We start from the raw sequence: 72,089 nt of genomic DNA, 5'->3' as shown, positions 1-72,089 counted from the left end.
GACGCTCCTCTTTTGTATCCTTCCGATCTCCTCCGTGGTTCTCGAGACTGGTGAGTCGAGCAGGTGTCGCTCAATTCCAATCACTCCACCGGCCTCGCACCGTTCCCACTCGTCACTTTCGTGCAGCCCTAGACTGAACTGTGTGTGTGTGTGTCATTGAAACGCAAATTTAGCTGCAGCCAAGTGACTTTGTGCGACCCACCTTGTTCCATTCTGTGACCCACAAGTGGGTCGCGACCCACAGTTTGAAAACCCCTGGTGTAGACAATACAATCCACTTAAGTTATGGATATATGGACTACAGACAATGTTCAAATGGGACAGCCATGTGGACTATAAAGAGCAGCCTGACTATAATTATAACTTGAGCATTAATCCTAAAAATGTTTTTTTTTCTCACTTCTTTCTGCATCTGGTTCTGGTTTATTTCATTCATTCAAATAGTTTAGCATAACAGTATGGACAGGATTGATGGCTTATCCCTGGTGGCTAATATAATGTGTTTTGCTTTTTAAAAACAAGCATTAAAAAATGTATGACATGGTGCTTTATGATGCCGTTATCTTGGCCAACCAAGTACTTACAGTTTAGAGTTTAACAACATTCATTTCATTCCTCAGAGCAGATATAAACTTATATGACATGTTGAATGCTTGATGATTTTGCTATCTTTACTTGCCAACAAGTTGCAACCTCTAAATGGTCAATTCTAGAGGACAGGGTGTCTGAAAACAGATGTTTATGATTATTTCAAGTTGTTATTTACCATAATATGTAAGAACATACAGTGGGCACACCCTTGGGAAAAAAGGAAGTGTGGGCAAAGAGGTGTACCATACTGCAAAATATAGCAAACTCCGTTCATAGAGATGGTGCAAGACTTCAGAAGACAAGGAAAAATTTGAACTTGCTGCCTTGTGTTATAAAATGACTTAAGCTTTTGTTTAAATCCACACTAGTTCTTTTAACCGTCATCATGTCATCTCTTTCTCATAAAGAGGATTTATGTTTTGCAAGTCATAAACAACAATCCTTTCCTTGCTCTCCTCTCGTTCTTCTTCTCACACTGTTTTTCCTCTCTGTGACTCGGTTTTATTCCTTTTAATCTATTTTATTGTCATAAGCAGAGGCACAGAGGCTCCCATGATGAGAAACAAAGATCCATGGCAGTTTACGTGTGTGAGAGAGGGATGACATTTTGGCTGAAGGAGGCCATCTGAACGCTCTGTTCTCTTGATACAGATCACTCCACTCCACTGTGTTTGCAGAGCGTGGCCTTGTGGGTGATTGAGGATTGGTGTCCAGATGTGAACAGTTTAATAGAACATTGTCCAGCATGCATAAACCTGTCTGTGTGTATTAAATCCAGTAGCACATTCCTCATCTCTTCAATCTTTATGCAACCTTAAGAAATCTTACCCATAAGTGTCTCTTTTCATCTGTGTCTGTACTCAGACATTGCAAAAGAACAGCTTGTGAATATCTTTCCCTCCCGTTTAATCCTCAGGCGACCAAGCACTGATTTTGATAATGTATTGTTATATTTTTTAGAGACGTTTATTCAGATTTAGTTTTGGGGACAAGATAAGTACTGGAAAAATTGCAATGCTGGGCTTTAAAGGTTGGCGAATTTTTTTTTACTAGTGTTATAATTAGCTATACGAGTACATAAGCTTCTCAAAAATGTCAAAGCATTTCCAGCAACCATTTTCCTGGAATATTCCTAGACCTTAATGACCTGCCTGTAAAATACCTGAAAATGCGTATCTAGAGGTGCATATCTGTAGAAGTACAGTTGTACTTCCAGAGTGTTTATAAACCCTTTCTGGTATGCTAGAAGGCTGAATCTTTAGTATGTTTTAAGTAAGCTCAGGCGGAATTTCATCAGACCACACTAAAATCATATGGAATATTTAGTTGCTAAATGGGCTCTGTTGTATGAATAACGTTAAAGTTGGTGGTTTAAACAGTCCACGGTTTTATTTCTGCCATGGTTAAAATACAGTATTATATATTTTTAATTTATTAACTTACACAAAATAGGCAGCAAATGGTTGTCATGAAACATTTCAGAGTATGAGCTGCTGTTGAATGTATTGTATTCCCAGCTCATGTTTAATGTGAAGCACAGGTAATATTAAATTGCTAAAGTATAAAGAAATGTTGCAGTTTTGCCACACTTGGTCTTATAAAGTTAAAACACTTGTTTTATCAATCAGACCTCCTCTTCTAAAAGTCTTGTTTGACCGGTCCTCCTCTGAAACAAGAGGTCCATCCAGTCTTAAAGAGAGCTCACACAGTTTCCCACTAAATTACATCATATTTGTCCCATATTTGGCTCTAATATATTTACAGACTGCAATAGATCACAGTTTCTCATTCTATTTGCTCAAACTCATTGATAAACTCATTGACAGTAACAATACATTATACATAATTACATGCAAGTAACCCAAAGCCAAACCCTAATCCTAAAACTAAGCATATAGTAAGTACAAGTAGTTAATGAATTTCTAAATGTATAATTACACTGTAACAAGGACACCTTAAATAAAGAGTAACTGCGTATAGTCTAACGTGGCTTGTCAGCCACTGTGGAGTTTTCCTTCATCTGGAAGTCATAATAAGACATAATAATAATAAGACAAAATAAGCAAGATGGGTATTTAAGGAAACATTTTAGGTGGAAATGGGAGATTCCCATTGCTGATGCTGGTCATTGACTCCTTTCTTTCATTTTGCACATACAGTTGTATTTAGCATCTATTCTACTCCATTGTTCTGTATCCTGAAACGTTCCTCCTTGTGCTTATGAGTGTAAAACGGAGGGTTCCTCCCACAGCTGAGCTTTTATAAAGGTCAGATAGTTGGTTGGTGGACTATGCCTGGGCTCTGCTGTCTGTGAAAACAATCACAATGGCTTTAGGCAACTGGGCAGGAAATGAACACATGCTAGTGTCATTTGCCGTTGCTTCTGATGGCTTTAGTGAGGCCTTTCTTGCTCCTCAAATGTTTTTCTTATTTATGATGGGAAGGACCACACTTGGCTGGACACTGTTTCTGCATCTTTTTTTTTTTTGAGGGGCAGGCTGACTCACTTCCTAGCGTGACGTTGTTGGTTTTGATCCAGAAACGTTGGGCCAATAATGGTTATCACAGGACAATAGTGGAAAGCAGGACTGAGACTGTTTGCAAAGTCAGTAGTTGTTTTTGAGAGGATAATTTGCTAGTGAAAAACAATCATATTTTTTTCCTATAGAACTCGAGGTTTTACCACAAAACTGTCCGAATTGTGACACCACGTCTTCAGAATATCAACCATATGACTTAGTTTACTGAACGGTATTTTTCTGTCTGGTAGGACTCATTTCTCATTGGTGAAAGATGAAGGTCGAAGAGGTCTTGTTGTCTCCTTGTTCTTGTGAAATGATGAAGAATGCTCCTCCAACTGTCTCTGAGCAGCATTTGTCTGCTGTAATGACAAACATATCTTTAGAAGGGAGGAGAGGTTACTGGTATGACTGGATTACACAAAGGGCCATAGCTGAGGTTTGTGAGGCCCCAGTGCAGGTTGTACCAGTGGGCCCTGTTTAAAATAGTTTAATTTGTATGTTTGTTCTATTTATTTATTTATGCTATCTACACAGTGTCAGTTTTTTCAAGTTTGTATTATAACTTCTTTATATGCCTCATCCATTCGATTGCGATTGCCTGGGGGCCCCTCCTCAGCCATGGGCCCCTATAATCGTCACCACATTTCACCCCACAAACGATGGCCCTGACTACACAGAATAGAAAAATATCTCCTCTTAAAGTGACTCCGCATACATGCTGGAACTGTTAATGGTAAAAAAAAAAAAAAAAAGGCGATTCTTCATATTTACTTCATTACTACCACAGGAGCTTTAAAGCTCCATTTGAGTTTTTCTACTTTAGAATTTCACATTTAATTCCATGTGTTACTTGCCATTTATTTGTCTGCTACTGTCACATGGACGCTGAACTTATCTTTTCTCCCCATCTACTACACTCCCAATTTAATGACATTCTACCATTCTGGAAAATATCACTTATTGTGGTGAAATTTTGTCATTTGTTAGATTGAGTTTTCCATCTGCTTTCCAACATGCAATGGAAAACTGAAATAAAAAATACTGGATGCATTCTCATGAAATAATGGAACGCAAAAAAAAAAAAGGACTTTAAGGTGACGTGTAATTTCTGTGCTATTTGTGGCACCAAATGCAATTGCAGTCTGAGCAACATAATAATATTTAATCAACCAATGGTGTGAGGTTACTTGTTTGTCCAAGCAGTGGAAGATGATTGCTGATCTGGTTGGTGCTACATGTGGAAAGAAATGACACCCATTAATTGTATAACACTTGACTTAATAAAGAAATTTTGCACTACTATTATATATTGGTACAAAGTAAGAAGGACAACAGCAAAAGTAAGTATCAAATAGAGAAATTTCAGAAGGCAAATGTTGTTTCTACTAACCTTTGGGCTTGTTCCTGAATGACATCTCTAAAAACTTGAGCTGCAGTATGTCTAAAAGCAAGTTTTGAACTTGTATATCAGTTTGAGTTTGGCTCGTCTATGTAGGATTAGCTCAGTATATCTGAATGATGACAGAATCAGACCACCATTTGTGACGGTTAGTGCTCTTCATCATTTAATCGGTGGGCTGCTACTTCAGTGACATAAATGAGATGAACTCCTGCTTCCAGACGCTTTCCACTCACTCCAAAGCAGAGCTGCTGGACCGTTTCCTAGGCAACAGCTCCAAACATCAGATGACAGTATGTCTGAGTGTATATTACAGTACAGTAACGTGCCAAGAAGAGGCTCTGTTGAGGCAAAAACATACTTGTGCTCAGAATGAAAAATGAGTCAGAGTGAACGTTATCTCTGTTCGCCAGATACTTGGAAATGTTGATTTCATACAAAAAGGGAAAAAAAAAAATCAAACATTTCTCTGTCACTTGATGGGTGCATTATTAGCTGCCATTGTTATTATGGGTCATCCGGTATAGATGTGTTAATCATTAAAAGAAAAGGGATTTTTCTTAAAAATCCAGACGGATTGGAGAGAAATAGCTAAAAAGTGCTCTGTGTGCTTATTTATGACGTACCTTTCATTACACAATCTGTTGGAATAACACCCCATTCATAATTGCACCTAAGGAGTTATGTCAACTTCTTGGCTTCTTGAAATGCTGCGGCCTGCCTGGTCTTGATGTTTGATTTGTTTTTCAAGGCAATGATCTCAATAACATAGTATTATTTTCCCTGAAAGTGTGGCTTTACCTTTACAGCCACAAACAGATTCTATGGTTTTACAATGTAATGTTTGAGTATTTTAAGCACCATACTTGAATGTGTTCGTGCTAGATTTACTTTCCATCTAGTACATTTCAATAAGTAAAACTAATAAAACATGTTTGAACTTGTACACTGATGAACAACGGCATTGTGCAGTGGAATATCCTTTTCCTCCTTGATTTGGGCTGTAACAATGACAGCAGTATAGTCTCAGTGCTGATGTCAAGAGCAACTGCAAGCAGGAACGTTTAACACAACAGAACAATACCAAACATTCAAACATGAGCCCCACCTATTGATTAAATCAAATAAATGACTTTACATATAGGGCAACTTAAAAAATGAAAATGGCAATTGCTATATAAAATGGAAAATAAATTAAACTAAATTTCAGATGTCAAATCATCAATTGCATTTTGTTTTTCTTTAATTTAACAGGGTTGTTGCATTGTAAGTGCACGTGAAACAGAATTGTTTTTATTTTTTTATTTTGTGAACCCTTCAATAATGAAATGCGTAATGTGGTGTTTATTTTCGCCATTTAATAAATGTATAAAAAATTGTCTGAATCTACCTTCCATAAGTAACAGAAGTCAGCTAAGAAATTAATTCACATCAGTTGTAATTATATAATCTGTTGATGGTGTTGTATTTTGCTTTTTGAACATAATCTATCATTTGCAAAGTCAATTTTCCTCCATTCATTCTTCCATTTATTTTTTTCTTTCTCTCCCACTAGATGTTGTTTAACAAATACAAAGGTTTTCATAGCATCAGATTCGATGTGTTAGAAAAAGTGGGTTTGTTTTGACAAATGAAGCTGAAAAATTTGTCAAACATTTTGGATAAACCTAACTTGATCTTAGTTTCTTTCCATTTTCAGTTATGCAAGTAGTAGCAGGCAAATTTCAGTGTGTCTAACTAAAGTCACACACAAAATTGTATTTCTGAATATTTGATGAAGTTTCAGGGGCACATCTGTTTTATGACCCTTTGAACCAAAACTCATGATTTGTGGCTTTCTTGTTGTTTTGGACAACAGGTGGACACTGGCAAAATCACATCCAGATAGAGACATGGTCATAGACTGAATGTGGCAGAGAGAGAAAAATGGGAGCGTACAGTGTTACAATATTCATCTTGGGTTAAGCTCAGTCAATAATGGCCTACTTGTTCAATAACTGGCTATGTTCCCAAGGGACACATTATATTAGCAGTAAATAATACAGCCTCCAGAATCTCAAAAGAAATCTTGTCTGGCTGGTGGTGAATCAAAGTCGCCGAGGCTTTGCAGTTCTAAATATGAAGTGCTGTCCACATCTAAAAGACTAATGGTACTTGCTAATGGTTTTTGACAAATCTGCTGCATAAATCAAATCAGTTTGATATCAAAATAGAGTATCTTCAGAAGAAGAGAAATAAGTAATGCTATTTGGATTCATGTTTATACATTATGTGATAAATGTTATGAAGAGCAAGCACTCTGCATCTCAGATGCTGTTATTTCATATTTAAACAAACTGCATCTGGAGAACATTTTGCATATATCTTTTTTTTCTTCTGGTTCTGTCTGATAAATATGATTTCACCACTGCTGGATCTTTTTGACTTGACTAAGAGGCTTTGGCAGACAAGAGAAGTGAACTGATCAAGGTGTTTATAAAAAAAAAAGGCATTATTTGAAATAGTAGTCACTGGAACAAGAACCATGCTGAAACACTTTACAATTATTCTCTTCGGATTGGTCATTACATAACTGATGACGGTGGAGCTCTCCATTAGAAGACTGATCAGCGTGGAACAAATTCTTTTCAGGACTCTTTACTCAAAACACATTTGAAATGTCATTAGCAATGAAGACATAAATGTGCTGTAAGCTGTTTTTTTGGAATACCACACATAAAAAGTCCCTACCTGGCAGACGATCATCTTGAGAAATTCTAAGACAATCCCATGCTCAGCGCAAAAAAAAGAGTCATCAGAGCAACCTGCGCCTTTTCAGTGGATCAGGAACAGTCCCTTGCTTATTTAGGATTTTGGAAGTGGTGTTGTTGAAATGACCAAAGTTGCAGAAATGAGTAAATTGTCTAAAAATCACAACTAGAAAACAACTTAAAATAATTTCAACTTAACTACTTAAAATAAATCATAATAAACATGTCTTGGAAAGTTTTTTTTTTTTTTTTTGTATATCCAACCAACAGCGCTTAGGTCCATTAGGTAAACCAATCTGAAAAGTAGCTGCCATGTATAACACAAGAGAATGGGTTTATACAGAAATGCCATGTGTAACTCAACAGTAAGAATACAGGAAAAATATTAGTCATTAGTCTAAAGTCATTAGAATGTAGGGACAATTTGTAGTGAATGAAATTATATGTTATGCTCTTGTTCAGAACTTGAATGATGTTTAGACAGAAGTATGATGACACTCAACTCTACTTCTCATTCCAGCCAGATGACCCGACAGTAGTTGCTCGCATTTCAGCCTGTCTAAGTGACATTTCTAGCTGGATGAATGACCATCACCTTCAGCTTAACCTTACGAAGACAGAACTACTGGTGGTTCCAGCTAACCCATCGTTTCATCACAACTCCTCTATACAGCTGGGTTCGTCAACCATAACCCCTTCCAGGACAGCCAGAAACCTAGGAGTTGTGATGGATCATCAGTTCAGCTTCACAGACCATACTGCTAATGACCTGGTCCTGCAGATTTGCCTTATACAACATTAGGAAGATTAGACCCTTCCTGTCAGAGCAAGCCACCCAACTTCTTGTCCAAGCTCTTGTTCTCTCCAGACTGGACTATTGTAATGCTCTCCTGGCGGCCCTTCCTGCATGTACTGTCAAGCCTCTGCAACTGATCCAGAATGCAGCAGCGAGGGTTGTCTTCAATGAGCCAAAAACAGCTCACGTTATTCCTCTCATCATCAGGTTACACTGGCTACCAGTAGCCGCTCGCATCAAATTCAAGGTACTGATGCTTGCCTAAAAGACGACCACTGGCACGGCACCAACATACCTAAACTCACTAGTTCAATCTTATGTGCCCTCCAGAAGTTTGTGCTCTGCAAGTGAATAACGCCTTGTGGTGCCATACCAAAGATGTTAAAAATCACTCTCAAAGACCTTTTCCTGGACTGTGCCCAGCTGGTGTAATAACATCCCAATCTCAATTCGAACAGCTGAGTCTTTACTCATTTTCAAAAAACATCTAAAGACTCATCTTTTTCGCAATCACTTAACCAACTTATATTAGCACTTACCATTTATTTTCTTGTCTATCATATTCTTATTAAAAAAAACAACAACAAACTGGCTAAGTGATCTGTACTAGACTAACTGAGACTTGTCATGGCACTTGTATACTGTTGTTGTTCTCTTGTTGGTCTGATTGCTTCTATTGTTCTCATTTGTAAGTCGCTTTGGATAAAAGCGTCTGCTAAATGATTACGTGTAAATGTAATGTAAATGGTTGTCTGTATTCGATATTGTGTTTTGGTATAGAATTAAAAAGATTGTGGGGCCATATTGAAGAATGCTAATCCATCACCACAAAATAGCATCCAAGCATCGTAGATAAAAGGTGGTTGTTCTATAACTCCGTTGGACTAATGTTTGCAGGTGTAGAAGGCAAAAGTTTTGGCACAAGACATGCCCTTAGATGTATGCTCAGTAGAACCATCAATGTCTTTCACAGTAAATGAAAGTGATGCTAGTTCATGAACATGTTGCCTGAAGTACTGATGTGGCCAACAACAGTGGGAAACTAAAAAGTGGTCAATGTCTGTGTCACGGACATCATTATAAAATAAATTCTGGACCAGGTTTTGACATTTTAAAGGCACAATATGTAAGTAGTCACCACCAGGGGATGCATTTAAAACAAATAACACTATTTGATGAAGCTTGATGACTTATGAAATCCAGAGATGTATGGAATCCACAAATCATGTTCACAGATGAGGTAATTAATTAATGTTTATTATGTGTATGTTTGATGTTCACACTTTTTATGTCATCCTAATAAATTAGCTGCAAGGAATTATGTATTTAATGCTACATTAGTCTGATACTGAAATGCGACTATTTGTCCAATAATTTGGTCGGTTAATGCTGCACATTTTTACACTGCCATGATTTTTTGGATATTTTATCACAAAAATGGTACATATTTTCCCTCGGTCGTGATGAATAATTACCCTTCATTTTTTGAACGTTATCTGACTTGACCCATTTTTAGGGCTTACCATAAGCACCCCTCCAGGGTTGATGTGGGTCATGCAGCCGGAGGACGCCAAATCACAAGCAGGTGCTTGGACTCTGCAAATACTGTGCTATGTCATAACTTCATCTAGAATGCCAAGGCAAAATTAAAAGCCTTTCATTGTTTCTTTTAGCATGTGTTTGTGTACATGGTTGCCAAGAATTTCCTTATTATCGTCCTTTCACACACCAGAGTTTTTTTTTTTTTTTCTGAGATTGAAACCCCTGGTATATTCAAACAGAATGTCAAGTGGGATGTTAATTACAGTGCAAAAACTTTTTCAGCAGTTAATAAACATGGTCATTCTCATACACATGTATATATAGGAACCTAGGGACTCATTTATAAAATGTTGCAGAGAAATAAAAATAAATAAAATCATTGTACATTTGTGTTGGAATATTGAATGGGAAGTGCACAAGCCAGAATGAGTATTTAGCTACAGTATAAGGATGGAAGCAATGAATTTAAGCAAACTTGGGAGTGTTAGGCTGTAACCATTTACTGTAAAACTTGATGTACATAATGTTTTTACAAAACATCATTCAATAAATCTGAATTGGCACAGAAACGGATGATAAAAACCACTGAAGAGATACAAAACGACGAATACATTTGTCTTTAAGAAAATAAACACAAACATACAGTTTAAACCATGTGTTGAATAGCACTTCAAAAATATTTTTAGTTTCAAGCTACATTTGAAGTCTACCAGCATTCTGTCTACAAAACATTATGAATTCATATCAATGCATGTTTCTGCCAATTAAAATACAATACAGATCCAATATCCAAAAGGCACAAGATACGACTAAAACTATAGGATTTAAAAAAAGAATATAGAGTATATATCAATAAGACATGGTCACAAAAGCAAACACTAAGAGGGTCAAGTCAAAAAACTACTAACACTCACATTGTTGTTACAAATGTACAAATTGACACTTTTTAAGGTAACGGTCATCGATACAGAATCTGAAAAAAAAAAGCATTGTGACTACTGAAATATCACTCTTTCTTTCTGCTCAAACAACTGAACACCAAAGATTGAATATTGTATACAAAATGGTAGTTTCACATATCTGAAACAACATCCAACAAACGAATCAACCCATGCTATATATATATATATTTTTTTTACCCATATTTCATTTTGCACGGAAAACATGCAAGTGGCACAAAGAGCAATCTGGGACAGACATCCAATATTGTCTTATGGATAAATGCGTCACTACAAGCTCTCAGACCATGAAGTAATTGAGTTTGAGCTACAGCCGACGGTCACAAAAATGGAGAGAGTGAGATAAGCGGGAGACTGTCTCGAGGGAAATGACATCAGCGAACGATATTGCAACCTAGTTTATGTAACACAATGCGATTTCTTTTGCTGTTTGTACATTAACAATTCATATGAACATTTTATCAAAGAGAACATACTTTAGGTTATTCCCTCGACCAGCCCCCTTCCTCTATTTCATTACCTTCAGTCATTCAGCTCATTGTCCACTGCAGTATAAAACGTTTATACTTTGGACCACGTGAATCATCTAAAACAATATTGCACAACACTAATTAAAACTTTTTGTTCCTTACAAAATCATATTGGAATGGAGCAGCTTGGAGACTGACTGATTGCCAGGTGCACGAAGGAAACGAAGATATGTGATCATTACAACCACCAAACAAAACAAATGCTACATATTCCAAAGTTTCAATCAAGGCTCATGCCATAGTCACAAGGCGTTCATAAATTTTGTTTGGGAGACTATTAGGCACATACAACTATGGCATCAAGTAATGGAGAAAATTCCATAGTATAATTCCAACAGCAATAAAATGGGAAAGGCTATGGAAATATCACCTTCCTTCCACTCTATTAAAATGTGACCCATTTGACATTTCTTCCATATGTCACAATCAAAAAAAGAATGTTAAACTTAAAGAATACACATACAGCTCTTTAGATCAAATTGACGAGTGGTTCGGAGAGCTGGGCAAGAGGCACAGTTTACAAAATTTAGCAGCATTACACATACAGCAGAAATGAGGGCTAGGAAAACAGGGCTACTCTTCACATATACACGTATTCAAAACAACACGCTAAAGCACATCAGATTAGTCAGTCAATGCACAACAACAAACAAGGGTTTCATGGTTGTTTTGTGCCAGTCAGATTCAGTATGTTTTGTTTCTGCTCTGAACACACATGGAAGTAGTAACACAGTCTTTCACATTTTAGGAATGGTCCTCAGAGGATTGAAGCTTCCCAGTTTTGTTTGAAATAGGAGAAAAGGAAGTCGCATAATAAATGGAAACCATCAATCATGGTTGAACAATAATAATAAAAAAATTTAAACAATTTGAATTATGTAAAAAAAAAAAGAAAAAAAAAGACCTTTCCAATGAAAAAAAAAACATTTATAGTAACAGATATTAATGAGTTACTTATAAAAAGAAATTTAGACTTTTTTAAATTTAGAACTATGATCATCTAGCAGAGAGATTTGTATGTAAATCCAAATCAAATGTGATACTACAACAATTTGAAGTAACCCCCACAAATTAAAAGGCATTACATTTTTTCATAATGAAACACCAAGTTTTTAAGCTGTTAAATCATACACTCTCAGAAAAAAAATAAAAAAATAATAAATCCTGAAGTTGTCACTGGGGCATTGCCTTTTCAAAAGGTATTAAAATGACCCATTTGGGTGCTAATTAGAGACACACCGATTGCAATTTACTTGGCCAATTCCGATTTTTGTAAGTGTGACCTGCCGATTCCGGTTTTCTTTCAAATAACTATAATTGGCATCGTATAAAAAATAAAATCAATACAAATGTATAATAATAAAATGAATTAAAAAAATAATTAAACAATAAACATTGCCCCAATCTGGACTGAGTTACAGATGTTCTCTCACTTAAACAACTATGAAGATAAAGTGATCTGTGACTGGAAAGAAGTAGAAATTAGTTGCTGTATATCAGTGGTTCCCAACCACAAAAAAAAAAAAAAAAAGATATATGCAAACTATGTAGTGGGAACCACTGCTGTATATAACAAAACAGATGTCATTTCCCACTGTTTAGAAATGGGTATTTTTTCCCTAACCTTATTAAATGTATGTGTCATATTTCACATCAAATTCTTAAATTGTGTCAATAGGGTATATGTCGAACGTCACCGGACCAAACCCAGAAAACAGGTCTCAATGCTTCAGAGAACATGTTAACAGCCGTAATAAATAATAACAATAACTATGGACTTTTAAGATAATCCGTTAAAGTAGTCAGCTGTTTTTATTGTTGACATATATATATATATAATATATATTTTTTTATATAAATGTTAGTGAAAATAATAAAAATAATAAACTTTTAGATATAATTCCGCATATGTGATGGACATTGGTTTAGATATCATTCCGCATATGTGATGGAGATTGGCTATGATAATCTTTGGTATCTACTTTGAAGGCATCTTTAGTAAAACTGCTTCATATTTAACGAAGCATATGCAAAATGCTTGAACCGGAAGACGCGACACCAGGTTAACAGAATAGAGAAGTCTGTTGCGCATAACCCCTATTTATTCAGTTAGAATAATAAGGAACTGTAGAACTGTTACCATTCAAATGAAATCAGTACCAACAAACTCTATCCTTGCACTGCAGAAGAAACAGAAGCTGCATCTGAAGTGGCATTAGATTTTTTATAAGGCTGAGGTGCTATAAATGCATTTACACCCCAAAATTACAAATGCATAACTAATGTCATAAGATTAACGTTTAAAATAATTTTTTTTTTGAACATACAAATACGAAATGTTGGGGAAAAAAGCAAGGATACTTTTAATATGAAACCAAACCACCAGTAGTTGGCAGCAAAAGCCTGTTTTAATGAGTGGGTCATTTAATCATTCATTCAACAGATTTGTTCGAATGGCTGATTCATTCATAAACGAGGCTGACTGCATTTAAAAATAGGTTACTGAATCTTTGACTCACTCTATTCATTAAAAAATTGATTCATTCGGTTATGAAATACTGCTGAGTTACTTTGGAGACACACAATAGCTCTGACGTGGCTTTGATTGGAATTATTTTTGTCAGAGAAATTGAGCAAAACCAATAAGACAATAAAAAGTCACTTAATTTTAACTTCTTGTTAATTGAACTTCTATGGTATAAAATCAGTGTCACATTTTGATATTTGAGGGAACATCTTGGTCGTGTAATGTTGCTTACCTTCTACAGCAGTATGCTTCTCTATTGTTCTGTGAGTTACTGTTGCACTCATTTGTTTTGATTTCTGCACGAGTCTCTCTCTCTCTCTCTCTCTCTCTCTCTCACTCAGACAGGCTGTGCAAGCCTCATCTGTCAAGTCATCAATACATTATCAGTCTCCATTTACACTGAATGCAATAAAATCACAATCATTCTTGCGTGAACATTTTTGATGGCCAAGTTTCCCTAGTTATTTTTGTTATTTACGTTTTAATCAGGCTTCTTGTCCAGTCAGATAAATTGATCTGGAGCCATCACCCCAAAGATCCAGATTTAATCCGGTTTAACTCCAGAGCACCGTATGGGGCTGGTTGCAGTGGGACAGGGCCGAGGAGACCTACATTAAACATGTTTAAAACCATATATTTATTTATATAGCATATTTTATAACTTTATTTTTCATATGTGCTTACATTTTTTGTAAGATTAATTCAACTTTATGCAAGAAATGCTTTTTTAGTAAAGAAATTTACTACAGTTTTGGAGTTCAAGCCTCATTTTGAAGGTCTCTATCTACTTGGCTTGTCCCGGACAAGCGTATTAAGCCCTGTGGTTACCTCCCAGTTTACTCTGGCCTCACACGTATAACAGATTGCAAACTTTGTGTCTTCTTTACTCACAGTGTAGAACGTCCATGTTTACACGCAGATTTGAGTCGCATGAGCGTAGCTGTGATGTCAGAATGGACTGGCTCAGAATCAGCACAACGTGAAACTGACCAGCCAGTCACCGGTCCAGACTGATCATACGGAAAATGGGCTAATTTCGATCCCGGACCCGTTGATCAGATCTTTACAGGTAAATAAAGTACAAAGATGTACCTTTTTCAAAGGTACTGCCCCATTGGCAACTTTTGTACCCTTTTTTTCTGAGAGTATAATAGGCTATCAACAACAGAAGCATTCTGTGTGCAACAGGACATTGACTGTTATTATACATGTTTACAGGTATGGAACGTTTTCACTCAATTGTAATTGACACTAGACTTTTCTTCTTTTTTCTTCCACCTCTGTCCTTTTCTCCCTCGTCTTCCTCTGGGTCTTGCAGAGAGGTCACAGCAGCAGTGGACTTCGGATGATCCACTTGTGAGGCCTCTCCTCCGAGCCCTGACCTGGGGTTCGGGGTTTGGGAAGGAGGTGCATAAGTGTGGTTGTCATAGTTCATGGTAGAGGAAACTTGAGAGATAACTGGTGTTTGGACTGAGGAAGAGGAGGAAGAAGCTTCAAAGGTCTGCTCACTCATCTCGAAGTGTCCCAGCCCCTCTTCCTCTTGCATGTGACTCAGGTAGTCTGGGAGGAGGAACTCACTAGGGCAACAAAGGGAGAGATGGGCCAATGTTCAGAAAATCATATCTTCCACCAATACTAACTCAACATAAGGTAAAACTGACAAGTTATAGAAACTTAATTTATTTCTAAGCACCATAATCTCAAACCTTTTTAATGAAAAATACTTCCTAATGGGACTAAAACACAAAAGTAATCGCTTTCAGTCTCCTCTGTGAAGCCACAATCTGAGGATGTCAAACCACTCAGACACAAGTTCAAAAAGTTATTTGTCAAAAAAAAAAATTTTTTTTTAATGATTCATCAAAGACTGTGTTCCAAGTTTGCTATATAAGTCTAAAAATCTTTGGATCATCATTCTTTCTTTCTTTCTTTTTTCTTTTTATGGACAGCCAGTCCTAGCATGTTCAAGTCTAACAATACATTTTGGCAAAATGTCCTCTGGCAAAACAGCCCAGCTATCTAAACGAAAGTCAAAATTGAAGCTTCAAAACTAGATTGAGGATTGTGGCTTGGCAGAAAAAGTGATATAGCAAGCAATCATAATTCAAACACTGATAGCTTAATCCATGAATAGGATTTAGATACTAATGACATCATTTCCTATTTTTTCATAGCAATATGTTGCACTCTTGATGCTGATTTCCAAATAAAAAGTTCTTAGCAGAAACTTTAAAACATTTTTTTTTTTAAATATGTGAGACATCTAAATAACCAAGTTATTTCCTGTCTTAAAATTACACTTAAAAATGAAGTCCCTGAAAGTAAAGAGCTTCGAAAATTATGTCTGTAATGCTGGCTGTTTCTTGCAAGTGTAACATATAAAACTTTATCAGCGTACACTACACGACCACTCCCTTTCTTAATAAGCACATGCCAGAGCCAAACTATTGCCTCAGCAATGGAACTTGCATAGACGCTTTTTATTTGTGCCTGACAAAGATGAATGGAACATAGATCCTAAGAGAGAGGGCTTAAATCAAATAAACGGTTGGATGAAATAAGGGAGTCTACGTGAAGCAGGAGCTCAATGAATAAAAGCACCTGACTCCCTTCCCTCTGCTTTAATGAAGGGCTACCGTCATGAAGATTACCTCAGAAGAATGTCTCTTAGAGTCTCCTCAGAATCGTAGACAAATGATTCCATTGAGCTTTTTCGAGAACTTCACATCAAAAACCTATTCAGCAGTAATTAGCTGATGTAGGATTGATTTCCCTGCTCACTCCAAATGTTTACATCTCAGTGTTTCTTTTCCTAATACACAGTCCAACTCTCACTACTTCCAAAATGGAATCAAAGCCATGATTATTCCATTTCGAAAATACTTGTTTTCAAACAGGAAAGTCGCTTAGTTGGTTTTCTCTGGAGAACACATCTAGGAGGAATACACGTGCCATTTTGAGAACAGAATAAAAGGAAAACTGAAGGGTGTGTGCCCATGTGTTAAAGCTAGTCAGAAACAGATAAACATTATACTTGTCACAATACTAATCAGGAGAGTCAATAGGGGAGATGCTTTGATTTCCTGAAAGCTCTATTCATCGAATAACGCTCTGCCAAATGCAGCACAATGCAACTGGGTGTTACCCTGGACTGCGGTAAACCTCTTAAAACTAAGCAGGAAAGACATTTCATCTGAGGCATGCATTTTGTCAATCACACCTCAACGAGAAAAACCGGTCATCTTCAGCTGTCTTTGAAAAATTACAATGTTTAGCCAGGAACACTTTACAAAAAGGTTCAATCAGTTGACATTAATGCATTAGGTATCAATTGATTAATCCAGGTTAACTACTGGTTATTGTTAATTAATGTATGTTCACAATACGTGACCTAATGTTAATTTGTTAATAATTGTACACTCCCGTTCAAAAGATTCAGGCCAATATTTTATTAAAGAAATTTATACTTACAGTTGCGGCCAAAAGTTTTGAGAATTACATAAATATTAGTTTTCAAAAAGTTTGCTGCTAAACTGCTTTTAGATCTGTTTCAGTTGTTTCTGTGATGTACTGAAATATAATTACAAGCACTTCATACATTTTTTAAAGGCTTTTATCGACAATTACATGACACTTATGCAAAGAGTCAGTATTTGCAGTGTTGGCCCTTCTTTTTCAGGACCTCTGCAATTCGACTGGGCATGCTCTCAATCAACTTCTGGGCCAAATCCTGACTGATAGCAACCCATTCTTTCATAATCACTTCTTGGAGTTTGTCAGAATTAGTGGGTTTTTGTTTGTCCACCCGCCTCTTGAGGATTGACCACAAGTTCTCAATGGGATTAAGATCTGGGGAGTTTCCAGGCCATGGACCCACAATTTCAACATTCTGGTCCCCGAGCCACTTAGTTATCACTTTTGCCTTATGGCACGGTGCTCCATCGTGCTGGAAAATGCATTGTTCTTCACCAAACTGTTGTTGGAAGAAGTTGCTGTTGGAGGGTGTTTTGGTACCATTCTTTATTCATGGCTTTATTTTTGGGCAGAATTGTGAGTGAGCCCACTCCCTTGGATGAGAAGCAACCCCACACATGAATGGTGTCAGGATGCTTTACTGTTGGCATGACACAGGACTGATGGTAGCGCTCATCTTTTCTTCTCCGGACAAGCCTTTTTCCAGATGCCCCAAACAATCGGAAAGGGGCTTCATCGGAGAATATGACTCTGTCCCAGTCCTCAGCAGTCCATTCACTATACTTTCTGCAGAAGATCAATCTGTCCCTGATGTTTTTTTGGAGAGAAGTGGCTTCTTTGCTGCCCTTCTTGACACCAGGCCATCTTCCAGAAGTCTTCGCCTCACTGTGCGTGCAGATGCGCTCACACCTGCCTGCTGCCATTCCTGAGCAAGCTCTGCACTGGTGGCACTCCGATCCCGCAGCTGAATCCTCTTTAGGAGACGATCCTGGATCTTGCTGGACTTTCTTGGACGCCCTGAAGCCTTCTTTACAAGAATTGAACCTCTTTCCTTGAAGTTCTTGATGATCCTATAAATTGTTGATTTAGGTGCAATATTAGTATCCACAATATCCTTGCCTGTGAAGCCATTTTTATGCAACGCAATAATGGCTGCACGCTTTTCTTTGCAGGTCACCATGGTTAACAATGGAAGAACAATGATTTCAAGCATCACCCTCCTTTTAACATGTCAAGTCTGCCATTCTAACCCAATCAGCCTGACATAATGATCTCCAGCCTTGTGCTTGTCAACATTCTCACCTGAGTTAACAAGACGATTACTGAAATGATCTCAGCAGGTCCTTTAATGACAGCAATGAAATGCAGTGGAAAGGTTTTTTTTGGGATTAAATTAATTTTCATGGCAAAGAAGGACTATGCAATTCGTCTGATCACTCTTCATAACATTGTGGAGTATATGCAAATTGCTATTATAAAAACTTAAGCAGCAACTTTTCCAATTTCTAACATTTATGTAATTCTCACAACTTTTGGCCACGACTGTATATGCGGCAAGGGTGCATTAAATTGATCAAAAGTCACAGGAAAGACTTTTACGTTGTTAAAAACGATTCATCAAAGAATCCTGAAAAAAATGCATGAGTTCCACAAAAATAGTAAGCAGCACTTCTTCTTTTTTTCAACTTTGACAATAATAAATCTGACCTGAGCACCAAATCAGAATAACAGAATGATTTCTGAAGGATCATGTGACACTGACAACTAATTCATCCTTCGCAGGAATATATTCATTTTAAAATATAAATAGATCTTTTAAATTGTAGTAATATTTCACAATATTACTGTTTTTACTGTGTTTTTGATTGAGTAAATGCAGCCTTTGTGAGCATGAGAGATATAAAATCTTTGACCTAACTTTTGAACGCAAGTTTATTTTTATTTGTGAAATTAACATTAATCAATATTAATACATGCCACAAAAGTATTGTTTATTGTAAGGTCATGACACCTAATGCATTAACTAATTTTAGTTAATTAAACCTTATTGTAATTTTACTTAATAAACATCTTTTTCAATACAGTTAGATCATATCTACCCCCAAATAAAAAAAACGCTTCTGCTTCCTCAACATGGGATGAACGGCCGACCGAACAAAACTAAATTTGTACTTCTACATATTTTCTGAGAATGTTCAGCTCCTCCTCACCTGGTCTGGAAGTAGTTTGCTAGTTCTGATGCCTCATGGTTGAGACTCCTCAGGTGTACGATTAAATTGCCGGAGTTGGTAAACATGGCGCCGCACGTTTTGCACTCGTAAATCCGAGGCTTACGGATGATGTGGCGAGACACCCTCATGTGATGCTTATATTCACCGAAGGAAGTGAAAGTAGCGCTACAGATCTGGCACCGGAAACAGCGTTTACCTTCGTGCTTCAGCCGGTGCATCTTCAGGGAGTACGCCCGAGTAAACTTTTTCCCGCAGCGGTCACACTGGAATGGCTTAATACCTGTAGAAGAAAGATGCAGAAGATTAAAGTCAACTATTTCGAAAAAAAATGTGGATAATGGGTAAATCATAATGAAGTTGAGTGAGACTGAAAGGATGGAACAAAAATGTGTCTTTGTTTTAGTAGGTTGTGCTAACTGAAATACACACACAAAAAGAAATGACAAAATAACTAAACACATCATTCTACGCATACAAATAAGCCAGGATGTTTTATTATGAAGGTTCAATCTAGCAGTATATGTCATGTTATTCACATAAGCCACAACTAAACCAACTGCATGCAATCACTTTCACCAGTCCATAACTAATCGCTGTAAAGAGGAGTTCTGTTTGGACATTCAACAGCAAACCAAACGGCACTTCTGTATAAACTAACAAGCAGATTAGGGTGAATCATGACGCACTCTTCTTCAAACAAAAAGTTTATGTAATACAGGGCTGGATACTGAGCATTTCCATGTTCTTGTGTAAAAGCTTAAGTCAGCTGTCCTAAAAGATTTTAACAATAAAGATTCAGTAGTTGAAGTATTAGCTATATGCTCATAGACATAATTAATCCACAGAGGTCTGCAAACACTACATGACCTAACAAGATTATAGTGACTATAATATAGTGCTTTTATTCTTAAGTAGGCTGGGCAGTGTGACCAAAAATATATATTGTGAAGATTAAGTTTCAGTGTGTAGTTGACAGTAGATTTTCTCAAATGAAATGGTGAAAACTAAGCTTGTGAAGTGACTCAGAACAACTCCGACGGAGATGAAGTTCATGTGTTCATGTCTTTATATATTGAGATGGCAGATGCTGAAATTAGTGATATTAGTGGCATGCACTGATTTGCTGTTGTGTTTATTTCTGCTGTATGACAGATTAATCTATAGACTGAAAATGTCCAGAGCTTATCATTATCGACCTCAATTTTATAGTAATCTCAATATGATACTGTTTATTGCCCAGCCCTACTTGAATCCCCTTAAAAAAAATGTAAAAAAAGTTCTAGATTTATCCACATGCAATGCCTCTGTCAATGTCGAGTCCTGTAAAAGCAGAGATTCTCTCACCAGAGTGGATGAGCATGTGCTGCTTGAGATTCTGTATTCGAGTGAAGCGGACGCCACATGTAGGGCACTGGAAGGGCCGTTCAGGACTGTTGAGTCCTGGGCGAGTGGAGGGGCTAATGTACAGGTGGTATGGGTACTGGATATTCTCCAGTCTGGAGAAACAGCGACAGGAAAAGAGGAAAAGTGACTAATTAGTTGAGACAACTGCACACAGAGTCTCAGTAGTCATTAATGAGGAGAAATATAGTGCTTTTCAATAAAACTAAATAAAAATGTAATTCTAATAATTATTTTTAATTATTATAAAAAAGTTATATTATCTACACTAAAGGAAAATAGGACAAAAAGAGAATAGTAGGCAACCAGGGCAAGTGTGCCTCTGGAAAAGTAATTATTAAAGTGTAATACTTTTCCACAATAAACAGTTTTACTGTATTTTTGATATGCTGAGAATAATTAAAAGTCTGTACAATGAGAAAAACAAAAGCATTTTTTGTTCAATAGCTCAGACATGTCGTTAAATATAAACTCCAGCAATGCATTTCTAATAGTTTGATCTTTTGGAACGGTTTCCACAGTTTTTGAAGATTGGAACCATTATTCTACATCTAGGTCCTATTAGGCAACAGAATTGCTCTTGTGACTGATGAACAGACCTGCTTGTTTAGCATGTTAAGGAGTGTGTAGAGGAAAACTGTGACGTCACGAATGGGATGAAAATTGAAATACATTTTTATTGTAAAGTAACAGTAACATAGGTAGCAAAATATATCTAACATGCAGTATATCACATCTAGGATTTTTTTCGATTTTCTATTTCATGACCACTTTAAATTAATATAGGTACATTTGGGTGGGAATATGTCTCATGGTTAAGTAAACTAGTCTTCAAATTGCCTACTGAGTAAAGAGTAATCGTAGCATGAATACAAGTAAAATATTACTTGTATTCATGCTACGATTACTCTTTACTTTGTCTACAAAGCTTTAAGGCTAACATACAGCAAATTTAGTCATGCAAATCAAGTTGTCATATAAAACCAGACTTCACTGCTCAGACGGAAAGCAGTGTCTTTTTTATCCCATTTGTTTTGCATCATACCATTTCCCTTCTCTTCCAGTATTAAAAAAGGCACATTCAGGTCCAAGAAGTTTCCAGAAGGTCTGCCAACTAACTTCTCTGGCCTCTTGGCAAGAAATCCTCATCTTAATAGCCACTGCAATATCACAGAAGCCTCTACTGCTTATAAACAAGTATGTACTTGAGGACAGACAATGATGAGAAGACAAAAAAAATGATGTCCCTCCTCAGAGGGGCCCTTTAGTTCAATCATAAAAGTGAGACGATGCAAAAGGATATCTGTAAAAATAACACAGACACCCAAAGGGCCCTTACCTCTCATCCTCTTCCATGTGACCAGTAGTGTTCGGAGTGCCCTGCATGGATTGGAGACCCTCTGTCACCCCCTCATCCAGGGAGCCTGAAGAAAGAGCAGAACATTATTTTTGAACCCCTTTACCAATTAAACAGTGTCAGTGTGATACATATGATGTAAATATGTTAAGTCAACATAAAGCTGATCCAGTAAAAGGGTAACAGCAATAATGTCTGATAATTTACTGACTCACTTAAGACAAAGACACTTGGGTTGGTGACATATTTATTTACAATAAAGAAGTGTAACATGCATTTTAAACTTGATTTCTAAAACACTTTTCCAAGTTCTTATACATGTATTCTGGTTGATTTCATATGGTTTGGAAGAACTTTTAGACCATTTTCAGGAAAGTTTCGGTTTAATGACAAATGTAATGTGCAAAAAATTATTTTCAAGAGAAAATAAAACTCATATGTATGTGTACACATCATAACTGCAAAACCGTTTTGAAATAAACACTTCTATGCAAAATTTTAGGGCTAGTAAGATTTTTCTTTGTTTTTAAAGAAGACTCTTGCTCACCAAGGCTGCATTCATATGAAAAAAAAAAAAACGTAAAACAAATATTGTTAAACAATTTCACACTAATTACAATAACTGTTTCCTGTTTTGTTATTTATTCCTGTGATGGGAAAGCTGAATTTTCAGAATCCCTTCAGAAAATATTCTAATATGCTGATTTGGAGCAAGAAATATCTCTTATCAATTATTATTATCAATGTTGAAAAGAGCTGCTGATATGAACAGAAAGTTCAAAAGATTTATTTGAAAAAGAAAACTTTTGTAACCTTATAAATGTCATTACTGTCACTTTTTTTTATTTAAAGAATCTTTGCTAAATTACTTATTTTAATTTTGTAAAAAAAAAAAAAAAAAAATAAAAAACATTTACTGACTTTGTATTTTGTTGATTTCATTTTATTTTTTATTTTATTTCTATGAATTATTAATTCATAAATGCCATTCCGTTTTTGGGAGTCACACCTCATGATATTTTACCAAACAACCAAAATATCTACCGTATTTTCCGGACTATAAGTCGCACTTTTTTTCATAGTTTGGCTGGTCCTGCGACTTATAGTCAGGCCATCCTTAAAAATATTTTGGTTTGCAGTAACAGTAATTTTTAAAAAAAAAAGGGTCGGTAGGTCGGTCTATATTTTTTTTTTTCAAGTTTCAATGTAAAAAAAAAAAGTAAATTTTTGTGATGGTGATGACGTCGGTATGAATTTAAACAAATTAGCATATCGTGACGTCACTGACTGGGTCTTCAACCCGTGCCTTCGGGCGCATCATTGCAAACCTCATTTTGATGCAGGCTATATAGACCACAAACAAATTGAAATCTTTGTCAAAAACATGTTTATTGCATGAATTTCAGGTGAGAAAAAAAATGAGGTACTGTTATACTGTTTTACTTGCATCCACCGCTACTTATCAATGCAACCTACAAATGAGAGAACGTTTACTTTGCTTTCTTGGGTTGTCACTTTTGTGAAAAAAATCCTTTTTGATTTGAGTGACGAGTGTTCATTGAATAGATTGTAAAATCGATTTTGCATGTCTAAAGTTTTATACGGCAAATAACACCAAATATAGGTAAATCCACGGACAACAGGCAGGAGGAATGTAAAGATTCAATATATTGGTAAAGACCAATATTTCTGATGATTTATTGGCGTGAAGTTACGTGCAAAATGATAAACAGGAGTGCAACATTTTCGAAAAACAATAAGCAGAGTGGACTGCCATAATGCAAAACATTTACTGCAGGCTTCAACATTTACATTTACTGCAGGCTTCAACAAAAAAAATCGCATAGGCGATTTTCTTTGGCTATCAAAAAAAATATTTTTTCGAATATTCGTCGAATTTAAAATAAAAATCCACATTCGATTGCGCATATGAATTTTAGGTGTGCATTAAGGAAGCTGCCTTATGAGCCCCGGTCCGTGTTCCACTCCATCTCGCCGCGCGCACAGCTGTGTCTACACAACTTTCAAAGGCGGACGAGCTCGACACGTAGTATCTGCTTTCTCATCTTTCACCTCGTGTACGCGCACGAGATGCGATGACAATATATGTGTCATTGCATTATAAGGTTATGTTAGCCTATCCAGTTGAAGCCACTTAAAAATAAAAAAAATCAATGTGGAGAAGATCTTGTTTACATCAAAACTGAAACCAAGCAGTTCACACAGAACACATATTTCGCGCATCTCATGTTTTTAAATGAAAAAAATTTATCCTGTGTGACTGGTTTTCCGCCCTTTTTATTTATTTAACAATGCATGCATACATGATGCTGTTTTGTTTATAGTTCTTTAAGCAACTTAATAAATAATAATTGGTTCATAAACATTATTTTAAATATTATGTTTTTTTCACAGTCATGTATTCTAATGCTTTGAATAAACATGCAGTAATATTTTGCTCGATGCGCTATCTTGAGCCTCAGAAGAGAAGCAAAAAGCTTTTCTTCACCCTAACTGAAATTATGCATTTAAAATTCGAATACAATTCAAATTGTGATCATATTTAAGTAAAAAATTCGAATTTAGTTTTTTCAGCTATTTTGACAGCCCTAGGCGATTCAAACGCGAAACTATATGAGACTGAATACCGGCTGAATTCACATTTCTGTTGTAAAAAAGAGAAACATTTTGCAGAAGTATTATTTGGTGTTATGCATGTTTGTCCGAAGCTGCAGTTGCTGTGTGGCGCCTGTTCAAAAAAAAAAAAAAACCTGGATGCGCTCCGAGAGAAGGTCGTTAAAATCATTTTCTTATTTTCGTTTTCGAAACTTGTGTTGGTTGATTCGTGCTTGATTCGTGCAATAGATTTTCGAACATAAAGTGACAATCGACACGGTCACGGTTTTAGATTAGAGAGGAGAAGGGATGGAAAAAGATCTGGGCACAGTTTTTCCAGAACTTTGTGCCAAGTTAAAGCGGTGTCGAGCTGTTTTAATGAATTTTGTTAGATGTATTATGGTGCCCGATCCCGTATGAATTTGAACAGTGACCGCGAACATTTAGTTTACTGCAGCTGCAGCCATCATTACCAAGCGCGAACCGTTGACTCTGACAGTGAGTGAGAGTATGAGACGAAGCGAACGCACAGGCCACAGTTACATCCGTGTAAACACGAATGACGTCAAGGTTTTTTTTTTTTTAATTAAAGAAGATAGCCTTCATTTGTATGTAGGCCAAGGCAATTTATATATTTACAATACTTACTTAAATATAATTAATAGTATTTTATTGCGTTTGTATTAGTTATTTGAAGAGTAAAAAAAATAATTGGTCGGTCTTAACGCAAATTTACAATCGGCAAGTCGGTCGGACTAAAAGCAAAAAAAATAAAATAAATTGAGTCGGTGCTAAATTGACAGGGTCGGTCGGGTTATGGCAAACAAGAATATTTTTAAGGATGGCCTCAGGTGCGACTTATTTATCAAAATTAATTTGACATGAACCAAGAGAAATGAACTAAGAGACATGAACCAAGAGACAACATTACCGTCTCCAGCAGCGTAGTCTACACCGAAGACATAGAGCGCCCTCTCGCGGCTGTAGACGGTAATGTTTTCTCTTGGTTCTAAATAAATGCGACTTATAGTCCAGTGCGACTTATATATGTTTTTCCTCATCATGACGTATCTTTGGACTGATGCGACTTATACTCCGGTGCGACTTATAGTCCGAAAAATACAGTAAATACATTTTGGGTATCACTATTAGGTAAGTGTGCAAGACTAAAGAGTCTTACCAATGGATGAGGACTGAGGGCTGATGAGTAGATCCTCTTGGGTGTGTTCATTGCCAGGAACTGTCTGCTGGTCACTCAGAGAACTGTGTGGAGCACTGACTGGTTGAGAAGCTTCTTCATGCACTTCTTCATCACTCAGCCTCTCCACCTTCACCTGCACATCTTCTTCTTCCTCCTCTTCAACCCCAGTCACGCCCAGGCCGCGTGGGCCCTCGCAAGCCAGATACTCCACCAATGCTCGTCCACTAGAGTCCTGCCCAGACACTCCAGATGGTTCCAGGAGACCTTCGGGAAGTTTTGACTTATCTGGTGCAAACCGCCGGTCCACACCAAAGGGGTATGTCCAGGAGAAGGTCAGAGATGGTTCCAGAGCCTGCGCTGAACTCTCTGGGAAGGAGGAAGAGGATGGAGAGGGGTTGGGGACTTGTGGAGAGGTTGAGGATGCTGGTTGCGGGCTCGCAAAGCCTTTACGCTTGCGTCTAGACTCACGGCACACAGGGATGGGCCGCTCTGGTACACTGCACTCAGATGAGACCGGAGATGGTGAGAGGGCATCTACAGGAGCGAGTGTGCAGCTCGCATGGCCTTCAGGGGTCTCTTGGGGCCTGTGTAAAACTGGAGGCTGGGTGCTACCACGACCTCCTGCTCCCGAAGATGCAGAGTTCCACAGGATACTGGACTTCATGAACTCAGAGCAAGTGTTGGCCACCGCAAACATCTGCATGTAGCTAGCTGCTGCTAGTACGTCAATGATATTCTCCGTACTAATGGACAGGGTGGATGTGTAAGCGTATTCCAGAAGAGGAGCGAAACCAGCGACCGTCACATGTTGGAGATCCAGCACATGTTTGTTATCTTCGCCTACAATTACAGTGTCTTCTTCAGCCAGCTTCCCAGACAGCTTTGCTCGAAGGAAGTCACTACAGCAGGCTAGCACTACCTTGTGGGCCGAGAACATCTGGCCCTGTACTCGGATAGTGACATCACAGAAATGGCCCTCACTGCGTAGGGTGTTGAGCTTATCCAAAAGCTCCTGGCTGTGACTGGGGGAGTTGTGAGTGAAGGTTTTCACACCCATCCTTCACAGTAGGACGAGGAGTCTGGTCTGCCTGGACAGAATAACAAGATACATAAGTGCAACAAAATGGCTAATAAGATATGTTTACATGTAACAAGTTTGCAGAAATATTCATAATCAACGAACACTAAAATGAAAGGGATAGTTCACCCATAAACTTAAAATTCTGTCAACATTTACTCAACATAATGTCATAGAGAATATCGTGTACTTTTGGTTAACAATAAAAAGAGCCCAAAAACCAACACAAAATGTTTTTATCAAATTGTCAATTTTTTTTCCCAAACATCCTCCCGATACTTCATCAATCTCACTTTTGTCACTGGCAAAGAATATTTCTCCTCACTGCTGATTTAGCAAAGCTACTTATACAGACAGAAGACACCCGACTTTACACCTTCAGCACTTCTCAGTTCCAGTGGTCCTTATGACACAAAGCATAAGCACATACTTAGACTGATTCAGAGCTGAAGAATCCTGATTTTGAAACACTCCCAAGCCCAAATAAACTCCCTAAAATAACATAAGGCAAAAATTGGTGTTGTAGTGTTTAGATCCAGCTGATAGCTAACAGAGGTATGGCAGATATGTCTAAATTATATGGAAGTCCAAATGAGTCGAGCTGGATTTAAAGAGAAACGGATCATCTTTGGTCCCTGACTCACTGTTTAACGTTTACTGCTGTGCCTAATGAAAAAGGAGATGAAGTAATCCAAGAAAAAGCTAAAAATAAATAAAATAAAAACATTTAAAAAAAATGTTTGAAAGATACATCAGAATCAGTTCTTAGAACAGTAAGCTGCATTCCACAGTCACAGAGACTTTACAACAATTTTGGTAGCAATTAAAGTGTAGAGCTATAAAATAGCCATTAAAGCCACTGCAGATTTCTGATGTATTGCTCCAGCAGCAACCTCTACGACATGGCTAAAATATTGATAAAAGCACTAGCAACAGTTTGTCAATGCTCTAAGCCAGGGCTATTAATTATTTTAATTTTTTTGAGGATATGTTTATAAAATGTACCTTTTAAGGATATTAAAGTTAACGCAGTGACTTATTAGCAGTAACTAAATTAAATCTGTTTAATTTTAAGGGATATCCCACATTCAAAAAATGTGCATATATATATATATATATATATATATATATATATATATATATATATATATATATATATATATATATATTTCAGTCAACAAAGAAAGTTATAAAACCCCATTTCTGCCACATTAATAATAATAATAATAATTTATACATAAAATATATATAAAGACATAAAAGGCGGAATTACAAATTTATGACATTGGCATATCAACTACAATAAGATAATTTTATTTGTATTTTCTTGAGTTAACTATCCTTTAAAAGGCTTCAAAAACTAATATGAAAATGACAGGTTCAAAATATATAATGATTGAATATTTATCCGTGAATTACTTTACAGGAAGCGCATCAAAAATACCATATCAATATCAACTATAAATAAATAAATAAACAAATCATAATTTATCCATACATACATAACTACAGGAGGGGATAATGACATTGTATTGATGGCTATCAAATTCAGCCTCAGAGGAAGTTAGAGGGGCGTGGCTTTACACACGAGTTGCTTTTGTTTATGTATGAGTACTATTCTCAGTAGTAGCCGTAACATTGTAATTCTAAATAGTTTTTATCCAGCTCACAAATCAAAAGTTTAGATTCATGCTTTTTTTAATGCACACCTGAATTTCTCATCACCAAAAACTGCGTATTTGGACAGGTTGGATGTGGCCTGCTATTGTAAACTAGACGACGATGTATAAACCAGAGTTAGGTTACGATTAATACATGAAAACCTGAGACTTAACAAGGTGATATAACCAGAAACTTGTGCATAAAATATACTAAAGAATATTAACATGCATTAGTGTTTTCAGGGTCCAAAAACAAGGTCCAGCTAACATGCAAGCATCCATTCATTGGCTAACACGCTAATCTCTGACGATGACTAAAACAGTGTCAACAAAGTGCACCAAACATTACTTTTGTTGGATATATATATATATATATATCTGTGCAGCTCACCGGTAACAAAGAATGAACGAATCCGTCGTAATGTAAGACAACTACAAGCGCATGAATGTGATCCAGCAGCGAGCTAACTGGATGCTAGCATTCTGACACTTGCACAGAAGTACTGTCGTTTCTTGACAGCATAGTCACATCCCGATAAACCACTAAGTCGAGTGCCCCCGTTTTGTATTAAAAGGCAAAATCATATATATATATATATATATATATATAAAAAAAAGTCTGTTCAAATTCGCATTCTGTATATCGCGTCTTACGGGTTTGAGGTTGATGTTTACATATTGTATCCCAGAATGCTTTTCACGGGGCTTGTGCGACTGACCTTTCATTTTTACTTAACACTTCAAAAGCGCTCTTATGACGCAATAACACAAAATAAAAGCATGATTTTCATTTTTGTAGACCATTTATAGGGTATCAAAGAGTTTTGTGTCTGGTTCTAGAAAGCTCTTTTGTCAAGTGTCGTCTTTGCCTTTTCTGAGATGATAAAATTAAGCAGAATCAGCACTTACTGTTGTATTTGTGTTACTTGTGACAGGGTAGATATTATCCGTTTTTTATGGTTTAGTTGAGAGTAGGAAACTAACCTTCCTCCTCACAAAATCTGTAAGAACAAAGCAGACATGTACATGTCTCTAACAGACTCCTTATTTAACAACATTTGCATCTTATCTGTGTTTTGATTAGCACTCTAATGTTTTACCTTAGCATTTTGTTGGTCTGGACATACAAGATTTCATGACTATTTTCTGTTTGCACAGTTTTTCATTGATAAAATGTTTTAAAAGTTAATTTGTATAATTAAGGTAACACTGTATTGGTTAAAAAAGTGTTGACATGGAGACCATACAAATTAATCAAGAACAATTTTATTGTAGACATATTTCATTGATTTAAATTCATACACCAATGATTTATAAGACAGACATCAGCATCAAAAAAAAAAAAGACAGTTGTTAAAGGTAGAAAAAATAAATAGCTTGTATAAAGAAGCTATAAAAATAGCATTGTGCAGACCTTCATTGAAGGGATAGAATGCTTTAGTTTCAAAAATGCACCATTATAGGGCTTGCATGATTTTGACTCAAATGGAATGCAAATCTTTTCTCTCATATTTTCAAATTTTTATACAGGGTCTACTCAATTACATTACAGGCTAAGACAATTTGCAGGTTTAAAATAAAATTAAATTCTGCAATATGTGAAACAGCTTTTGTGACAAATATCAGTGCTCTTCTGGCTAAAGGGACATTTTCTGAAATATCAGCCATGTCTGCTCAGAACTGCTGCGTGTAAACAAACTGTTACCTATAATTGTTTCATTAAATAAAATAATATTTATTAACAACATTCAGATTTTTTTTCCTCTTCATTCATATAATGTGTGTGTGGGTGGTAGATTTTTGAATGCATTTATACAGTGTCAACTAAAGCTAATGATAAGTAAAAACAAATGAAATGCAATCTCAATGTGTCTTTCACAGGAAATGTCTTTTCTCTTTTTTATGCCTTAGTAATCATTGCAATTATCTTGAGGGCACGTGTGTCCAATAATCTACAGCAATTATCCACTTCTAATTGAACATTTAACAAATAAATTATTTTCTCCTGTAAACTCACATATGGCAGTATCGGTTATATTAAATGATCCCATTTAATTAATGTGTGCCAGTGGATGCCAATAGAAAAAAATATTCATTTAAGGCACACTTTAAGAACTGTACATGCATTCCTCCAACCCACAATTCCTGCCGGCCCGAGGCTCGAACTCAGACTCCCAAACGAAAGGTTGTGAGTTCGAGTCTTGGGCCGGCAGGAATTGTGGGTGGGGGGAGTGCATGTACAGTTCTCTCTCCACCTGCAATACCACGACTTAGGTGCCCTTGAGCAAGGCACTGAACCCCCAACTGCTCCCTGGGCGCCGCAGCATAAATGGCTGCCCACTGCTCCGGGTATGTGTTCACAGTGTTTGTGTGTTATTACTGCTCTGTGTGTGTGCACTTTGAATGGGTTAAAAGCAGAGCACAAATTCTGAGTATGGGTCACCATACTTGGCTGACTGTCACTTTCACTTTGCAGTCTTTACACTGTTGCTCTCAGACTGGCATAGCTTGTTGCCTATTGGCTGAATATATGTACAGAAAGACCAACAGTGTGAGGGGAAAAAGCAATTCAACTTTGATTCTTCATTACAAACTAAAATAATTCATCCAAATCAACAGTCATAACCAGGCAACATTTTAAAGGTAAAATCAGCATATTTGTATCTATTCCAACAGCTGTTATCTGTGTACGTTGTTCACATACACCTATTGCATAACCAGTAATGGACTGTACTTCCAAATATTGTTTCCTCCAGTGTTGTAATTTGAAAAATCTGTAAGTCTTTGAGGGTGATACCAGTATTAAAAGTAATAGATATAATATGAAACTGACTCAATGCTACAAAACTGGCAGCTAAAATAAATGTGAGAAATTAATTAGTCTATCATGTATAAAAATACTAAATGCAGTCCGTTGTGGACAATTCTAGGAAGGTGGATTCTCTGACTTGAATAATTTATTTTGAACAGAATTTCAGCAGGTTTGTGCAAATGTTTTCCAAAGGACTCCTCTCTAAATGACTATGAACATTATTAAGCTTGTATTGACTGAGGTAGATCTCCGTGGGAGGTTACCTTTGTGGTTAGTAGACAGAGAATTAGATTAAACCATATTATAGATATTAATTCATATCAAATGTCCTGGTTATGCTTGATAGGTCATCTCCAGTCTAATGTTCAATCCCCCAAGAGCTTCTTTGCTTGTTTCTGAAGCTTTTTCTCAGTCACTAGAGACAAAACGGATCCCACCACCTTCTCATACTCCACACAATGTCAGCTTTAGCAGTCCTGGTAAAAACATTCCCCTACAGCTACCTCTGGCCTCTTGTCTGGGTTACACTTCTCATGCCCTAGAACCTTGCCCGTGTAGTCCACACAGACTACGGTGCGGTGGCGCTGTCCGACACCACAAGTCTGTGAGCATGTTGACCATGGCCCCATTTGCCACATAGGACAGGGCAAATCCCCACAGGGCCGGATGTCTGCTGGTCGCAGGTCGGCATCGCAGAGGTAAGACAAGGATCCCTCCCCATCTCTACACTCCGCGCTTCTCCTGGACCATCCAGCACCACAGCTCTTGGAGCACTCAGACCACTCACCCAGGACCCACTCAGCTCCCCCAAAAGGCAAGATGACATGTGGCGAAATTCTACTCTCTGTGCCAGGCTTGCTAAATGGCACATCCCTGGGCAAAAAGAAAGTATACTTGATCCTAGGGGGTGAGGTCTCCCCAGCGGTGGACAGCAGCTGGATGGTGATGGGCTCAAGAAGTCTGTGAAAGCTGAGGAGTCGCTCCAAGGTGGTGGAAGAGCCGCTGTAGCGAAGCACAGCGCCAGGCACTGGGATGTCCTGCTCTGCCATAGACACTGAGAAATTCCCATTCAGGATGTAGGTTCCATCTTCCATCTTTACCGCCAAGTAGTTACCATCATGAGCGATGCCTCGATGACTGCGTTGTTTTATGTCAATATTAGTCGCCCCAGCCGGGATGGTAACTATATCAATGTAGCCAATACTGTGGAGATATTATAAGTAAATAGTATATCATAAAATTGGATGATATGAATATCGACATCCATGGAATATTTGCATTGCACAAAAGGTTCCTTGTAGTGTAAAAAGGTTCTTTAGATTATTAAAATGGTTCTCATTCAGTGGTGTCACATTTGCAAATCTGCAAAATTGTGTGTACGAAATGCAGTCGTTTTGGATGCAGGTTTTGCTCAAGTTGGTCACATGAATTTTCTGCATTGAATAATAAAAACCTGCTTGTTTAGAAAGTGAATTGCATGTGAGGGGTGCTTTATACATCTCTACACTAGTGACAATAGAGGGTATTTCATTGATGTCACTTTCATGATGGGATATTCCAACTCAGACAAACTGAGTGGCAAAATGTCTGGCGCTAGTAGAGGAAACTGTGGAATCAGGAGTAAAACAAATTAACTGCTTAAATTAAAGGCAATTTGACCCAAAGAACCAGCAGTCCATGGATCTGTTTGAAAGCAACATAGCTGGATCTACATACAGATGATCATCATTATTGTCATGTCACCCAGCCCTTTTTTGTTAGCAAATTTTTGCAAATTTTTGCAAAAATGGTTCTCTTAAGAACTGTTCACTGAAAAATGGTTCTTCTATGGTATCACTGTGAAAGCCCCCTTCTGGAGCTTGGAATTTTTAATTTGTCGATATTATATTAGATACTTAATTTGAACATCATAATTTATCCCATTTTTACAATTATACTGCCTTAGCTGTCTTTTAAAGCTCAATTAAAGACAATCTATAAAAAACAGAATAATTTAATAACACGATTTAGTTTTATTAAGTATATCAGTAGCTCCTTCCTTTCCCAGTTTTTAATGTTCCATCATTTTAAATGGTATAAGTAATGCTTATATATATATATACAATATTTACTTACGTAGCTTTGTTTAGTGAGCCACTTATCTTCCTACAGGTGGTACCATCACCTCCGCAGATACCGCACTTATCCAGCTTTTCACCGGAGCCTATCACCTGGTCACAACCGGCTTTGATGCACTGGCCCTTAACACAGATAGATGTGGTGTCTGGCCCACAGGTGGTGCCATCCACAACCTGCACAGCACATATGAAACATCAGCATTAAAATAGACAGAAACAAATGTTTAAAGAAATAGTGTATCAATGGGCCTGTGGCAAGAGGGAAGTCTAAGAAAGAGACCACTGGCATCTCAGTAAAGCTTGAGAGCAGGCAGATAAATAGAAGAGACCAAAATGAATTTCACATATTGTCCTTATTGCTGATCAGATTCGATGAAAAGGAAAACGTTTTCAATGGATGTGTACCTTGGCTTCAAAAACTTTGAATTCATTGCTCCCTTTGGCTCGGCAGACGAGTTTGCAGCGGTCTCGTGGAGAGATGCCGGCATATTTGGGGATCCACTGCTTCACGTTTCCTTGAGTGTCCATGTAACGGTCACAGTTATACTTTTCACACTGCTCCTCTCTGAAGCTTTTTCCTGTGGATTAAAAATACAGTTCCTGGTGCACCACTAATAATAATGTGATTATAAACAATGCATGGTCTTTTGACCTCATTCACTCCCCTCACTCATTCTCTAGCCCACAATAATGTGACCTATGCCACCCAATGGAGGTTTATTTATAAAATGTTACCATGGTCCTCTGGGCATGTCTGAGTATTGCAGGACTGGTATTTGACCCTCTGTCCCACACAGTACGATCCCCGATTCTGCGGCACTGGAGTAGTGCACTCACGGTGAGAAAACTCCACACCCCCACTGCATGACCGTGAGCACGGCCCCCAAGGGCCCCACTCTCCCCATCCACCATTGACTGGCACCTGGAACACAAATAGAGACTGTTAGATATACATTTTTATGTAATATGTAGCACTTAGAAAAACGTAAAAATACATATTTATAAATATTATTACAATTTAAGATAACTGTTATCTATTTCAGTATACTTGAAAATGTAATTTATTCCTGTGATGGTAAAGCTGAATTTACTAGCAGCCATTACTCCAATCTTCAGTGTCACATGATCTTCAAAAATCATTCTAATATGCTGATTCAAATCTAATATGCTCAAGAAACATTTCTAATATTTAAACAGCTAATATTTTAGTGGAAACTATGATGCTTTTTTTCAGGATTCTTTGATAAATAGAAGGTTCAAAAGAACAGCCTTAATTTGAAATATACATATTTAGAGACATTATAAATGTCTTTACTGTCACTTTTGCCTTGCAAAGTGCTCCTAAACATCACTTCCAGTAAGCATAGTGCTGACGGAATGTGAGCATACCACACAGCAGTTTTGTCAGGGTTTTTTATGAGTTGGCTGAGGGATGCCTTATAACAGCCAGGGCGTCTAGGATCACAGGCTGGAAGTTTTAATACACTACACCAAATATAATCACACTTTTTTTTAAGAGGCTAATATATTGCAACTGCATCTTACATGGAAAGCTCAAAAATAATTGCTCCCTATATAAACTCTCTCTCTCTCTCTCTCTCTCTCTCTCCCCCTCTCCCCCCCTCTCTCTCTCTCTCTCTCTCTCTGGCATTTAGAAGCTGAATTTAAAGTAGATAGATTTTTTTAAGCTGCTCAAAGATGAGGCCTGGTTGGGATCGAAGAGTAGGAAAGAGTTTAATTTTTTTAAAGGTGAAAAAAAAAGAGAACAGACTGACTCTAAGCACTCTGAGACCTTTTCAAACATGTAAACACTGTGGTGAAAAGAATGTGTCATCTTTAATGTCGAAGGAAGGGAAATACGTAAAAGTTTTAAATAAGCTGAGAAGAGATCATTTAGACAGGATGCTTAAATGTTTACAGTTTTTAAAAGGAAGAGTAGGGTGATGCACAAGAGTCCGTAAGCAAGGCGTCAACTACAGTGTCAGATATTTGTTAATAGTGGAGCCTGTTAATCTGAACATGGGTGTTTTACATGCATATGTGCTGACAGGTAAAGTGTGATAAAACCGGATGGCGCACATACACACATCCTCCTGGCAATGCATACCTTCTTGTCTCCTGCCTCCTCCAGTGCACTCGACAGGCACAGACCCTCACGGCATCTCCTGTCCTCTCCACATGAAGTACCGTCGGCCCAGGGGAGGCTTCCATTCCTGGTCGTGCACTGTATCTTTCCTTCTTCTCGACACCACAGCTGTGCACACATCTGATCTTCAGGGGCATTGGGACAGTGAGTGTATTCGTCCCCGAATGTCTGCTGGCATTGCCGGTCCAGACCAAACGTATGGCCGGGGAGGTCAGTGGGTAAAGGGATGCTCTTCACAGGTGGATCCAGCAAACAGTCACCTGAAGAATGCACAAGCAGGATCTTATTTAGCTGTGTTTGTAGAGAATGCTTCAAATTAAATTTAAAGATTGTCTTCCTGTAGCTCAAACAGTAGAACATGGTGCTAGCAACACCATGTTTATGAGTTTGATTCCCAGGAAAAGCAATTACTGAAAAAATGTCTACCTTGAATACAATATAAGTTGCTTTGGATAAAAGCACCTCCCAAATACACAGGTATGAAAGTAAATTATATTATACTTATAAGATGGTTTGCAGTGTTTACTTTAAGCCCGTTGCTATTGACTGAGTGTTTACTTCAGCTAAAACAATCTCTTACATACAGCAAGTTTAAAACAGGTGTGCATGTTAGCTTGAGGGGACTACTTTCATTGCAGAGAGATCTCACTGTACCTCCTCTCACCCCAATGCACGTAAGACATAATAGTCTCCCATCTGGAGATTTCCATAATGTAACCTTTTATTTTGCAGCCTCAGTTAGCTCGCTCTAGAACAAAAAATTATTTTGTAACAAAAGTTTCTGCAAATTTACTGTAAGGAATGTCTTTCATTCTTGAGTTCTTTCAAAACATAGTTTTATCCACATGGATACAAATATGGAGACAGGATAATGCCTTGAAACAATTACACAGACTTCTTAACTCCCTTTCTGTTTTTCCAAGATTGACACTGTGAAATCTAATTAGGCTTAAAGAATCGAGGACCCCTTAATATCTTAAGTATTAAGAATTTGGAAAGGTTAAATTAATGTTATGAATGCTTAGTAATGAAATGCTTTTGTTGATACGGATACAGGCATAACAACAATGGAAAATAACAGCCTTGAATTCGTATCAGTTCATAGTCTACCTGTGGCAACAGTGCAGCCGGTAAAGACAGCATGTGCTTGGCAATGCATACTGCCTTTGTGAGGGAAAACAGTTGTTAAACCTGGAATGTGTGAGTCACTGAAGGTGAGCTAGTGGAAGAGCGGGAATGAGAGTGTGTAGACTGAGATATCGACTGAGATCAATCAACAACTGGGGAAAAAATGTCTACCATATTTCCTGAGCTGCCATTTTTTCTTATTTGACTTCAACTTTATTGTGAAATCACAGTTAATATTAGGCTTCACTAATTGACAGTTGATTGATACACCTGTAGTCTTTTTCATGTCCTTTTTAGGATATCTTTCACTTAATGAGTTTATAGCACAACTTCACAGCTTCAGAGAGGAACATTTTAAACATATTACAATAGAAAACAGTTCTTTTAAACTGTAATAGTATTTTACAATATTACTGTTTTTACTACATTCTTGATGCAGCCTTGGTGAGCATAAGAGACATTAGAAATCAGGGGTCTTTCTCATCCCAAACATTTGAACATACTGTAGTGTACAGTATTCATACCATACATGAGTAGATAAAGTGAGTGAGAGTGAGCTTACTCTGTACAGACTGATAGTTTTGACACTCTCAGCAGAATTACTGAGTGTGGTCCCATCAGCCCATTGTTAGTGGTTAGAGAGTAAGTTAAGACAGAAGTGGCATTTAAACAAGAAACTAAATTCAGAAAACACAGGCACATACATTATAGAGATTTTTAGAGACATTAAGATCAAAATTATACAGAAGATTCTTTTTAATGACATATTAGCAATTTAAGCCAAATGTCTCAAAACTTCACTGAAGGCTATTAAGTTTCTTTTTCCCCTGGGTCTCTAAGTAATATGCGCCATTATGTTATAAGGCCAAAACCAAACTAAAATTGACAACCAATTGTTAACCGAGAGAAAACCAGCTGTTAATAAAAAATACATTTAAAAAGACAGGAACAAAACAAATGTTACTGCATTTCACAGAGTGCTTTTTCACTGACATATAACTTTAAAAAAGGGAAATGATTAAAAAAGCATCCTGACAGTCATCATACCGTGGCCACTGTCGAAGAACTCTGTGATGAAGCGTGCACTACATGGAGACCAGGGAAGTGTTTTATTGAGGTGGATAAAGAAAGGAGCCATCATATGATTTCCATTGAAATGCCCGAAAAACTTCTCACAGTTTTTAGAATCATCATGTGGCATGCTGAGTACATGGCCTGAAAAAAGGAGAGGAGAACAGAAAGATGTACTGTATCTGTACAGTGTAATAACTTTTCCACATTGCTGTACTCCTCCATGTGACAGAGAGATCTATATATCTTTCACACTGATTTTTATCACTGCTGCTAACTGTGCTTTTTGCCTTTCCAGAGGATGTCACTTACAACCAAACATTCGAATAGGCTTTTTTTTTTACTCACTGAAGAGAATGTGATTATTTGAAAATATATGAAATACAAGATATTGTCCTGTATACCTTGCACAGACAGACAGCTCAATGATATTGCATCTTTTAATACGTTGACTTCTAAAGCCACTCTACAGAATGTAAGTCTATTTGATTATTTACTGGTTTTTGAATTATCTTCTTTCTCAAATTTGACATGTGATTCAACATTTTACAATCAAATACTGAAGTAATTAAATGTGATTAAAATGACAATTTGAATAGTTGTAATCAATGTAATATTGTGATCAATATTTTAGCTGCTGCAAACAGCTGGTTTACATTAATTAATGACTCAGTCTGGAACACATGCACTTGTCCAGACGGTCAGTAAGGCTGAGATGTCTAACTACAGACTTTGAGTCTGGTTATGTGTGCGAACATACCGAGTTCATGTGACACAGTAAATGCTGCCTGGAGGCCGTTGTCCTCTATAACTGAGCAGCTTCTTTTGGGGTCACACATAGTGCCAATATCAGCTACACCCAGAGTGTCACAATCCTTATATCCACAAATATCCTGAGGCCAAAGTGAGAGAGAGAGAGAGAGAGAGAGAGAGAGAGAGAGAGAGAGAGAGAGACAAATGGGCATATGAGACAGAGATGTGATATGAAAAAGAGAAGCGAGAGGAGAGGGGGACACATCTGAGACACTGATATCCAGACATTGCTCCATTAGATCCAGACAGCCCTTTTTTCCCCTAGCAGGCTCTTGCCAGCAAAACATATTTGTCAGTGTTTCCATCATAAAATGAAGCAAATACATGGCAGACTGCATGCTAGAAAAAAATATATAACAATTAACTGTGAGTTAGCTGGACCACACAGACATAGGGCCTGTCCACACTTCCCTGTCCAGACAGGGATAACCTTGACTATGGAAAACATCTCAGTGGAAGCCATGCGAGATGAACAGAGACACCCAGAACTCCTCCGCTAAATAAAAACCACCTGCTTCTCCATCCAACCACAGCAGGACTGAGACCTCTGTCCGTTCTATTGTGTTGCTCTCAGCTGGAAGGCCAGCCAAATTTGCATTTTTCCTACATCTATTTTATCCTGTGCTAGCCCTCTGGTTTTTGGCAGAGCTACAATCTAATGCTTGCTGTCTCTAAGATTGAACAAGGGGTTTCCGGCTGACCATTGTGATCATGACCCTGTCATTGACTCAATGAAATTATGTCTTGTTTTGGAAAAGTGGTAGCCAAGTGAGTTAATCAAAAGCTATAGGTAACTGCATCCGTTAAATGTGTGTGGACTGGAAATATTGGGGAGAAATATTTGCCATCTTTCCTGATGGAAAAATGAATTAAATTACATACATATTTCTAATTTTAAAAGTAAATCTATTAAAAGTCCAGTTGTGCCATCATTTTTAGCCCAAAACATGTTTTAATTGATGGAACACAGCTTACTTACATGGTGCATGAGATGAAATTCTTTCTACAGGATGTCAATTAATGTTAGCGGTTTTTCATTTAAATTGGGTTCTGTTATTGTGCCTGCTTTGTGTTTCTCACCTCTCTAGTGAACAAGATGGCAGTGTCATAGTGTTCAGGATGTCTGTGGCTGCCTGGGTTGAAAATTTGTTGCCACTTGCAGAAGTTGCGCAGGGCAACACCACCATTGCTTGAAAGCTCAGGTCCCACCTCCTCATCCTCCACAAACACCATCTTCACTACTACCAGACTCACAGCATTTTTCAGGCTAGGATGCACATAGACCTGTGCTGCCATGGACATCACTGTCAGAAGGTAGTGCTGTAGAAAGAAAGAAAGAAAGAAAGAAAGAAAGAAAGAAAGAAAGAAAGAAAGAGAGAGAATAGAAATTTAGTAATCCAACCAAAATGGTCTATAAACAAATCTCAAAAATACTAAATATACAGCCTTGATATACAGTACCAAAAACTTGATGTCTTTTTGGCATTAAAGCTAGATGATGAAAGCAGTCTGTTTGATTGTTTTCAGTTTCATTATGACTTGACAACATTTTAGAAACAGGCATTATTTTCCATGTTAAATATATTAATTAGCTTTATCTCAGTCATCTGAAATAATGCAGTTGCATTAAATATCATAGTAAACTCTTAAAAATAAAGGTGTTTAAAAGGTTCTTCACAGGGATGCCATAGAAGAACCATTTTTGGTTCCAAAAATAACCATCTCTTTCTTACCTTTTTATAATCTGAAGAACCTTCTTTTGCCACAAAAAAACCTTTGTGAAGGTTCTTCAGGTGTTAAATGTTCTTTAAGGAACCTTTTAGACAAAAAGGTTATTCTATGGCATCATGAAGCACTTTTATTTTTAAGAGTTTAGGACCAGTGTACAGACAGCTGTTAAGCAAGTATTTTCTTCATTAAACTTGACACTACATTTTTGGGGGGAGAGAATAAAGTGGGGGCCCAAATCTGAAGCCCTGTGGGATCAAAACATTTAAACATTTGTTTTTCTTTCTATCAATTAAATGAGTCACAAACAACTCCTGGGTGTTCTCCTTTTCCAGATGGTACTTTCGCCCCCCTCTGTATTTTGTTTTCTCCCACACTGATTCGCAGACATGTTTCATATTTTGTTGCTCTGTATAACCAAATCCACAGTCACCCTCAAACCAAAAGTCTTAGCGGTTTGGTGATTTATGTTACTTTTTATATATAATCCATACACCAATCATTAAGAACTAATTCGTTTTAGCCTTTATTAAAAACCTTTCTATGATACTTCCATTGACTTGTGAATACAGCTGCAGTTTTACATGGGAATAAAGACTGACTGGAATAAAAATGTGTCCCTGAATGACAGTTTTGTCCTGAGATCCTTGATAATGTGAAACAGCACATATGATAGCTGTTTTGAGTGCAATCATATTTAGCTAACAGCACATTAGTTAAATGGATAAACATATATACTGTCCTTTCAATGTTTACTTCAAAACATATCTTAAGAGTTAGCAATGTTAACATAATGTGTTTTTTTCATACAGTGCTATAAGTAGGCTAATTCATATTCAGAAACATGCATTTCTGACAAACCAGTTATTATGCATATTTCTATTTACACCAAGCTTCACATTTCTCCAAACAATGTGCAGACTAAAAATGGACTATAAATTGTAGGTGAAATGGAGTGAAATATTTTGCTCTACGCGTTCCCAGATTATAACAAATTCTGTTTAACTGGCAGCATTCCTCCAATTTTCACTGAGATTGCAAGATGGTAGGCTGCTCTAAGGTGACTGAAACCCTGCAACAGGAGGTTGTACAAATGAAGGCCAAAGGGGTGACCCTGTAAGACATTCCAAGATAAATTTGTCATCCTAAATCTGTGATTTCTTGAATATTGCAGATTTAGACAACCCCCCAAAAGCTGGTTGTCCACGAAAGACATAGCACAAGAAGACAGGATAATGCAGAGACTCTCATTATGGAATAGGTTCAACACTGCAGCTGGAATTGCTAGCCAGTTCAGTGCTGAACAGGGTAAGGATCTGTCTCGGAACATTTAAGAAAAGTCAGACTGAAAGCACATTCTGCAGTGACCAAGCTTCTCATCAGTAGAAATAATCAAAAGGCTAGACTCTATTGAAGCTAAGAACACTGATATAATGAAATGGTTGGGCCATTGATCTAAACCCAACTGAAGATCTCTGGAATATCCTTGGCAACAAAGTTATAGCTAAGAAACCAATTATACCAAACAATGGAAGAAGAAGACCAAGATCAAACCAATCTTATAGTTGTAATCTTTTTTTATGCTACAGTGGTTACTGTTCTCTTATTTCGATTACTGTGTTTTCCACAAAATAAAGATTTTTGCTCAAATGCCTTGGATATTTTATCAAACATGATCAAATCTGAGAGATGAAGATGAACAATATTTCAGAAAAAATTATGCAATGGGCGGTTTCTCAGTTTAATGGTTCATTTAAAATCAAACACACGATTGGTACTGTAAAGAGTACACAAATTTTGGATTTTGTTAGAGCAGTAGGCTATATATACTGTCCCATATAAATCTTTAAAGGCCATTTAAAAAAATAGTACTGTAAAATGTAAAAAAAATAATAATAATAATTTTAGTTTTTAACAAGATCAAAACATCCTTTATTAAACCACTTTTCAGACTTATTGTATCCTTGCAGAGTTTCTTCATTAAGTTCTAACAGCGCTTATTTCAAGCAGCGCTTGCCTATAGGATATATGGACAACACGTCTCGTTATAAAATGGTGCTTCAATAAATGACAAATGAATACAGAGCTTGACTCATACTCCACTGTTCAAACAAAATCCGAAATTAAAGCTCAATCAATCCACACAGCCATATTGGTCTTCAATCCATTTCATGGCAAGCTTTCCTCTGCCGCCACAGAGGATGCGTTAAAGTGGACATAAGGCTGTGAAATTATAAGTATACTTGACCCTTGAACTTGGCTTTATTGACCCGTATTTTTTATTTACATTTTTTTTTGCAAAGGTCACTTTAGGGGCTCCATAGTAACTCCAATCTAAATCCACCTGAGCTTTCCATCTCCATGAGAGAAACCCCGCTGCAAGCAACCGACGAGAGAAAGAAAACCTTTCATGAGAGAAAACATGCCAAAAACTTTCAAAAAGCCAGTTTTGCTCCAGGATCAGTACTCCCTACAACACTGCAGTATGCTGACCTAAAATGCACTCTGAAGGCTGTTGGAAAAGTTCAGTTTTATGTGTTAACACAGTGGTTCCCAACCACATTCTTGGAGGCCCCCCAACAATACATGTTTTCAATGTCACATTTATCAAACACACCTGATTCAGATCATCAGCTCATTGTTAGATACTCCAAGACATAAACTGGGTGTGTCAGACAAAGGAGAGATGCAAAATGTGCAATGTTGGGACGGGGGGCCTCCAGGAACGTGCTTGGGAACCACTGTGTTAATGCACACTTTCTTTGCATGCTCATAGTTGTCAGACTGAATGTCACCTTGAAAACTTATTGAGAAGACTTGATGGGTCTCTGAGAAACGAATATTATATAGGTACCATATTAAAGGTGGATGTAGCAAATAAGCTACAGTTAAAACGTTAGTAAAAATGTCTACAAATATTCCATAGGCTACATATTGCAGTCACAGTTCTCCATATTGCTAAGGACAACAATTGGGGCATGACTGAAAGATATTAACTTGTAAAATAAATTAATAGATAAAAAAAATTATATATACATTTATTGCAATTCATATAAAGTGGTTTCACCAGGTGGTCTGTTTAAAGCCCCTCGCATGAGTGGTGAAACGTCTTTAGTGAATGAATAGGTCGGTCTAAATTGTACATTATGTTTCAGAACAAATCTAATATTAACAATTGCTCACGCCATTCAAAATAAAACGACTAGAAAATGTGTGACTTCTCTATGACTCACCTTTATCTCTTCTCCATAGAAGCGTGTCATAGAAGCGTCAGCGACTACCAGGGTCTCGATGTATCTCGCAGCTGACACGAATCTTTTTGCGCGTTTCACTTTGCTTTCTTCGTATTTACTAGAGTTAAGGTTGCTCTTTTTCACCAAACTGTCAACTTTCTGTTGATCAAAGAGCATATTCGACGCTCTGCGATTTTTGGAAAAGGCTCGCCTTTTAACGACGTGCACCTGCAGAAAAGATTCCACGGCAGTCTTGGCACTTGCTTTAGGCTGAATGAAATACTCGTCCCCTTGCGTTATGAAGGTACCCTGGATGCCATGGCATAAGCTGACTGCAACTACCGATTCCTTTTCAGAGTTGACCGTTCCTTTGTAGAAACAGTCTCTGAGGTCCGCGCCGCTGTCTCCGTACAGGGGGACATCCCTGAAAACAGCTCCGCTCCTGGAGGCGTCCAGAACGGCTGGAAGGTGTTTTGCCTTTACGCGCTGGACGTTTAATGATGGAGACACGAACTTGCTATCCGGCGTCAGGTCAAGCAGGAAAAGTTGACCAAATGCATTGATCTTAAAAAGCTGTCTCTCTTCATTTCTCCAAAAAACACCTTTTCTGAATGCAAGGTTTACTGGCACGGTCTCCTCTTCCTCGTGTAGCTCACCCAGCGTTAACTGAGACATTAGATTTGCTAAGAAAAACATGTAACAAGCAATTGTGGATACCATTTTAATAGTGAATTAAAAAAAATATTCAAACCTTTATGTTGAAGTTTAAAACAAAAATACAGACGAAAATAATCCACTGAAAATTAAAAGGAAAAACAATAATAATATTAAAATTGTCTTATAAGAGTTCAAATTGAGTCTCGAGAGTTCACAGAAACAGTATTGTAAGAAAATACTCATCATCCGGCTCAGTGTATAAGCGAATAATGTTCTTGCGCTGGTATTTATACAGTCTTGGACTTCTCCAGCGTACGCGGTTTATTTTTGATATTCATTCTCTCTCCTCCCCCTCGTGCGCCAAAGCAAGAAAAAAACCGGGTTTGATCCAATAGGGCTACCGGCACGGCCCCTTTTCACTGCTGTGGGTCTTGCTTACAGCTATTATTATTAGTGATGGGATTTATGGCTCTTTGAGGGGATCCGGATCTTCACGATCCGTTCCTTTCAAAGAGCCGTTCAAAAGAAAGCTCTTTTTAAATATTTAGTCAGTTTTAAGAAGCCAGCTTGGGGGCATCTCAGTTTATCCTGGAAATAATCACTGGGAGGAATGATGAGGTGAGATTTGTAGTCAAATAATTAAAACTCAGATATCACACACCAATATCTGAGTTTGAATTATTCTGAAATATTGATTATTACCTCATTTGTCATGTGTGGACTATATTCCATAGGGTTGCACAAATCCCTCTGCTTAGACAGTGACATCACTATTTTGGATTTACCTTTAGTACAAAGTGTGTGTGTGTGTGTGTGTGTAAAGCTACGTTGACTTATGTTATTCATACAATACCTACTCACGAATAAACATCAAAAAGAAAGCCGGCTGCAATGAATTTATGTGCAAAACAGCTTTTACTACAAACACTTCCACACAAGAACATTGTTATCACACAAGAACATTTTGATAGAAAACTAAAAATATTTAAAGTAGATAAAATTCTAATAAATAAAATGGAAATGTCTACATACTACTGTAAACTTTGCAAATAGGACATCAGCCCCTTCAAGTCAATGAACAATAACAAAGTGGGCTGCAATGAATGTCTGTGACAGCTGACAATGACAGAGGCACGCAGGGTTTTTTTTCCACTGGAGTCCTACTCACGTGAAGGATGCGTGCACAACTAATAACTAATATCATCACGCTATAAAGGGTTTGCCTGCGCTGGGTGCGCCCCTCCCCCATAACTGTTCTGTCTCGCGGAGGAGCTCATTTGTGTGCATCTGTGTGAAACACGCATAGGAAAAAAGAACGACAGAAAGAACGGCTCCCCTCCAGCCGCGACTCGGCTCCCATCGTTCATGTTTATGAGCCGTTCAAAAGAATCGGTTCGTTCGCGAACGTCACAAGTCTAATTATTATAACAACCGGCTGGAATGCTGTAGGACACTTGAGCTACGTGTTGAGTTTCAACCAGATGCTAGAGAGTGTGTTAGACCCGTGAAAATCTAGGAAGAAACGCAATGTACTCACGAGCAATTGGTGTCTTCCTAGATAGCTGCGGACTGTGAAGGTGACATCTGAATAGATCCTGGCTGGAGGTAAATCATAAATCAAAACAAATGAAAAAAAAAAAGTTTTCTCAGATAGCCTGTACGTGCAAATCACGTAGTGCACAAATTGTGTTAATGTTAATAATGTTATTTCAAATAATTGACGCACAACCCTGAGCTTTATGGCTAATATGCTATTTACAATACACACAATAAGATTTTTGAAGGAGGTGTTGATTATCTTAGCGCAGTATATGCGTATCAGGGTGATTTGAAAACCACGCTCAGGGGCAGCATTGTATCATTTGCAGTATCAAGTTGGAAACCGGACATTTTCCTGCCAATAAAACAATTTAACAAGATCATATAGGATCCTACTGTATAAAAACGCTATCCAATACTATATATATATATATATATATATATATATATATATATTTTTTTTTTTTTTTCTTCTTCTTTCTTTTTCCTTCTCCGGAAAGAGGTTATTTTGTTATCGATCGTACTTTTAATATTTGTATGGCTCTTGATATGTCGCAAGCTGCATTTAAATTTTTTCATCACAAGATGTCGCTCTTATACCTGTGCATAACTGAATGTGGTCACTTGAGCAAGGATATCAAATTGACCATTTTTAGATTCAGAAGTCCTTACAGAAGCATAAAGAAGAAATTGATTGTCAGCGGGATGACACCCCCAAAGGTACACCTTAGCTATAGCCCTAGACAAGGAATATTTCTCTATACTGTATACTGTAGCTGTAATGTACTGTAAGCATCCTATAGGGACAGGTGTACTATCTATCAGGGTACTGGCACAATGATAAATCGTTTCCCTATAAGTACAATTGTCAGGGTTTTTTTTTTTTCTTGTAATCAAATCAAATCAAGTCAGCTCACCTATACTACTATATAGCGCTTTTATACAATACACAGTGTCAACAAAAATATGTTTGGAAAATGACAAGCACCATGGATGCGCTTCACTGAATAATTTAATAATTATGCCCTCACTTGTGTAGAAGTCAATGCGGCTACACATTCACTTCCTACCACAACACGTGGTAGGACTAAATGTAGTCTATGCAGGTTTCAGAAAAGAGACGAAATAGAAATAAAATCATACTTAGGCCTCCAAACTTAGAGTTAAAAATTAAGATCACTTAAATACAATATATTGAACTTTGCAAGTTATAATATATGCCTCATTCATGTGCTGTCCTCTCCTCAAGTCATTGTTTGGATGCTGTAAATGTAGTGGGAGGAAACCCCGGCTCTTGGAGCGCTGCGCTCATGATGCGAAAGCTCAGAGCCACTAGTTCCTGGCTTAACCTTAAAACTAAAGCCTACCCAATGAGCGCACTCGAGCACCTCCCCAAAATCTTATGATTACAAGGCTGGATGTTTACAAATGACGCGCGCGCATAAAGGCGATACATGAGCAGAGCTGCTTCAGTATACAGGTACAAGAAAGGGATGGATCACAGACCGGCGGATTTCACTCTTTGTGGACGCGCTAAGTCAAACTTTTAGTGCAATCGCATCCTGGAATATTGATGTATTTACATCTCACTGCCTTTCTCATTTCTCAAAATCAAAGTTTTTTAGCGCACAAACATGTTTTTGTTGCTAAGGTCAGTTCTTCTTGTTAACGTGTTTTATGCTCAACTGGACATTGTGTATTCTATGCAGAGTCAGTTGTGCGTGCCCGTCAGACTGGATCATGTAAAGAACAATTTGGTCAGTAATGAAGTCTACACGTTGCCGCAAACGGTTGCGTTCAAAATAAGTGCATTTGAACAAGATTTTGTACTCGAATTACAGTCGGACTCCAGCTTCATTGCGCCTGCTTTCTCGACGCACACCGACGCAACTGCTCACAATTCCGCGCATAGTGAAGATATGAGCCGGTGTTTTTATGCCGGTGAAGTGAATTCTGATCCCTATTCATATGCAGCGCTTAGCTTGTGCAAGGGACTGCAGGGCGCATTCGGTTACGATGGCTGGGAATATTTCATCAAGCCGGCTTTAAACGACACCGACTTGGACAGTATGCATGCGCATCTCATCAGCCGCAGATCTAACGCCAAACTGAGTGGCAACTCCACGTCAAGATGCGGCGTGGACAGCGGTGTGACCCAAACCGTTGCACAGTCCTTGGCGAAGTTTAAGCACCTGAAGGAACAACACATGAATAACGTCACTATGTCAGTTCTGAAAAACCGCTCGAAGAGATTTGTCTCCATTCCGCGTTATGTAGAGACATTAGTGGTGGCCGATGAATCCATGGCCAAATTCCACGGTGACGACCTCAAGCATTACGTGCTGACCTTAATGTCAGTGGCAGCTAAGCTTTACAAACACCCCACTATTCTTAACTCTATCAACATCGTGGTTGTCAAGTTTATGGTGATTAACGAGGAAGAGAAAGGACCCAAGGTTTCCGGGAACGCGGCGATGACCCTGCGTAATTTCTGTACCTGGCAGAAGAAGATGAACAAAAATAGTGACAAGCATGCGGAGTATTGGGATACGGCCATCCTTTTTACAAAGCAGGTAAGGTGTAATGCGTCTTTGGTCAATAGGGTGCAGTATGAGACTCAACGAATCCTGGAATGATCCTGCTCATGTATCTTTTGGTAATTAAGCTATATCAAGATGGCAGGCAACAAGAAACAAAACTGAACACCACACAGTTTGCTGCAATTTACTTACCCAATAATAATCAAACCAATTTTGACATGATTCATGATGACATTGTAATCACAGCTTTTAAGGTGAACTGCATAAGCAGGTGTTTTAATTGTTATTTGTAAAAAAAAATGCTTTTACTCTAACCTAAATGTTTTTATCTTAGCACTGGTACTTAAAGCTTGGTTAAATTCTGAACTATGTTTTGTATCTCACAGAGTAATGGGCAGGCTGCAACATGAGTGGCCTCTCCAGATAACCTGCAGTTCCCATCGTGCTTATAAGAGTTGTTAAGGTCATTGGTCACTTCTGCCTTTGAGCTATTGCCCTGTATCGGCACTGCGAGTAGGAATGCGTGATCTAAATCAGCAAAGATACAATTCACATATGCAGAATACTTAGCAGAGGGCTAAAATTTATCAAGGCTCATTGTCTCCTCCTACATTTTTGCAAATCTTCAGTAAAATACCTACATATAATTCAACCCAACCTTAATTCCCTTTTACACAGATTATGATTATTGGGACAAATTATCAATTAATAACATGGTTCCTTGCGCAATACTATGTTATAACCTCAAAACACCTTTACCATGGATCATGACTTGCAAACTAATACATTCTGACATTTGCAGCACATGACCAGGTCCATATGACATATATGTTATATTTATGGGCCTTTGGATTTGAAAATACAGTGGAGAGATGACAGGAAAGTATTGGGGTGTACAGAGGAGAGCAGGATCAGCAAAGGACCTCAAGGCAGGATTTGAACTCGGGTCACTGTGAATGCAGCTGCACTATATGTCGATGCATTAAGCACGAGGCTATCGGTGCTGACCCATATGATTTTTCTGACATAGTAAACGTGTTCATGTTTATCTTTTTTATAGTAAAACTGAACACCCTCTTAGCAGCACTCACTGGACTTTGAAACACTTTGAAAGTGTTGCAAAACATGTAAGAAACAATTTAATATTTTGCAGAAACGTCACAGGCACTGTTTTCCGGTAAGCCTGGAATTTGGACTATTGTTTAAATTAAACTAAATGCAGTATTTTGAAAAGACTTACTGGCTTTACTGGTTACCAACTTGTATATAATTCAGTAGCATCAGCTTCCTATAACTTTACGTTTTCCTGCCTTTATTTAACCCAACCCATTTCAGTATTGTTATCAGCTGTTTGTCAATGACATTGACCAGGGCAATATTAAGGAATGGCTGGACAAAGCTTAGCATTCAGTCCTCAATGTTATGCACACCTAAACCCCTGCTTTGTAAAGACTCACCCATGAACTAATTTTATGCTGTCAGCTGTTTTTTTAGGAACGCTTGTATGTGTGAAAACATTTCCAATTCCAAACACATCAGATGAGCACAACCATTGTATCCTCTGGCAATCTGCTGCAGTTACACATGACCTGAGCTGGACATCCAGACCAGTCATGTCTGCCTAGTCTAGATGACAGCTGTAGTGAATCATTCTGAGGAGAGTAAATATTTTATTGCTTTTTCTCCAAAGGGAACTTATGAAGCATTTTAGCAAGAGAGCAGAGTTACTCCCTACATTCTTCCACTCATTATGTTTATCACTCCCTGTGGCCAGAGAGAGATTGTCAGGTTCCTCCGTGGTCTTGGATGACTCAAGATGAGTTGGAGAGGGGCTAGACTTGTACATCTGCTAACCTATATTAAAGTTTCCAAACTGAGTATGGTGTGATTATCCAAGTCTGCATAAATAATACAGAGAGAAAATTAATGAAATTACAAATGTAAATTGATGAGCAAATGAATGGATGGATGGAAAGGATGATGGTTGATTAGATGAATAACATTACAGAAGGTATATATTGAATGTACAGGCATACTAAATATAAAACTACTATAAAACTGTAGATTGTGCAGACAATTAAATGAAGATGATCACATTATTTAGTTAATGCATTGCAACCTACATGTATCATATTAAATTGCTAAAATAATACTATTAGTTGCTGTTTTCCATTCAGTTAATAAATTGGGACTAGAGCTTTAACTCTTCAAAAAAGGGCCAGAAAAGAATCATAAAAGCAGCTCATATGATGCATGCATTATTTCAAGTCTTCTAAAGTCACTAGGTTTTTAATAATGTGATCACAAATCAGATTGAATCAGTTCTTGACTTAATGAGGACTAACTTCAGATGACTTGAAATAAATTGTACTTCATGGTTAGTTTGCATCCTTGTTGAAGTTTTAAAGTGCCTTGTACTTGAATGGAAAAGTATTACAAGTAAATCTTTAGATTTTTCTTCTTTTGTGTTCAACTGAAAGAAAGTCGAATGGGTTTGGAACAGCGTGAGGGTGAATAAATAATGACAGAACTATATCTTTAATTTATTTATGTCAGCAAGGCCAATGTATACAAAAGAGGTAAAGGGAGTTTCATACACTAACGGGAAGTGTCAAATTCAAACGATCTGACTCTTTACCCCTCTTTTTCCTCCTACCTCCTTTCAGTCTGTTTCCCATTACAAGTATTTAATGAGGGAGAGGCTGAGGGAGGTGAAGAAAGAGAAAAGCAGGAAAGATAGAGAGGGAAAACCTATGTGCCCACTGTGTCCAGGCCCACCTGCTGCAGAGCTCCAATCCCAGCTGCAGCCTGAGAATAAAACCATATCTTTCCATTCAGGTTGTTCTGTTATGACCTCATTTTCTGTCAAATGATGTAGTGGCATCAAAATCAGTGGATTATTGTAGGTATTTTAATCACCAATTAAATATTATGGCAGCAAATATGATTTTTAATAAGTACATTTGTTGCAAGAAACAAGAAAAGTCCCAGAATGAGTCACTACTGCCCTGTCATGCAAAAATGCAATGGTTCATGATTAATAAAAACCAGAGCAAAAGTTGTAACTAGGCCACTGTTGCAAGAGAGACTGAGAGTCTTGATATATGAGAGATATGGGAACATGTAATATAACTATTACAAAACTATAACATTTACAAAGCTCTACATGCAACTGCAGCACAATAACTAAAGTTTACAGTGTACATGTGTAATAGCATTAAGTTCACAGCATCACATTTATGAACCAAATAATCAAATTAACTATCATCATTAACTGCCCAGTAAAGACTACTTTCTTCAACATTGAATAAGCTAAATTAATCTATTTTGTATCGTAAAGTTTGCTTTTTGTGTACATTCGATATGGAGATTGAACATTCTGTTGAGGTCTTATTTTTGGTTGTAAATATATCTGTATACTCATATACTTGACGTTTAATGTAGAACATTACTGGTATTTTATAATAGATCCTTGTGTTATGTAATTTAGGTAATTGGGAACAGCAAGCCAGCTAAAAGGTTTGACTCAGCTGTTCATCACAGGGACAAAAAGGCACATCTGAAGTTTATTTGGATTCTCTAAATACAGCCCTTATCAAAGGCATTTGTTCACTATGTGAGACACTTATGGAAAGTGAAGGATTTGCATTGATAGCATTATTCTTTAAGAGTCAAGCATTTAAGCATTTTTTTAACATAAATATAGGACCCACAACCACATCTAACTCTAAATTTTTTTTTTTTAATTACTGGTAAAAATTTACCAGCATCAAACTTGTGCAGCATCTGCCTTCTCAATATGTTCCTTAGCTAGCTGGCAAAAGTAACCAACAGCCTTGGGCTATAGACCAATCTCCTATTTTTATATAAATACATATTTGGTTTGAAAATGATCACTAGCTCAGAGTTTGTTGACTGCCATGTGAGCTTGTTTTTTGCAGTTCCTGTGGTTCTCAAGTTTGTCACATGGTATGATTTTAAATAAACCTTTTCATTGCGCTTGTTGGGTAGTGGAAATTCAGAACCAAATAAAATAAGACGGCAAAAATGAAATGCCTCAAATATTGTTGCAATCATTATTACAAGAAAAATCTCATTTTTGTAATGTTTAAGAACTACAGTGTAAATTGCTATGTGGCCTGTATTTAATTATGTGCTTGTTTGCATAGACACTCTGTTGGAAGTGTACATCTACCCGGGTGGCTAACCATATAACCACTACCGCCCGCAGGGGTAGTGTAGGATAGTTTATCAGAGAAAGTACAACAACGATATAGATAGAAAGTGCGAAGGAAGGCAAGAGTTAGCAAGAGAGGGAAAAAGTGAGAGAAATGCACATATGGAACAGTTTTGATTTTATAAAGGCATAATGAAAGTCGTATGTTTGCAGTGCTGGATGCCAATTGGGTCAGCTCTGCTTGTGGAGAGTATGGGCAAGTTTTCCCCCTGTTTTGCAAAGGATAAAGAGATTTCTTGCCAAACATAGAGGTTGGATAAAAAATAAAAAATAAAAATGGATAAATAAGTTAATTGAAATGACATGGGAGTCTGCTCTCATTGCTTATCTAACATTGTCAGTGCACACAATTAGCTAAAGCGGAGCCTAAAATGGTCTGGTTCTGTTTTCTCCACCTGGCACAGGCAGATGGCTAGAATCCAAAAGGCTCATACCATATTTTATTTCCAAAGCATGTCATCAGGCACTTGGAGTCTGAACTCTGGAGGAGGGGGATGAATAAGTGGGGAAGATTGTATAATGAATTCACTGGATACAATGGAATAATAAATTGATCAGATAGCATCTTAAATGGATGCTGATAAATATATCATAGAAAAAATAAAACATTGATCACATCTTATAATTTTCTTCACATTTCATTTAACAGTGCATCACGTTTTAAATCCAGGTCACACAAGTGCAAGTTTCTCAGGACAGGGTTCTGGTCTACAGTGTTTCTTATTTCTAATCAGATGTTTTATATGTCTTATTTCATGATAATATTTTTATTTGAGTTTAGAAAATTAGCAAATTCTAATAATACATTACACTATTATTCTCACAGCTGAACTGCAGGTGATATATGAATAAGATGCAAGGTTTGGATTGAAGAAGCGCAACTGTTCATGAAATTGTCCATCAATATTTCTCCAACCTCGGTCCTGGAGGGTCTGTGTCCTGCAGAGTTTAGCTCCAACTTGCCTCAACACACCTTCCTGGAAGTTTCTAGTATGCCTAGTAAGACCTTGATTAACTGGCTCAGGTGTGTTTGATTAAGGTTGGAGCTAATCTCTGCAGAACAGCGGCCCTCCAGGACCGAGTTTGGAAACTTCTGTTCTAGAAGTTTCTGAACTACATATGATCAAAGTAACAACCTAAACACCAAACTGTGAACAACCACAATTGTTCACGTTCTTTAGTAATCCAATCAGCAAACCATCTGCATTCAGATTTGTTTGTGTATGTTTGTAACTAGAGCAGAATGACTCATTTAAGCACTAATGTAAAGTCAAAATTCCTTGTGCATAAAGCAGCTGGTGTTGAGGCAGTGTTGGCTGGAGTGATTTAGAAAGACAGGTCACACCTTTCCTGTTATATGCATTTGTGGGAAGAGGTCATGTTGCCTTCATTTAATAATAGGCTACATTTTTTGAAAAATTGGCAACATTGCCGTATTTTCATCCTGTGAGTGTAGTCAGGTCCCAGAGTGAGTCACATTTTGTCAAACTAAACTAAACTAAACTGAATTTTCTGGTGGATGCCATTTTTACAGACTAGTGTTTGTTTCATGTACAATTAATTTTGCCTTGAATAAAAATGTATTACTGCATTTGTTATCTGTCTCAGATCAGTTGTCGCACAAAATGATGTTTTAATACACTCCCAACCAATATATTTATGGCAGATGTCTGACTACAGGGAAGCATTTGGACATGGTTAATGTTTGAACAAGATATCCATCGTCTTAAAAGACCAAGGAGACTTCATGATTAGTCCCATGATGATTCTTGGGAGTTAGCAGCTGGATTCACATACATCAAGAAATTGAGAGATTGTGAGAACCAGGTCAAATTAAAGGGGACCACCATTTTTTATTATTTTGTACAGTTCTCTGAGGTCCACTTATAATGTTATCAAGATTTTTACATAAAAAATATAATTTATAAGTAATAGGCTATTTTCTGTTTGGTTTTGACCCCCTCATTCGGAAAGTGAATAGGAGTGGTGGATTGTAGACTCGGAAGTAAATGCCCAGTGCTATGATTGGCTTACAGTTGTATATGTTTGACAGCTTACATCCTTCACAGATGAATGCTGCTGTGATTTAGGATAAAAACGCAAAAATACTCTGGACATATCAAATGATCTATAATAACTGACAAAGCCACACATAATTAAAACAACATGAGTAAAATGTTACTCACACTTGTGTGGTGCAACTTTACTGTCGGATCAAGTATAGTCATGACAGCCTTGTCTTTTTGTTTCAATCTTTTTGAAAATACTATGTCAAATTGTGCTTTCTTTGTAAACAAATCTGCTGTAAAATGAAGCGAACAAAGGACAGAGTTCAGTAACACTTTCTTTGAAGCCCATATTTAAAAGGGTATTCTTAAGGTATTATAATGAATGCATAATGCTAAATTATGTTTTAATGTTATGTATTAATAATAAATTCATAAATAATCATAACAAAAAGTATAATACATTGTAATACTTATGTATTTGTGGTTATAACTTTTAAGAGCATGATTATTTATAACACACAATTAATACCATATTAAATCCACTTAATTTATAATGGATTATCTCAGTATCTAATCTGCACAGTATCTTACTACATCTTGTAAGTGCTTAGGAGTGGTTGAGTGTATATGGGTGTTTCCTGTGAGGAAATGTTAATTGTGCTGTGACCTAGTTTAAGATCAGTCATAATACTTTTTTTTTTTATTACATTACATTTTATTTTGATGGTCCCCTAAGTCTATTGATTAAGCAACTTTGCAACTACTGTACATGCCAACTAACTCTCATTTAAAGTATTAGTAGACTTACTGGTTAAGGTTAGGGTTGGTAGAATAAGTTGACGTACTTGCAAAGTTGCTTATAGTCAGTATAGTGTCTGCTGGGGAACCATCCAGTAAAATGTTAGCAGATATTTAGCAGACATACTACCAATACTACAATGACTTCTAGTTGACAGGTAGTTGTGCAAGGTTACTTATCAATATTTATCTAAAGGGTACCATCAAAATAACCGTACTGATATTACAATAAAAAATAGTTTAAAGGAAATGTGAAATGTTAATTTTGTTTGAGAAATAAATTATTATTATTATTATTTATAAGTGGTCTTTGTTTTCTTTAAGTAAAATAAAGTTACTTTACTTACAGTAGACAAAGAACACATAAATGATAAGACCGCATTATAAAACCTTTTGGGTGTTTTCAAGAAGACTTTGTATTTGTCATTTTAAAGTAAAAACACTGATAAGATGTACTAAGTTATTGTGCAGATCTTAAACAATGGCAAGATATGAGACTTATAATACATTATAACTATGGGAAATATAATTTATTGTAACTTAAGTGGATACAAACACTTTTTGCAATTAATTTCATATTTTTGTGCTAAAATTTGCTAATTATTATAAATTATCCTAATTACAGCTATAATTTCAGTGTTTAATTTAGTCCAATTGGATGCAGGACCTCTTTTAAGAGTTTGTATTTTTAATAAATAATCAATAAATAACATGCTGATTAATAAAATATGTAAATTTGTGTATTTTCAGTGTCATCAAATACACTTAAAATACACGTATATCATAGTATAATACATAAAAAACGGTTCTTATGCTTATTTATGAGATGATACAACATATCAGTTTTATATATAATGCATTATTCATTCATTATAATGCCTTAAGAATACCCAAATTATAAATCTGGGCTTCATAGAAAGTTTTACCCTGAGGTCTTACTGATATGGTCTGAATCTAAAAAATAAAGTTCATCCACTCTTTTCTAACATTTGGACCTCTAATATGTCAAAAGATCAATGGAACTTTGATTTCTCAGATCATGACCCCTCTAAGAGAGAGAGAGAGAGAGAGATGTAAAATCTAAGAAGACCAGAAGAAACGCTTCGTCTTTGTAGACTTCAATTTTTACTTAAAAACTTTTTGATTGTTATGTATAAATTTGAGTAACATGTCACACTGATTTGGAACTTCGTCCTAGACAGTGCAATTTAATATGTGGTAAAAATGTCAGAGTCTTAGGGCTTCTTAGAGCAAAATGAGTTTTTGAGGGTTAAATGGGGGTTATGCTGTTGAATAACAGGAACTGTTTCACCCCAGTGTTGTGAAACTTCTGTTCCCTTTAAGTGTGTTGTGGCCAGAGAGGAACTCTACTTTTAATACTAAGGTTACGACCACAGTCAATGCTAGTCCTTTTTTGGGAGTTGGTATACTGTAGGGTGTTGCACCATGGGATAAGGGTGACCAGCAAACCTGCTATTATGATGTTGAGTCTGTAGGGCTCAGATATTTTGAGCAAATCCATTTTAAACTTTGGAAACACAATATAGGTCAGTCGGAAATTTGGACTGAGATACTGCATTTTTGACCAATAAAAATTAAAGATATTTTGAGCATGTGAAATATTTCTATTTCAATTAAAAGCACATTCTTCTAGCTACCTATTTCCTATTTTTCACTCACTGTTTTTCATTCAGTGTTAGTGTGATTCTTCAGTTAAATTTACTTGAATATCTGTGTGACCATTTTTTTGTTATTATTATTAATATATAACTTTACACCAGGATTTATGTGACAATGATTGAAATATATGCCATTGGTTGATTTGCCCAGCAGTATCAATTTATATATTTGCTGAATATTCAGCTGTAAATTTAATCTAAATAATTTGGTTTTAGATATGTACTTAAGGCTAAAAGCATATAAAAATTAATAATTCAAATTACAATTACCTTTTTATGGGTTAAATATGCTCAATATCATTTGTACTCACAATGACTTGACAAATCCTCATTTAGAATGTAAAAAAAAAATCAGAATAAGAATGATGACCACAATGTATATTCTACTGATCTAGGACCTGTGCGGAGCCTCAACATGTGACACACTGGGTATGGCAGATGTCGGCACCATGTGTGATCCCAAGAGAAGTTGTTCTGTGATTGAAGATGATGGGTTGCCATCTGCCTTCACTACTGCCCATGAGCTTGGTAAGTGTAAACAGTTCTGGCAGTTAAAATCCCGTTCCTTTTCTCCATTAAAAACCTTTCAAGAGAGACCTATACTGTACAGTACCATGAGCTACAAGATTGTTAAACAATGATGTATGCTTCTGTAGAAACAATGAGTCAACATGACTGACTTCAATTTTAAACTAAAAAGCAGTTAATAGCAGATTTGTCTGTTAAAAAACTGCATTACCCATAATTCCTGGGTCTTCTTTGCCCCTTCTTAACAGTTTTTCCTGTTATTAAAATTGTCCGTTAATAAACTTAAAATATTGATTTAATACATTGCACACATAATATCACTGACTATGACTTAAACTAACCACAGTTTCTACACTTGCATTTATTTAATCACTTCTGGCATAAGCATGATGCTCCAATAACAAGCCTTTTTCATGATCATTTATCATATTTGGAGGTGCCAAAATCTCTGAACTGAATGCTTGCCAATCCTACTCAATATGTGGGTCTAGAACCAGTGATTTAAGCATTCAAATCATTTGGATGATCTCCACAACATCGTCCCAGAGATGATGTTCATTCAGTTTAGATGATCTCAGTGGAGCAGCTGAGGAAAGATAAGCTCTATTGAAGTGGCTTATTTCCCTGTAGGAAACCTCATAGGCGGTTTTGCAAAAGTTTCCTCTCAAGGCCAGGAAGGAAATGTGGGGAGATGTTGGAGGTACTGTAGAAGTGACTCAGCATAGTTGTGGTCCGACTGCTGACAGTAAAATTGTATTGGAATGATTGGTGATTTAAAAGGCAAAAATCTAAATTTACGTTTAGATAATTTCTTGAGATGGTTCATTTACATCAGTGTAAAGTGTTGACACACATAGCATTTGTTTTTTTGTCTTTTTTTCCCTCATGTCCTCACTTCTTTCTTCTTTCCTTTACTCCTGCAATGCTACAGGACATGTCTTCAATATGCCACATGATAATGTGAAGGCATGTGAGGAGGTGTTTGGCAAGCTGCAGGACAATCACATGATGTCTCCCACTCTGATCCGAATCAACCGCACCAGTCCCTGGTCACCATGCAGTGCTGCTATTATCACTGACTACCTGGACAGTGGACACGGTAAATAAATGAAAGCAATACTGTGAATTTTGGCAATATGTGAAAGCTACAAATTATCTTTAATGTGAACCAAACCCCCTCAAAGTAAACCTACTGTAGGTGGCCTGAATATGGTTCGCTTAATATCAATTCTAAATGCAACTATATTTCCACTTTTGCATAATGTCAAATATGTTTGGCCTTTATACAGTAGGTTACCATACAAGGGTAATGCCATATGAAATTGAAGAACAACAACACAGCAGTACTGAAATACTGTATAACACTATTTTTTGACACGATTAATCTATCAAAAATGTAATATGCTGAAATTAGTCTTTAAATGTGTATATATCAAATGTTTATATCTAAGTGCATGTGTTCAGTTTAATTTTTTTAGTGAAAGTGACGTGACATTCAGCCAAGTATGGTGACCCATACTCAGAATTCGTGCTCTGCATTTAACCCATCCAAAGTGCGCGCACACACACACACACACACACACACACACACACACACACACACACACGCACACACACACACACGCACACACACACGCACACACACACGCACACACACACACACACACACACACACACACACACACACACACACACACACACACACACGCACACACACACACACACACACACACACACACACACACACACACACACACACACACACACACACGCACACACACACGCACACGCACACACACACGCACACACACACACACGCACACACACACACACACTGTGAACACACACCTGGAGCAGTGGGCAGCCATTTATGCTGCGGCGCCCAGGGAGCAGTTGGGGGTTCGATGCCTTGCTCAAGGGCACCTCAGTCGTGGTATTGAGGGTGGAGAGTGCACTGTACATGCACTCCCCCCACCTACAATACCTGCCGGCCCGAGACTCGAACTCACAACCTTTCAATTGTGAGTCCGACTCTCTAACCATTAGGCCACGACTTCCCCTTAAGAGACTTCTTTCAAAAACAAAAGCATTAAAAAAAAAAATCTTACTAAGACCTTTTGAATAGTTGTGTATATGAGCATGCCCATGGCTAATAGTGATGAGTGAGTCTGGGTTTAACATCTCAGTGTTGGTGCTTTCTGAAAAGCTGTCTTCAAAGAAATAAACATCTCAAGGTCAGCTTACGTTACAGCTTGCAGATTTAAATGTTTGTGTTTCAGTGAAGGTTTACAGTGGGGTCACTAGGGGATTCAGAACTCCTCTTAGGGATGATATTTGGCTTAAAATACTGGAAGAAAAACATAAATATTGAATTTGGGTAGGGGTTAATATGAATGTATTTCTGAGAAGTGACTGTCTTCAGAAAAGTTTCAAATTTTCTTTTCTTCTTACCTCAATAAAATACATATTATAGGAGTGTTTGTATATGCAGCGCTGCTTGTGTAGAACAGAGAGATCTGCTGTCAAAGAGTGAATTCGCATTTTCATTCAGCCCCTCTTCGGTTTTTGTTTTGTGCAGTTGCATCATGTTGCAGATAGTTTTTGATTGTTTAAGACCAGTTTGGCGAGTAACAAATAAAATTAACAATCAATAAATTAAAAAATAAAACTCCTGATAAGTGCAACCTTAACTGGAACAGTTACACCTTCCTGAAAACCTGAAATATCACAGTATTGACTCTATTTGTGCTAAATAGTTATCATTTATTACAATACAAGGTTACGGTCCTTAATGAAAACAAGATGTCCTAATTAATTAGTTTGTTTGTTTGTTTTGACAAGGCCAGTGAAATTTTTGCAAGGGCAAGTAAAAAATTGGGCCAGTAGAAATTTCTCCTAGCTTTGAGCTTTGTCTATCAAAATCAGTATCATAACACGTGTGCACAGAATTGTATAACAAGTCAGTTACAGAATAAATTTTTAAAATGCAAAAAATTAAAAACTGTATTAAAAAAAACTGACTTTGAATAACATAACTGTATAGTCAAAAACTGAGTCCCAAATAACGCACTATACACTATGCACTTTTACATAGTGCACTTGTACATAGTACTTCTGCACCATGTACTCAACCATGTAGTGTATGATATATATAATGTTATTTTGTCATTCATTAATGGAATCTGATAGCCCCTCTCCCTTCACTACATAATTAAAGTTGTGATAGTTGAGTGCACACTTAGAGCCATATTTTAAAGATCTAAGCGCATGGTCTAAAGCATATGGCGCAAGTGCATGTAGGGTGTGTCCGAATCAACTTTTGCTAGTTTAATGACGGGAAAAAACGGTCAGTGCACTGGTCGCATGGTCCAAAAGGGTTATACCTATACTCTTAATGATTTTTTTTGGGCGTAGCGTGCAATAAACCAATCAGAGTCTCATCTCCCATTCCCTTTAAAGGCCAGTTGCGCTTGCGCTATTTACATGGCAGAATTTGCAAGAGCAAAGACTGATCACCTCTCCAGAGAGGAAAGGTTCTGCTTGTGTGCGAGGTTTAAGGGCACGAGCGAACACAATCCTTTCATATTTAATAATTGGCATGCTTGTGCGCTGCTGCGCATCCCTGTGTGTAATAAGAAGAGTGTTTGTGTGGTGTTCACGCATCTATAAGTGCATATTACTAACGTGCTCTTTAATTATATAAAAAAATTGCGCCATTGACTTTAGACCAGGTTTCAGTTGGTTATTTAAATGCATCATTCGTGTAGTTAAAGTGCACTTTTCAGTGTATGGTTTTGGGTATTCACTATAGAATACCAAAGACGTGTCACTTGTATAATCTTGAATGGGGAAAAATGCAGTGTTCAATATTGGCACTCTATCGAAGGGAGCCCCACCTTCTGAATAAAAGAGCCAATCACTTATCGGTAAAGTCATCGCGTCACTGCACCTGCCATTAGAAGTCCTGGTTGCTATAGAAACAGCATTCTGAGATGCACGCTTAGGACTGGGCATGCACACTGGCTGGTCTAGCCTGAAAAATAAGCTTTTTTAAATGCTATTCAAGCAAAAGAAACAACAATTATGAGACTGTTGTTCTCAGATTTCATTGGTAATTTCAGATATGAAATTTAATTGTAAGCTTGGTGAACACTTTGTGACAATTTTACGTTTCCCCGAATCAAAGAGACAGGAGCTGCACATGCCCGAGAGGAGTTTCAAAGATGGTCGCCAAGTGAAATTACTGGCCTTAAAGGGCCTTGTTGTGTTAGGGTGAGCTGAGCAAGTCTTGCATATGTATTTCCTGATTTGATTGACTTTTAATAAAGATTTACAGGTAAAATGAGTGTAAACAATAGTCTCTGAAGTGTTGTAAATACAATTTCATACAACTGTGTGTAACACTCTCTTATTATTTGACATATTTGCAGGCGATTGTCTGCTGGATCAACCTCAGAAACCGTTAGCTCTTCCAGATGTGCTCCCAGGTGCATCCTATGGTTTAGAGCGGCAGTGTGAGCTTGCCTTCGGTGCCGGTTCAAAGCCTTGCCCATTCATGCAGGCACCATGTCAGCGCTTGTGGTGTACAGGGAAGACCCGCGGGCAACTTGTGTGCCAAACAAGACACTTTCCATGGGCAGACGGAACCAGCTGCGGGGACAGACAGCTCTGCATGAGGGGCACATGCATGGACAAACAAGAGATCGCCAAAACTAAGGTAGCTTCACACATTTCATACAGTATCTCAAATACTTGTATGGATGGATGAACACTAAATATACAAACTGTCACTGCTGTTTTGATCATGCTCATTTGCAGCATTCAGAATTTTAGAAAAGAGTATTTACACTTTTGTTGTATGAACACATTCAATGCATTTTATAGGAACTCTCACTGCAGTGTGAAAGATGTCATGTGACCACAACAGCGATTGAACATACCGATGTCAGCCTGTTAAACATACTTCACTTGACCTGTTCTTTGGTATATTTGCCCTGTTGCTTAGCGATCTTGAACATGACCCGTGAAAAAGATCTTAGTGGCCAATTCATTTGGGGTTTAGAAGTAAAATAGAGTCTGTTGTTCAATGTTAAAGATCAAGCGAGTTGTGACAAACCCCTCTTTCCTGTTTCTTCTGTATTAGGTGGATGGCAGATGGGGTAAATGGGGGCCGTTTGGTACCTGCTCCAGAACTTGTGGAAGTGGAGTGCAGCTGTCAAAGAGAGAGTGTGACAACCCTGTCCCAGTCAACAGTGGAAAATACTGCCTGGGAGTAAGGGTCAAATACCGCTCCTGCAGCCTCTTCCCATGCCCTGAAACAGGTTTGAAACCCTTTCAAAATGTTTTCTCTCTATGGTACACAAAATCAGCATCAGTGTAAACAAAAGTAAACAAGGATAATTGTATTATTTGGAATCATTTATGCTTTTCTGCATTGCATATGGAATAAAATAAGCATTTCAAGAATGTGCTCCACTTTAATCTGCCTCATTGTCATTTTAGGCAAGAGCTATCGTGAGGAGCAGTGTGAAGCTTACAATGGGTTTAGTCTGAATACTAACCGGCTTACCCCCTCTGTGGTGTGGGTCCCCAAATATTCTGGTATTTCAGCTAAAGACACATGCAAGCTGATCTGCAGGGCAAATGGAACAGGCTACTTCCACATTCTTGCACCAAAGGTGGGCAATTAAAGTGTTAACAACCATCTATCATGTTTAGAAGTTATAAAAAAAAACAATATTAAAAAGAAGTTTGGGTTTAAGGCATCAAAAAATATATCAGTTTTATCAGTTCATGCAGTGGAAAATATTAGTTAATCTAATAATGGGGCCTATATATTTTAACTAGGATTATATAATTTAATATATTAGCTAAAAAAATATATAAACTAAGAATCTCATGAATAAGGGCTTCTCTCACTGGAGTTTATTAAACTTGAGTGCATTATGGAGGATAATCTGTCAGTGAGTCTGGAAGACTATAACATGAAGTGAATTTAACACACCTTAACACCACAAAATACATTTGCAATAGTTTGGAAAATTAAAGGCTACACATGCAATCTCAGAACAGTTATGAGTTATTAAACATTCATCTAAGAATTTATTGAAAGGAAAAGAATCATTAAATTAAAACCATATATTACGATGTGGATGAGCATACCTGCTGTTTGCTGGCTGCTTTGTGTCAGATTTCACTACAGACAGACAGACAGACAGAACTGATGAAAGTGAAAAGAAAAATAAAGATAAAGAAGGTGAAAGGGCCTATCCTTGCAATATACTGTTGTGCAGAGTGAAACTGTACAGATGCAACAGACATGCTGTTTTAACAGGGATTTGACATCGAAGAAACCATGCAGAGCCTGTATTCTTAAAGAGACAGCAATTAATTTTAATCTGCTAAAGACATGTTTTGCCAGAGGCAAAAAATCAAAAGAAAGAAATAAGCAATACCAAAGGCTAGACTGCATTTTAATTCAGTAAGCCCCGTTGCTAATTTGAAGTGTAATTCATCCATAACAAATGGTTAACATAATAGGGACAGAAATAGCTTAATAGTAGACATGCTAGACTCATTTGTTTCAATGCACCTCCACACACAGTATATTGTTATAGTTAGAAATCAGTCTGTTTTACAAAGCTGCTCTAAAACTGAGCAACAGGAACCATTAAAAATATTTTTCTAATGTACATATACTGTATATGTAGCAAACATCTTCCTTTTAATCTACATTTTCAATTACAAAGAAAAAAAAGACATTTATTTAAATCATCAGTACAAAATAAATGGTTGTACAAAAATTGCCCTACATTTTTATCACCATAATATTATGTGTATCCACAAGATTGTTGGCATGCAAATAATTTTTTTCCTGCTTTTTATAGGTTGTTGATGGTACACCATGTTCTCCTGACTCCTCATCGGTCTGTGTCCAAGGCAAGTGCATCAAGGCAGGATGTGATGGAAAACTGGGATCCAACAAGAAGTTTGACAAGTGTGGTGTCTGTGGAGGAGATAATAAGAACTGCAAGAAGGTCTCAGGCCTTTTCACCAAGCCCATGTGAGTGTAGTTGGGTCACAAATAATCTGAAAATAATTAATGCATTGATTATTAACCTAATGTTTTTGGTAAGCCTGGGTATCAATACAGATTTCCTTATTTGATTTTGATTAGACTGATTATTTATGGTATTTTTTTGATGTCCTTTTTACGTACATATCTAAATTATACTGGACAGTGTTTGAGAATGATTTGTTTCATTAAAAGAACTTGTTCATAAGAATCGTTTTTGTGAATCAGACATTTATTGCCATTATTTTTAGATATGCTGTCACAATCCAGTACAGACTTCAAACGTGCATTGTGTGAAGTGATGTACTAAGAAAGAAAATAATATTCCAAAACAATTCTAATCCTTCTTCTGACCTTTCTCTTTTCAGGCATGGTTACAATTTTGTGGTCATGCTTCCTATGGGAGCGTCTAATGTTGACATCAGGCAGCGTGGCTATAAGGGCATTGTGAGCGATGACAACTATCTTGCCGTCAAGAACAGCCAGGGCAAGTACCTATTGAATGGAAACTATGTGGTTTCAGCCATGGAGAAGGATATTCTGGTGAAAGGGAGTCTGCTCCGCTACAGTGGAACAGTTTTCTCCTCAGAAACTCTTCAGGCTGTGAAGCCTCTGGGTGAAGCCCTGGTAATTGAAGTGCTCTGTGTGGGCCAGATGACACCTCCACGTATACGCTATTCTTTCTACTTGCCACGAGAGAGCAAGGATACCAAGGTGCAAAAGAAAGAAGAAAAGGTACGTGCCGAAAACAGTGTTCTTAGAGAAGAGGGCAGAATCAATAAAGGTGGAAAAGAGGCAGATCTTCTTAAGGACAAAATCTCACCTTCATATGTCAAAGATATTGCACCTAAACCAGGGAAGTGGGTGGTGGCAGGGTGGGATGTGTGCTCGGTTACTTGCGGTAATGGACTCCAGAGGAGGATGGTGCAGTGTCTTGGGGGAGATGGTGGGCCTGGAATAGACTGCGAGCCTTCACAAAAGCCCAGTGCTATTCGGGCATGTGGAGACCCTTGCCCCATGTGGGACGTGGGCAACTGGTCCCCCTGCTCCAAGACCTGTGGGAAGGGCTTCAAACGGCGCCTGATTCACTGCGTTACAAATGTGGGAGAGTTTCTTCCCAGGGAGAAATGTGCAGACAAAAAGAAGCCACAGGAGCTGGACTTCTGTTTATTAGCCACGTGTAAATAATCCCTCCCTTCCTTTATATTTCTACATGGACCTTCTATTTTGTCAAACTGCATATTCAACAGAGGAAAGAACAAAGAAAAAAGACTATATGTTCTGGTTTAAAGTTTAGAATTTGTCATCTGCCTGACAATGGGGAAAAAATTAACAGCTGTGGAAAAATAAATTACTGTCAAAAGATAGACAACTGAGATTGTGAGATAAACAGGCTTGAACACAAATGCAAATAGTACTCTACCTCTAACTCTAACCAAATTCTATATTACATCACCTGTAAATCATCAAGACTAGACTAAATTCATAATCATGCCTGATGTCATTAATATTCATAGGTATTTATAAGTAATGTTTACACAATTTTTTTTGTTTGTTTGAATATATGGGATAAAGACATATTGACAGCATCTAAAACATAAAAGTATTTAAGTTTGTTCTGCATCTAAAACTAAAACAAAAAAAAAACCTTTATGAATTCTTCATATTATTTTTTTTATTTTAGGAATACATTTGTATAGTTACATTTCACTATTATAACCTAATCCCCCCTCTACACTAAAGCTAACCACTTCTCATCAATACAAAGCACAACAGGAAGATAATTGTAGTGACAATTATTTTTACTACATTATACCATTTTGTAAACTTGTTTCATTAATTATACTGTAATGTTAAATGCAGTAAAATCAATGTATTCTATCAGTTCAATATTCTATAAAACTAAAAGGATTTTAAACATTTTTATTCCTATAAATCATTAATTGGGAACATTTACATTTTCGATGCTGTTAATATGTCAATAATGTAGGCCTACACGTCTATGTAAGCATATGGAAATTGATTAACCACACTATACAAATATTTGTGATTACTAAGGACATTGCTATCCAAGTCTCAAACATCAGTGTAATTATTAAGCATAAACTGCAAAAATCCATTGCTTTTAACTGAATGGATGACTCCCCCCTGCAGACATCAGTGTAAACATATCTATTTGTGGGAGCAATTGATGTTTGAAATGGTCATTAATGATTGTGTGCAGAGAACGCCAAACTAAATGTATTTCATCTGGGTTAAGAGAAACATTCCACAGGGTGTATAACATACTAGCCCACAAACACCCTTGAACTGCATGGAACTGGCTGTAGTCTACCCCTTTGATCCCCTCTGTTCTTCAAAACTCATGAGATGTGGAGAAAATTAGTGGGGAGCGATTCATTATTAACCAAAAATTAAGATCAACATCCAAAACTGAGACTGGAGTATTTGTAACAGAGTTTAATATTTGCTTAAAATTTTTGCTTTTTTTCACATTGCTTAAGGACTGAGAGGAAGCACGGCACATCAGCACATTCTTCATGTCAGCAAACAGGACTAAATATTAGCATTTTTTCACAAATAGAGCAAAGGAAGCCGGTTATCCCAATGCTTTACGTCATGCAAATAAATGAAGTCATCTGTGTACTATTATAACTGTAAGTCTTCTAGCTACTTTCCACATGGCCTTTCGTGAAATTCAGCGATCCACCTTTACTGCTGTAATATGACATGCAGTAACTCAGAGGAGCCATTTTGACAAAGTACAGATCATGGAAATGTTTAAGTCTTTGCCAATGTATTAGCCCCCTAAAACAGAAACAGCGAGGAGAAAACCAAAGCCTGTGTTTTATCAGTACGTGTGTGTTAGCATGTTAGCCGTCATGTCAATTCATCTCCTTGAAGTCACTGTTATTTAGCTCAGAAGACCTTTTTTTCTGGCCAGCATATTTCCAGCTGTCAGCCATGTTCTGTACTGCCAAACACACTCCCTCCTCATCCAGCTTTCAACCAGATCCCTTTGTTGTAATGCTGTTTATCTCCTCTACTCTACCTACCACTGAGCCAGAGGTGCAGCTGCTATAATCATGCCCTGTCTGGTACAGTTGCCATTTTAATTAAGTTATTAGTACTATTACAATGAATTTTAAGAACTGGTGGCACAAGGTTTTACAATGTGGTACCCTATGCTTTAGTGGCAAGTTGTTCTTTGGACACAGTAAGTGAGAATCCCTGTAATACGCTAAACATGTTACGTTCATGATCAAGGTTCGTCATAGTGAACATATCGTCCATCTAAAAGATGGTTTCTGTATTACTTAAATGCATATTTTTCTTTTGTGCTTTTGTACAGCAAAAGATTTCAATGTCCTGCATGGGCTTGTATACCATGTATACATCCATCTGGCTGTGCAGTCATGTAAATACCTATTATGTCTTGTTATACATTAATTTTTTTTTCTTTTTTTGTCATGCTTCAAGGTATTTATTCCAAATAAAACATTTAGAAATAATTTGCAGTCTGTGTAATTTTTCCTATTGTATTTTTTATACTTATAATTGTCTCTTAACTTTTGTTTGACCCAGTTGCAAACTTACCTGGATGTCTACATGCAGGAATAAAAAAAAAAGAAAGAAAGAAAGAAAGAAATATTTTCAAACTCCCGAGATAATGAAAGGAGAGAAAGATGGAAAAAAGAAGTAATATTTCAAGCTGTTGAATGTGACAGCTGCACGCTCATCATCTAGGGTGTTTGACCTCGATCAGATGATTATATAACTTGGAGAGTGATATCAGGGCCGTGCATTGTGGGTAGTGTGCCAGACTAGTGCAATTACATCAAGCAGAAAGCATTGTTCTGTCAGGGGCCAAAAACAATCTGATTTCAACTGACCTACATAAGGACCAGCATGGACTACAAAATAAGATTGGAGCGCAATGAAAGACAATTTACTTTCTTCTTCCTTGCTTTTATCTTCTTTTACCTTTTTTTTTTTTATCCTGATATGAAACACTGTTTGAGGTCCTCTTGATCCTTGAAAAAATATGCTGGTATTTCTTTGAATGCTTCGCTCATCTTTTAACACCATTTTTTCACACTGTTGTAGAAGGGCCTTTTTTTTCCTTCACTGTTTGTCAATATTCCACCATAACCACCCTCTATAACTCCCTGATGTTACATATCATTAACATACAAGAAAAGAAAATATAGCCTTCACAGTATAACACTGTCTTGATATCCTGTCTGAAACCACTGACCCACAATCCCTTGTCCATAAAACATTCTTTGGGGATCTCATATTCACCCACGTTTGATAGATGGAAGAGCAGAAAAATAGTTGAGGAAAGTTCTCTGTAGAAGCTATGTAAGAAATTCATATTTCTATTGGATTGGAGGAACTGGTGTTTTCCTGATGACGGCCATAACAAAAACCACAACCAAAATGAACTGGCAAGGACATTTGTACTCAGGAATTTCTGTGCCATTGTGTGGCATACCGTATTAACAATATTAGCAGAACCCCAATACAGAGTTTCCATAAAAGAGTAGACCATAAAGAACCAGAAAAGTGTGGAAAAGAAAGAAAGGAGGTGCTAAAGGAAGTGTAGTTTATAGTGCTGTTGTTTATGGTAATTAAAGTATTTTGTTCATGAAAAAGAAGTGTCTTCAGCTATTTCTTAAAGGTTGTGATGGTCTGAGAAGATCAGCAAAGCAGACTTTCACTTGTTATTTTGCAAAGACAAGTAAAAAATGTCTTCTGTTAATGTGTCCCGATACATTTTGTTTATAAAGCTCTGATATAAATTTTTTGTCCAGTTACAACAAGCTAAATGCCAAATCTTTACTCAGCCAGGTCCCATATGGTGAGTCATACTGTTACATGAGGTTAGAGTATTGAAGTATAGGAACCCATTTCACTGTCATGGAGAGCCAGCTGCTTGCTAAATGTTTGCACCAAATTCAATGTACAAACTATATGTTGTTCCTTCTTTTAGTCTATAGGACAGATACAACAATAAATGTGACTAACTACCAGCTGGTATTAATTCAGTAGTCTTATCATAATTTTTCCTAAAGCAAGAACATTTTGCATAACTCTCGATAAAGTGGACAGAAAAAAACAAAACAAAACAAAATAGAGCTTCAGGTTTACAGTATCAATCACTGTATAGAATCCAAGTGTTTGTGGGTCTCATGTTGTAAATGGGCTGCCATAGAACATCAGATCTATAGATCCATGATTTATACTGGCATTGGAGTAACACTGGTCTAATATTGTAGTGATGACATCATACTTTGGTACTTAATGCACATTTTAGTTGTGTGAGGTAATTTGGCCAAAGCTGAGAAAAGTTTAGTTTGTGGTGTAGTAGCAGTGCATTTCGTCTCAAAATGATCTCTCCACTGACTCATCAACTTCAGTCACGTAACAAATAGATGGTTTACAGCAAAAAGTTTTTGAAGCCAAGTGGTGCTCCTTTGATTAAAAGTGAGAAAATTCAAATATATCCAACCCCCAAGAGCAAGGGAAATTAGAAAAAAGAAATACCTGAAAACAGACCTCAATATGGAAACCATCTAAAAAGTTTACACTGGACAAAGAATTGGAATAAACACAGCTATATATAACATGCTAATCAGGTTAAACAAGACACAGGTGCTAATAATTACAATAATGAAACACAGGAACCAGGAAGACCAGGCAGAGGAAACATAATAACTCTTCAAAATAGGATTCCCCCTAAAAAAAAACACACACAGTGACCCCTATTGGTCACAATAATAATACATAAAAATACCTGCAAGCAATTACTACATAAATACACAAAAATATGATGTCACATGTACAATTACATGTCTAATGACAATGAATCTACACTAAACCTAAACTGTAGCTATAAATTGCTTAAATTGCCAGAATTCAGTCAGATTTGCTGAACAGAAAAGTGTCTGTTACTGCATGTGGATCTTAATCAAGCCCAAAATTTTTTACATTCTTTCCGCCCTGGAGGTGTCCTAGAGGTTGTAGGGAATAGGGAAAAATTTTCTGTAAACTGCACTGAAACAAAGAGGACTGTGAACAGCACCGTACAAATGAAATGGACTTTTCAGAATCAGCCAAATTTATCCAGTTTATGTCTTTTACAAGTGTTACCAGAACATCTCCAAGAGGTGTGAGAGCTTACAAAACCTATTAAGAGATTTTTAAGTGCGAAAGACTTGTTTTTTCATCAAAATAGTCTTCAAATAGATTAAGAATACTGAACTTTGTGACAGGATGGAGATGTTTGAGAGGGAAGTAGGTCCTGAAGTAGGTCCTGCGCATTAAGTTGTAGAGCAAAACCGCTTTATTTAATCTCCTTAAATGCATTACAGTTTAAAGTGAATCTTTTGAAAATGTTAAATATGTATGTGACCAAACTATTTATGTTAGGAAAACGGTGACCAAAGCTTGAGATATAATTGCCCATCGCTGCACTAGAATAGAAATCAATATAATAAAACAAAGAGAAGAAAAGAAAAAGCCAAGGATCAGATTGAAGATAAAGATTCATAAAGATCTGGGAAGCAGGTAAATAATGAGAAGTGTAAGAAGAGACTTGATTCTAGTTGGCTCTCACCTGCTACATGTGAAAAATAGACCTAAACATTCATATTATCCCAGCTCAAGAGAGATCCGAATCAGATCAGATCTGAACAGAAATATGATGAAGTAATCCAAACAATTCAATAACATCCTTACATTTGTTTAATTTTCAGTTTACTGACTCTCTGAAAGAAATGTGAACTGATACTATACTGTCAACTAGATGTTCATTTGTGCGCTGGGTTGCGCCTCATAACCTGCCTTTCTTTAGCTTGTGGTCTGAGAGCAGCTGGACTCTGGCCATGTCAATTTGCCTGCCAGACCTTGAAGACATCTTAAGAGATGCATACAGCGCAATGAAAGAGAGAGGGATGAAGTCATACCTCTGTGCTATAAATCCCTGCAAGTAGAGCACTCTGCAGCAGTGAGGTTCATTACAACCTGACACAGTTAGGGGGATTCCTTTCTCAATTTCTCTCAGATGGAAAACTGTACTTTAAACACAAACATCCCGTTTTATGCGGAACAAACAACTAGCTAGATTTAATAAATCCCGGGGGCTGCACTAATAAAGATAATGATTTTAAGGCTGCATGTTGACTGATAAAACTCCAAAAGCTCTAGAACTTTAACATAATTAGATGCTAAAACATGGACAATAAAAGAAAGACAGAGTTTCAATGAAAGGTGCAAACACTAATGATAATAAACAAAAATAGTGAATAAACACATGGTTATTAAGGAGAAAGTAACAGT

General features: G+C 37.2%; 3 protein-coding genes across 4 annotated transcripts; 1 reads left to right on the top strand and 2 right to left on the bottom strand.

Annotated features, from left to right (window-relative positions):
* Window positions 1-14,681: 14,681 nt before the first annotated feature.
* Window positions 14,682-29,355, bottom strand: LOC132139699 (zinc finger and BTB domain-containing protein 44-like). 2 transcript variants are annotated; one of them, XM_059548254.1, is made up of 6 exons: window positions 29,027-29,352; window positions 25,876-26,984; window positions 22,062-22,146; window positions 20,666-20,817; window positions 19,301-19,601; window positions 14,682-15,193 (listed from the first exon to the last, which is right to left on the bottom strand). In XM_059548254.1, the coding sequence occupies exons 2-6, from the start codon at window positions 26,951-26,953 to the stop codon at window positions 14,848-14,850; spliced, it is 1,962 nt and encodes a 653-aa protein (XP_059404237.1). In that variant the 5' UTR covers window positions 26,954-26,984; window positions 29,027-29,352; the 3' UTR covers window positions 14,682-14,847. The 2 variants fall into 2 exon arrangements, with proteins under 2 accessions (XP_059404237.1, XP_059404238.1); XM_059548255.1 differs by having other exon boundaries at window positions 15,027-15,193; window positions 19,518-19,601; window positions 29,027-29,355.
* A 1,752-nt stretch (window positions 29,356-31,107) lies between these two features.
* On the bottom strand, window positions 31,108-44,451 carry LOC132139698 (A disintegrin and metalloproteinase with thrombospondin motifs 8-like). Its single transcript, XM_059548253.1, has 9 exons — window positions 43,684-44,451; window positions 39,803-40,042; window positions 38,670-38,802; window positions 37,886-38,053; window positions 35,672-35,970; window positions 34,300-34,486; window positions 33,970-34,142; window positions 33,563-33,738; window positions 31,108-32,650 (listed from the first exon to the last, which is right to left on the bottom strand). Exons 1-9 carry the CDS (start codon window positions 44,401-44,403, stop codon window positions 31,915-31,917), a joined length of 2,832 nt encoding a protein of 943 aa, XP_059404236.1. The 5' UTR covers window positions 44,404-44,451; the 3' UTR covers window positions 31,108-31,914.
* Window positions 44,452-47,321: 2,870 nt separating this feature from the next.
* LOC132139697 (A disintegrin and metalloproteinase with thrombospondin motifs 15-like) lies at window positions 47,322-66,096 on the top strand. The gene is made up of 8 exons (XM_059548252.1): window positions 47,322-48,452; window positions 57,538-57,670; window positions 58,602-58,769; window positions 62,101-62,387; window positions 62,814-62,991; window positions 63,173-63,348; window positions 64,558-64,733; window positions 65,114-66,096. Exons 1-8 carry the CDS (start codon window positions 47,514-47,516, stop codon window positions 65,931-65,933), a joined length of 2,877 nt encoding a protein of 958 aa, XP_059404235.1. The 5' UTR covers window positions 47,322-47,513; the 3' UTR covers window positions 65,934-66,096.
* The last annotated feature ends 5,993 nt before the right edge of the window (window positions 66,097-72,089 follow it).

Source organism: Carassius carassius, chromosome 4 (genome assembly GCF_963082965.1).
Source record: "Carassius carassius chromosome 4, fCarCar2.1, whole genome shotgun sequence".
Taxonomy (NCBI): domain Eukaryota; kingdom Metazoa; phylum Chordata; class Actinopteri; order Cypriniformes; family Cyprinidae; genus Carassius; species Carassius carassius.
The sequence above is the reverse complement of the archived record's forward strand: the minus strand, read 5'-3'. Positions and strand labels throughout refer to the sequence as shown.

Bases quoted from the DNA above. Each gene is read 5' to 3' on its own strand.
- LOC132139699 (XM_059548254.1), bottom strand. From the start codon at position 26,953: ATGGGTGTGAAAACCTTCACTCACAACTCCCCCAGTCACAGCCAGGAG. The intron at 20,818-22,061 runs GTAAGGGCCCTT...CTGTTTCTCCAG, and splicing joins CACATGGAAGAGGATGAGAG to ACTGGAGAATATCCAGTACC. The intron at 19,602-20,665 runs GTGAGAGAATCT...TTTCTTCTACAG, and splicing joins GCACATGCTCATCCACTCTG to GTATTAAGCCATTCCAGTGT.
- LOC132139698 (XM_059548253.1), bottom strand. From the start codon at position 44,403: ATGGTATCCACAATTGCTTGTTACATGTTTTTCTTAGCAAATCTAATG. The intron at 40,043-43,683 runs GTGAGTCATAGA...TTCTTTCTACAG, and splicing joins TCTATGGAGAAGAGATAAAG to CACTACCTTCTGACAGTGAT. The intron at 35,971-37,885 runs GTATGATGACTG...TGCATTCTTCAG, and splicing joins GTTCTTCGACAGTGGCCACG to GTGACTGTTTGCTGGATCCA.
- LOC132139697 (XM_059548252.1), top strand. From the start codon at position 47,514: ATGTTTTTGTTGCTAAGGTCAGTTCTTCTTGTTAACGTGTTTTATGCT. The intron at 57,671-58,601 runs GTAAGTGTAAAC...GCAATGCTACAG, and splicing joins CACTACTGCCCATGAGCTTG to GACATGTCTTCAATATGCCA. The intron at 62,388-62,813 runs GTAGCTTCACAC...CTTCTGTATTAG, and splicing joins AAGAGATCGCCAAAACTAAG to GTGGATGGCAGATGGGGTAA.